Source organism: Leopardus geoffroyi, chromosome B1, assembly GCF_018350155.1.
Source record: "Leopardus geoffroyi isolate Oge1 chromosome B1, O.geoffroyi_Oge1_pat1.0, whole genome shotgun sequence".
NCBI classification, from domain to species: Eukaryota; Metazoa; Chordata; class Mammalia; order Carnivora; family Felidae; genus Leopardus; species Leopardus geoffroyi.
The window spans coordinates 147,401,965-147,474,053 of record NC_059327.1 but is presented as its reverse complement, the minus strand read 5'-3'; positions in this window follow the sequence as shown (position 1 = coordinate 147,474,053).

Here is a 72,089-nt window from a genome sequence, read left to right as displayed (position 1 = left end):
TAATAGATTCCATCTCACCACTTCAACGGTGCTTATCTCCATATCATTGAACATGGTCAGGTGTCTCCCATTGAAAACAATAGGCAATGTTAGTCAATATCTCCTTGTTCATCAACTTTTTGTTACTTTCTCTGACTTTAGATATACTAATTTAAGATATACCATATGATTTTGACAGGGAAGCATCATTGTAGAATGATCACTCTATTTTTCATGGTGAGGCAAGGTATACTCAAAGTATGTATTTTTAAACGTTGAGATTAGTGAATCTGCTAGGGATAAGTGCCTTCTACATGCTAAGGCTCTCTTTGGTCCTTTCAATTAGAATGAAATTAAGCACATGCCTTCCCTTAGGTACTGCTGACAACTGAATGGTGATTGTTATCCGTTAAATGATATATAAAAGAAACCATTTGGGGCGCCTGGGTGGCGCAGTCGGTTAAGCGTCCGACTTCAGCCAGGTCACGATCTCGCGGTCCGTGAGTTCGAGCCCCGTGTCGGGCTCTGGGCTGATGGCTCAGAGCCTGGAGCCTGTTTCCGATTCTGTGTCTCCCTCTCTCTCTGCCCCTCCCCCGTTCATGCTCTGTCTCTCTCTGTCCCAAAAATAAATAAACGCTGAAAAAAAAAAAAAAAAAACTTAAAAAAAAAAAAAAAGAAACCATTTGCAGAAGGAATAACTGCAAATATAGCTCCTAATTATATGTGGACCATTAGTTAATTCACCACCAACAAAGCAGCAACCCAGCCGTCCTTTACCATGAGCTTACCTTTATTTTTGTAGGGGTGTAGAAGTAACTGAAATCAGGTATTTTATTGTTTCATTGTTTTTATCATTTGGTTTCAATCAAAAAGGCATTTCTCCTCAAAAGCAAAGTTCAACAACAGGTGTTCAAGGTGACCGAGAAGTTAATAAATACTTGGGATTTTAATAGAATTAAAATGGGAGAAAATTATTCGGAGAAAATCTCATACCTCAGAAATGGGTCATTTAATTCTGAGAACATATTTTTATAGTGAAGGTGGGAGATGTAGAAAATTTAATTATCTGGATATGAGAAAATATTTTTGATCTCTGTAATAACCTTGTAACATAAAGGTGAGTCAAGAAAATAGGGCACATGGAATAAATTAAAATCTTTGGAAAAATAAGTCATCTAGGAAACAATAGTCTGAGTTCAGAGAGTTTAAGATATTCCTACCTTTTCTGAGGACTTTTTGCCTACATAAGAAATGTCAGAATGGTAGAAGGGAAAAATTTAAAAGGGAAATTAAAACCATGAGACATGCATAGGTATATAGAAATTGTCAATAATATGAACTATTATCTGATTAAACTAGCAAAATTTTTTATCCTTTTAACACTATAGTCTGTGGTTATTAGTTTATTTTTTTAATGTTTATTTTTGAGAGAGAGCGTGCGAGTGGAAGAAGGGCAGAGAGAGAAGATGACACAGAATCTGAAGCATGTTCCAGGCTCTGAGCTGTCAGCGCAGAGCCTGATGCAGGGCTTGAACTCACGGATTGCAAGATCATGACCTGAGCTGAAGTGGGACACTCAACGAACTGAGCCACCCAGGTGCCCCTGTGGTTGTTAGTTTCTAGTCTAATAACAAATGTTACAAATACTTGACAATGAATGGCAGTGTTAAAAGTTGTGGGTTTTTAAAAAATTTTTAATGTTTACTTTTTTCATTTTTGAGAGAGAGTATGGGCAGGGGCAGGGCAAAGAGAGAGGGAGACATAGAATTCGAAGCAGGCTTCAGGCTCTGAGTTGTCAGCACAGAGCCTGACACAAGGCTTAAACTCAGGAACCATGAGATCATGACCTGCACTGAAGTCTGCAGGTTAACTGAGCCACCCAGGTGCCCCAAAAGTTGTTTTTTCCTTAAGTGTCTTTCAAGTGAACATAAAGATAAAATGATAGAAGAAGATGGCGAATAGTCACTGCACTGAACATTCAATTATTAAAATGCTAATGAAGAAACATGTTAACCTTTCAATAGATAGTATGTAGGACCATTTTTAAGTTTTGCTAAGAGAAAGCCAATTCAATTCCTTTAGGCATTAGCAGAAACCACTCTATTTTTTTTTAAACAAAAAACCTGTGTTTAACTGCGTTCATTTCACACATTTCATGGAAGGCTTCCTTACCCTGTTTCTAAAGAGGCATTATAAGTAATTGAAGGGAGTCTTGCATGTGAGCAGGAAATGTGATCTAACATTAAAGCTTTAAAAATTTTTAGCATCTTTCCTGAATTTTGCCATCCAAACTACTAGAGGGAAAGGTTTCTACTTTTACTGTGGATCCTGGGGTACTAGGGGCTGGATGAAATCCAGCAAAACTTAATTATAGAAAGGATGGATGTCTTTGAAAGCCTAGCAAATTTAGTTAGCCTCAGGTAGAAGGAGTAGCTATCAAGAGAAGGAAATAATGTTCTAAATTTTTGTAGCTTCTTTTAAGATTTATCTTGGTATAAGTACAGATTTGCTACTATCTCTTCTACCTTCCCGAATCTAAGCCTACAATTTCATACAACAAAAATTTCACTGGGGCGTCTGGGTGGCTCAGCCGGTTAAGTGGCGACTTCGGCTCAGGTCATGATCTTGCGTCGGTGAGTTCGAGCCCCGCGTCGGGCTCTGTGCTGACAGCTGGGAGCCTGGAGCCTGTTGCGGATTCTGTGTCTCCCTCTCTCTGACCCTCCCCCGTTCATGCTCTGTCTCTGTCTCTGTCTCAAAAATAAATGTTAAAAAAAAAAATTTCATGACGGTCTTGAAATTGTGAAAGATAAAACACACTGGACAGTTGAGATAATTTTATTCTAACTACTGCAATAAAGAGTATATTCATTAATAAGTAATGTTAAAGAGAAATTGCATGACACAAACAAGGAAGACTTTGTTCAAGAGTATTGCAATGAGAGAGAGAGAGAGAGAGAGAGACTATTGCAACAGAGCAGAGAGATTGAACTCAAATCCACTCAGACAAAAGATGGGAATTTAAGTACTGGAATGAGTAAGCAGAAAAGTATAGGAGGACTTTGGGGAGGAGGAAGGTGATCAGTGGGATTAGACAAACTGTGTTTGCAAACTGGTACTTAACCAAAATTAGGCTTCTGCCTCCCAGATAGATGGGGGAGATGAGTGCTATCTTCCTTGATGGTTACATTTTAAAGGAATGGCCCCATGTCCTTAAGAAAGACATTCTAGTCTATAAGATTGGCAAGCAGCTGGGAAAAGATACACATCTCCAAGGGTCAAGGAATGATTTTATAATTACAAGTTTTCTCAAGTAAATGTTCCAAGGAAAGGGAAGTTAGGGCTGATAGTAAGAAACTTGTCTAAAGGTTAATCAAGTTGAAGGGAAGGTTAAGGCTATTTTGATTAGGAAGTTCTCAAAAGGAGAAATTTTAGGGTTTTGTACAAAAAAAGACTGAGGAAGAGTAGGGATGTATCTTAACTGAGAAAGGTGGAGGTGTGAGCTATTTCAGAATATGTAATGGCCATTTCTCAGGACACAAAAGGATGGGGGGGGGATTTTTTTTTTTTTTAACCTTCTATTTCTAAACCATCTCATTCAGGGAACACAGGGCTCAGGTCACGTTCAACATTGTCAAACCAATACAAGTCTCCTCCTGCCCCCTTTCATCAAAGGACGATGCAATTAGCTTTAGAATACTGTTTTCTATGTGGGAAACTTTTAGCTGGATTCTAATCATCATGATGATCTTATTGATCATCATGTAACAAAATCAACCTAATCTAGGCATAATATTCTATTCCCAAAGCATTCTTTTAATCAAAATAGCAATTTTACTGCAAGTCACAAAGGGTTCTTCTGTTTATGACCTTTGCTTTTTAAATGTCTTGTCCTTTCTGCTATGATTGTTGGTTAGTTTCTGTTAAGATTGCCTGCTTGTTCCTTGGAATACTAATCCCTCAAATTTGTATTGTCCCCCACAGATTGCAATTAGCAGATAATATAAACAAAAGTTCTGCATCAACACCTGGTAAGGTAGTCAAGAGTATGAATAGGCAGACTTTTTTTTAAAAGGCTTATTTATTTTAACTTTTTAAATCTTTATTTTTGAGAGAAGAGAGAGAAACAGTGCAAGCAGGGGAGGTACAGAGAGAGAAGGAGACAAAGAATCTGAAGCAGGCTCCAGGCTCTGAGCTGTCAGCACAGGGCCTGATGCGGGGCTCAAACTCACAAACTGTGAGATCATGACCTGAGCTGAAGTCAATTGCCTAACCAACTGAACCACCCAGGTGCCTTGCAAGCTTTTTCTTAAAGGACCAGATGGTAAAGATTTTAGGCTTTCTGTACCATAAGCTCTCTGACAGCTACTCAGCTCTGATTCTGTAGCATAAAAACAGCCATAATTAACATGCAAATGAATTAACATGAATGTGTTTCAATAAAAATGTTGTTCGTGGACCCTGAAACTTGAATTTCGTATAATTTTTCCTGAGTCATGCTATATTAATGCTATGATTTTTTTTTTTTTCCTTGAACTCACGAACCATGAGATTATGTATGACCTGAGCTGAAGTCCAAAGCTTAACTCAGATGCTTAACCGACTGAGCTACCCAGGTGCCCCAGGGCTTGCTAATTCTAACTACTATTTCCCTAAGCCTCTACTCACCGTGGTGCCTAAATGGGGCACCTAAATGGTCTCTTGATCTGATGGGGGCTCCCAAATGTAAGGCAATGATTGGGTGGAAGCCAGTAGTGCACAGGTGGTGAAAAAATTCACTTGAGACAGAACAAAGGAGATAGAAGCTTCTTGAATATACTGCAAGGGGGGGCAGGGGGCAGGACAGCAGAGGTCAGGCTGTCTGCAAGGAGGCGAGTGGGAGGGGAGAGCTTTTAAGGAGGGAAAGTGAGGTGGTATGGTACTTACAGAATTTTCCCTTTTTGGTAACTGTGCCTGGTTGTAAGTAGCCTATTGGTCAATTTAGGGACCATGGATATTTCAGGGTGGGTTGCCTGATGGGCCTGTCTATATTCATCCAGGTGGCCCTTTCTTCATTCCAAGCCTGTTTGCCTAAAAGTGGCCTCCACACTCCCTGGAGACCACCAGGTTTCCTACAGTGGAAAAGCTCATTTGCATCACCTTATGTATTGTGCTCTTTGTTTTATATTATTTGAGGTTGCTCCCTTGGATTTTATAATGACAGATGGCAGTGGAAAATTTGAGAGAATTAAGACAGTATTAGAGTATAAAACAGCACATTGTATTTATAAATGCAAGTGCAATGTTTTTGCTAAAACATGAAAAAGCAGTTGGTTACATTCACAGTGCAACTAGCTTAAATCAAAGACCTGATAGAGACAAAACATAGAATCTTTATTTTCCAGGCAGATTATGTTAAAGGTAAAAAAAAAAAAAAAAAGACTGTTGATAGTTTCTTATTAAGAGCAGACTGATAATCTAAGAAAACTGTCTTCTTAATGGAAAACCTTTGTATCCTTGTCCTTTTGGTATTAAAATCCTCCCCTTTTTTTCTTTAAGTGTGCAGTGTTTTGGTTATCTTCTGGGGTGTTTACATTTCAAAGACATAAGACTCAACTCTAACAAAAAAATGCAAATTTTCTGCTAGGATTTTTTTTTTTTGTAATTGTTATTTAAAATACTCCTTTGTGTTAGCGCTCAGACAGCTTGGGATGTCTCCTCTTTTTTAAAATCATTCTTCTGTTTATTTTCATCATTGTTTCAGAGATTCCAAGTCTTAGCATCCTTATAAGGCTTTGTCATAAGCCTCTCAGTCTTAATCTGTGGCATCTTGTGCTCTCCTAATTTTGCAAAATGGTATACTAAGACTCTTATTCTGCAATCCCACCTTGTCTGTCAAGTCTGAAGATAGCAGACCCCTGACCACCGCCTCCCATATACTTCTCTAATCTCCATTCTTTCTCTTTCTGATTTGAGCTTCGGCTTCTAGCTGGGCATCAGTGGCCATCTGAGTTGCCCACAGTAGATGCTGATGAAGTTTTGGGGTGATGGAGGGGTTCAGAGCTGACAGCCAAGAAAGAATTCTTGAATATGTCTTTGGTGCTTTTTGCTTTATTTATTAAAGCACGGGGACAGGACCCGTGAGCATAAAGAGCTGCACTGGGGGTGTGAACAGTGGCTCCTTATATCCTATGGGGCTGGGGGAGGTAAAGTCAAAAGGGAGTTTTTTAAAGGGATTTTTCACATGCTAATAACTCCACAGATTACTGGAAGCCTAGCTATTGTCAAGCTAAGGTTGGTTTTCCCTCTAGCAAATCATTAAGACATTAGACATTAAGACATTAAGATTAATGTCTTAACATTAACATCAAGACATTAAGAATTTAGGGAGTTCCTGGAGAAATGTTTTACACCCTCCTGCCCCAAGTATTTTTCAATGGGCTGCAGGTTATAAGAGAACTTAATTTTATCAGCCATTTCCTACTTGCCTTTGTTCCCCACATCACTATGGAGGGAAGGGTAATGTTGGGCCTCCAGGAAACTGACTCCGTAGGTTGGAGATTAGGCTACTTATAAGATTGCATTTTTCTGGTAATTTACCAAGACATTTGTAAACTGATAGACACTCTATCAGTTTAACCGCTTGTTTTCTGTTCTTTTCTTTGTCCTTGGGCAGCCAGGAGTGTCTGAGGAATGCCACATATATCCCACCTGGGGGTGGGGGAGTAATGCTAGCTTGTGCTTGGCCCTCAGCTTGCTTTATGGTCCCTCATCAGAGGCCATCCCACTGTGGCATTCATGCATTTGCCTTCCTCTGCTGCAGTGTGCTTCCTGTAATGCCTCAAACAAGTGGGTTAGAGAAGCCAGCATTTTGGGGGCATCCTGTACTCATGTGGTGGTCCACAAGCACCTGACATATGGTCCATCATCCTCATGTAGAGGTCAAAGGCCAATTTGGGGTTTCCCTTGCAGATGCATCTTTCTCAAGGCTAGGGAACTTAAGAGATGTGTAGGTCCATCACTTCCTGCAGAGGCAAATTCAGGCTTTACCTGATAGGACTTTCCCCAAGGCCCATTTCTTTAATCTCCTGACTGGCTTACCAGTTGTTGGTTCACAAGCTCCTTGGGGGCTTCCCAGGAATAATTTGAAATTGGCCCCCTACTCAGAGGCAAAGAAAGACTGGAGAGAGAGGCAGACCACTTCATATTGGTAGGTGGCAGTTTAATAAGCAAAGGGAGGTTACATATGAGGGTTACATTAGGCAGCTACAAAACAAATAGATCTCCACATCCACCTGTCACATCTTAAAAGTTTTTATAGAAGCCTTAACTGGGTTCAGTCACATACTGTCTAGATGGTCTTAGTACCATATTATTTCAAAGCTGTGTCCTTGGGGCAGCCCCTAGGTGTGGGGAAGGCAAGCAGAATTCACATTCATGGATAAAGGAGAGGATGAGGAGCCTTTGTCAGGGTCAAAGGTCACCAGTGGTCATGTCCTCTTGATGACTTCCTCTGACAATTTACTCATATTTCCCTTGTTAATATTGAAGCTGAGATCATTGATTTGAATGCTTTCTTTTTAATATAGAAGTTTATCACTGGATATCAATTTAAGTTTACTTTTTTTTACATTCAATACTTCATAAATCAATATGATCTTCTGGCTTGCATTGTTTCTGACATGAAGGCTGCTGCCATTATTATTTTTTACCCTTTGTATGTAAAAGATCTTTTTTCTCTCATCAGGATAGGGAAAAATTATAAGATGGCTGACAGGACTGATAGGGAAATTCCAGTCCCCAACCAAAGCCTCCCCTTCCAGGTTCTTCTTCCTGCCCCACTTGCCACGTGAGTGCCAAATTACTAATGCAGAAGTAACAGACTATAAAGTGTCCCCCCCCATGTTTATCCTCTGGACTCAGACCTCTGGAGAGTGATCTCCTCTGGGCCCGCTGGTGTGAAATAAACCTGCCTTCCAAGATCTCTGAGTGCCACTTGGTTCTACCGCCAGGTGATCCAGACCAGGTTCTGTAACAGTCACATTTAAAGCCAGTGACAGAGACAACATTGAGAAAGTAGATTACTTTTTGCTTTGGTGTAGTTTTCCCCATTTTCCTTGTGTTTGGTGTTCATGGTGATTTTTTGATATATTAATTTATATTTTTCATCAAATATAAAATTTTTCCAGTTACTATATCTTCAAATGTTTTTGTTCCCCCCCACCTTCTCCAATTTAGGTACTCTAGTTATATTTATATGTTAGGGTGCTTGAAGCTGTCCCACAAATAATTGGTGCTCTATGTTTCATTTAAGATAACCCTATTGGTATGTCTTCAAGTTCAATCTTTTCACCTGCAACATCTAATCTGTTAATCCCACATATACTTTTATTTTCCATTTTAAACACCTTCGTTTTCATCTCTAGAACTTTGGTTTGTGTCCTTCTAAAAACTACATTAACCTGATTAATCTCTCTGCTTTCATGAATGATGCAATATACACCTATAATTTTTAATGTGCTTGTTTACTAATTGTATGATCTGTATCATTTCTGGGTTGAATTTTCATTATAGACCTTTCTCATATGGGTCCTGTTTTTCTGCTTTGCATACATAACATTTTATTGTATATTAGACATAGTGAATTGTACCTTTCTTGGTGCTGGATATATTTCTATTCTTATAGTCTTGAGTTTTGTGTGGGATATACCTTTTTTACTAGAAAACACTGCAACCCACTTTAGATCTTTTAAGTTTGTTAGATGGGGCTAGAACAGCATTTAAGTTGGGGCTAATTTTTCTATTACTGAGGAAAAACTGAGTACTCTACTGGATGCCTTATGAGTAGTGAGATTTTATGTGAAATCTGGTGAGAGCAGGATTTCTTTTTTCCGCCCTGTATGGACCCCAAGTATTTTTCCTGACTTTAAATGGTTTCCTCAAATGTATACTTTGATCAATACTCCATGAAGAATCAGGATGGACTCTTTATAGATCTTCAGTGCTTTTTCTGTGCACTGTTTTCTTGGCCTCTTCACTGTGAAGTCTATTTGCTTTGCTCTCCCCATGTTGAATTTGGATAACTATTAGATGGACCCTAGAGTTTAAGTTAGATAATTGAACTGAATAAAAACTTACCCATTGTAAGCATATGTGATGTATTTAAAGCCATGGAACAGCATCATTTACCAAAGGAGTCAGTGTTGACAGAGAAAAGAAGACCGAGATGTTAAGCCCTGTGGAAATCCAACATTAAGAAGGTGGGATAAAAAGAGGAAAAGCCAACAGAGAAGTGCAATAATTCCGGCTTCTTAATGTTTTCCATACTTTACTGTCATCTTATATTCATAACAAAATACTTATTATCCTGAAATTTTAGATATCCTATAAAATTTTTCTTGACACATCTAGTTCATCACATTTTCAGCAATGTGTTCTTTTATATTAATTTTTATTCACTTTTTAGGTGGAGAATTGTCTTTATAATTAATAGTAAATTAATGGCAGGCCCTATCTGAAACTTTTAAAATGTATTTATTAGATCTAGTTTCATATTAGGGCTGCTCCTAAAGAAGTATGTTACTGATGTGATTTAAGGATCACATCTGCCTGTATCAGCATTCTAGTTGCTTGCTAAGAATGTTGATTAGTGGTATTCTATCTGGGATTTAGAGAATTGATAAACTTTCACTTCTATCAAGGTCTTCAAATGACTCCTAGGTATACCAGGGATGAAGAATTTGAACTCAGTTTGCCAGTGGTTCTGAACTCTTTCTATTCACTAAAGGGTTGTTTTTTTTTTTTTTTTTTGAAAAATGTTGATGCCTGGGTCCTATCTATAGAGATTTTGATTCAATTGATTAGATTTGGAGGCTGAACATCTACATTTTAGGCCTTTCAAGTAATTCTAATGTACAGCTAGAATTTAGAACCATGTCTTAGGGTGCAGTGTGAGTACATGAAACTGTGTGTGTGTGTATGAGAAATCTGGAATTTTCTTTTAAACAGGCAATGTAGCTGAGTGCAAAGAGTGAGAACCAGGCTGTTATCCTAGATCAGGGCAGGTTATAGGTTAAATAGAAAAAGTTGGACAGGCATGGAATAATTAGAGTATAATGTCAGTCAAAGTAATGTTAATGAAGCAGAGGCAGGAATATGTCATCACCTCATAAAGTCTCAAATGATTCTGCCGATGGGCTCTAAATCTGGAATGTCAGAGAGTAAGAGTATCCTAGTGAATAGGAAAGTAAAACTATTGCTGATCTTAAGGATTTTTAAAAATTCTATGTTATAATATTAGCTGTGTGAATGGCTTATAACTCAGATTTTTCTTTATACCAGAGTATGTCAAAGTTCTATGCATCCTAACTAACAAAGGCAATGTACATAGATTTAGATAAATGAAAACAAGCTTTCTTTGACTTTTCATTCTTTCATCTTCTTTAACACTTCATGAGTATGACTATATTTCCTTCATATAATATAATTCTTAAAGCTGCTTTCAGGAGAAGATTTGATCCAGGAAAAAGGCTTACTTCTTCAAGGTTATTTTCACTTTAACGGGAGATTTTGTCAAATGCATCTCTAATAGCTGGAAGATCAGGTATTTTAAAAGTATTACTTTTTCCTGGTGTCCTGAAATCTTACCATATGGCTTCTGCTATAGACAGTGTTTTTATCCTCCCAGATTTCATGGTGAAATCCTAACAGTGATAGCTACAGAAGGTAGAGCCTTTGGGAGGTGATTAGGTCAACACAGTGGAGCCCTGATTATGTGATTAATGCCCTTAGAGTCCTGAGAGTGCTTGCTTCCCCCCTCTGCCCTGGGAGGACACACTGATAAGTTTGCAGTCTGCAACCCAGAAAAGGGCCCTATCCAACTGGTGGCATTCTGATTTGGGCTTCCATCCTCTAGACCTCTGAGAAATAAACTTCTGTTGCTTATAAGCTACCCAGTCTATGGTAACTTATAGGATCCCAAGCAGACTAAGACAATTACTTTATTTATTTATTTATTTATTTATTTATTTATTTATTTATTTATTTTTCAACGTTTATTCATTTTTGGGACAGAGAGAGACAGAGCACGAACGGGGGAGGGGCAGAGAGAGAGGGAGACACAGAATCGGAAAGAGGCTCCAGGCTCTGAGCCATCAGCCCAGAGCCTGACGCCGGGCTCGAACTCCCGGACCGCGAGATCGTGACCTGGCTGAAGTCGGACGCTTAACCGACTGCGCCACCCAGGCGCCCCGAAGACAGTTACTTTAATTACATGTATGGCCATATCATTATCCACATACTGTTCACACACATAAGTGCATTTAACTTTAAGGGAGTGTTGGATAGACATATAAATAATGTCTACTTTTCTCTGAGTTCTGGTTTCCTTTGCCATTCTGGTAGTTTGACTACTTCCACGTAAGCTCCAAAGACCATAGGATAGCTTACTTCAGTACAGAGGTCTCACATCTAACAATTTGGCTGTCATCAACCTGTGCTTTGATGATCTCTTGTGCTCTGAAAGGTCTTTTGCAGTGTTCTTGTCTAAGAAGCAGGAAAAAAAATCAATTTCATTTTTCATCCTGAAGAGATTGATTCCTATATGTAAATCAGCCCAGTTGAGTTTTTCTGTGCAATTACTCATTGTCTCTGAAGCAATTGCATTTCAGAAACTAATTCCAGATTATCTGAATCTGCCACTTGGAAGCAATGTTAACAAGTAGGCGGTATTGGTTAAATGGTTTCACACACACACACAAATGCAATGTATAAAACTGAAAGCATTCCACGTTGGACTTCATTTATGCAAGGACAATTTGAAAAAGAAGATGCCCATTGGCAAAACGTCACCTTGTTTTCCAGAAAATAAACTATAGCAACACCTCAGGTGAGGATTTTAAAAACAAAGCTGTAAAAATAAAAGTGAGTTTTAAATAAGAATCTGGTGTTGTGCTATTCAATTATATTGCAAGCATAAGGTTAGACTTAACTGCTTCAAAGAGATAGAGCTTTATTCTGTATTTACGGATTTCATTTTATTTCTCTATTTTCTTGTACAATTTACATTTTCCATGTTCTTCAAAGTTTATTATTTGTTCATTAGATGGTCAATACTACCATCCTAAAGAAAATCTGAAAAAAAAGTTACCTACCTTTAATACTTTAGTGCATTTGCTTTGTTTATTCTCTTAGGCAAATTTATTTATTTTTAAATATATTGCTATTCACATCTGCAGATTTGGTCACTTGTCTTTTATTTCTACAAATAAATTAATGCTATTTTAAGAATCAATATGCCAATTTGATGAGTGGGAAGTCTATCTCCCTTCCCACTCATTTCCTGAAAGTCAGTCTATACGAAAGGCCATCTGAAAGTCATGCCCAATTAGAGTTCTAGTTTCTAATATTTGCTACTGCCTGTAATGCAGTGAGCTCTTCTTCTTATGCCATGTTTCCTTTGATTAGCAGTCATGCATAGTATGAAAATCTTGTCAATTATGTGTGCTGCCCCAGCTTCTAGTATAGATGGTGTGGGCTTTTGAGCCATGTGACTCTAAGGAGTAGGTTCTTCTTTCAATGTTAGACATAAGCTCAGCTGTCCGATATTGGTTTCCAGAATGCTATCCCAGGACCCAACCCCTTCAGTACAAACCATACTCCTTTCCAACAAAGAAAAGGCCAGCTTATCCAGAAACCTAGCACCTTCATTGGGTTTATGGTGGTGATTCACAATCACGTCTGTATATTCAGTTCCTTGGATTTTTTTCAGATCAGAAAGCTTTCCTTTTCAATCCCTGAAAGCAAATTGTTCATTCCTTCTTGAACAATGAAAATATCCTGTGAGGCCTACCTGTACAGTTGTCAAGAGCAGATCCTTCCATATCTACCCAATAGTCTCCTTTTTAATGTTTTAAAACAGAGGTCTTTGTATTCTATTCTTTCTGGAAAATGGAGTTTGACTTCAAGGATTCAGGAAAAGTTTGTTTACTCATTGCAAGAGGGACAACAATCTGTTACTGTATCATCTGGGTGAGTTACCTCACAAGAACTATCTGGATGACTTTAAATGTTCTAAAGTAGTAAAAAACAACATAAACTCCAACTTAGCTTTTTATCTCCTTTATTTTTTAAATAATTTATAGATTCACATGTAATTGTAAGCCATAATATGGAGAGATCATTTACCTTTCATTCAGTTCCTCCCAATGGTAGCCTCTTGCAAAAGTATGGTACAATATCCAACAGGATATTGGCATTGATATAGTAAAAGTTCAGAACATTATCCTTATCACAAGGGATCTCTCATGTTGCTCTTTTACACCCACTTTCCTCCTACCCTTCTTACTCCTTTTTTTAAGAATGTCATGTAAATGGAATTGCATACTATGTAACCTTTTGGGATTGGCTTTTTAAAAATGAGCATAATTCTCTAGAGATTCAACCAGTTTGTTACATGTATTGACAGTTTTCCCTTACGGCTGAATAGTATCTCATGTTATGAATGTACAATGATGTTTAATCATTTACCCATTAAAAGACATAGTTTTTTGGCTATTATGAGTATATCTGCTGTAAACATTCATGTACAGGTTTTTGTGAGAACATGAATCCTTTTTCTGAGATAAGTGCCTAGTATTTTCAATTTTGGGTTCTATGGTATTATCAAACTTAAAACTGACAGTGGGATTTATCCATGTGGAGGCCATTGATGACCCTGTTAAGAGCTGTTTTGGTAAAAAGTTGGGGATAGAAATCTATACTGGGTGATTTCAAGAAAGATTGGGAAAAAGGGAATTGCAGAGAGTAAATGTAGTAAGTCTTTAAAGGGCTTTGTTGTAAGAGAACTTAGATATGGCACAGCAGTTGAAGAGGTATGAGAGAAATAACAGCATGTTGATGTGCTGATGCAAATGAGTAAGAAGAACCAATGATGTTGGAGTTAGAGGGGTAAGTGTCGAAATGCTTAGTGTACCCTTTTAATCCTTCTGTTTTGGCTAGTAACTGACTTCTGCTCTTTTCAGAGTCTAATGGCCCTCACTCCAGGATCTCACTGCTGCTAAGAAGGGAAGATCAGTTGCTTGTCTACATGGGCTGGAGGAGGGAAATAATACTGGCCTTGTAACCAATGAGAGAAAATAGGATGCAGTGCCAACATAGAGCCTTGGCATGGACACATTATCCATAACAATGGGAGATTCTAAAAAATTTTCTCATGTTGATTTGATAATTTCCTCCATTCTGTTTTCTCTTTTTTAAAACTATTAGGTACATGTTGGAAGTCTTTTTCTTTTTTCTTTATTTTTTTAAATAACTTATTTTCCTCCTGTAATTTACTTTGTTTTTTGTTCTGTAAGATTTCCTTAACTTCCCCTTCCTTACTTGTTTTTTTTTAAACTTATCTACTGATTTATTTCTATAATATCTTTAGTTTACAACAGCATTTTATTAAGTTTTCATTTTCATCCATTTCTATTCTGTTGTCATGTATGCAATATATTTGATTTCTCTGAATATTAATTATAGGGTTTGTAGCGGTTAATTTTACATTCAACTTGACTGGGCTAAGGAGTGCCCAGATGTCTGCAGAGACATTTCTGTCTATGAGGGTGCTTCTGGAAGAGTTTACCATTTGATTCAGTAGACTAAGATCCACTCCACCAATGTGGGTAGGCATCATCTAATTCACTGAAAGCCCAAATAGAACAAAAAAGCAAAGGAAGGGAGCATTCTTTCTCTTCTTGAACAGAGATGCCCATGTTTCCTGGCTTTGAACATGAGAATTCCTGGTTCTTGGGCCTTAGGACTCAGACTGAATTATATTACCACAGGCTTGCCTTGTTCTCCAGCTTGAGGTGGCAGATTATGGGACTTCTCAGCCTCCACAGCTATGTGAGCCAATTCCTAGATCTCCTATAAATTCTGTTTCTCTGGAGAACCTTAACTAATATGTTGAAATATTTTGTTTTTCCTACATTGTTTCTGTTTACTCCATATTCCTTTTCTTTTTGTTGGTCTCCAAATTCTCTTAGAGACTTCTCTTATCCATGCCACTTAAGAACCATGAACTAAAAAGCTGTATGGATGTGCTGGGTATGTGTGTAAGTCAGTTGTCTCATGGACTTTGATATTCATAAGAACTGTAAAGTATGTGTGAGTTATCTCTTGAGAGAATCAGTTTCTGCAGAGAGAAATTTTCCAGTTTCTTACTTGTGATGTATGTATAGGTATGGCTGCCAGTGTTTGGATTGCTGAGAAGGGGAAAGCATTGAAATGCTTAGTGTATCCTCTTAATCCTTCTGTTTTGACTGACTTCTGCTCTTTGGAGAGTCTCATGGCCCTGACTTCAGAATGTCACTGCTGCTGAGAAAGGAAGGTCAGTTGCCTGTGTGCACAGGCTGGATGAGGGGATCTGGAGGTCCACCTTCTCCTTATACCATTATTCACACAATCCTGTTTTCAGCCAATCTTGCCATCCTGTCTTCAGACAGATATGATGCTTTCAATTTCTGAGCCTTTTCTGAGATTAGCTTGCTGTTTCTGGTTTCCCCTCTATAGACAGTGAAATTTCAGCTCTTTCTGCCTTGCAATGTAAGGTTGGAACTCACCCATCTACTTTTCTATCTTGCAAAAATTGTTGCCACCTTTATTTAATGTTACCTTCTCGCCTAGTGTATTCGTCCTTTGGTATGTATGTATTTTTTTTTTTTAATGTTTATTTTTGAGAGAGGGAGACAGAGTATGAGCAGGGAGGGGCAGAGAGAGAGAGAGAGAGAGAGAGAGAGAGAAACACAGAATCTGAAGCAGGCTCCAGGCTCTGAGCTGTCAGCACAGAGCTCCACGTGGGGCTCAAACTCAAACTGTGAGATCATGACCTGAGCTGAAGTTGGACACTTAACTGACTGAGCCACCCAGGCCCCCCTGTCCTGTGGTATTTAAAACTTTCTCATGTTTGTATTGGTGAATGAAGGGTGAATGATCACTGTTAGTAGTGCTTTATGAAGTTAGTCTATGTGTTAAACCTCTCATATAGCTGGAAAATTGTTCAGACTGATGTACCATAGCAACTAGAGGTATTTAATAAAATAAGATAACTTCATCAAGTAGTAACCTATCTAGGATAATCTTGTAAAATAAGACTATAATCAGGTTTGCCTGAGTTCTATAACGTGACTTGCCAATAATGAAGACAAACTTCAGCTTTCCCTCTGATAACCCAAAGCAATATGAACTTAGGCATTTTTGTATTAATACAGAAGAGCTATGCCATTTTGTCTAATTATCTGAAGCTCTAAAATAGCTTAAAAAATAGGAAATTAGACAGTGGAAAAAATACATGAAAAATACTACCAACTGACAGGTACTTTAGATTTTATTAACCCATATATATCTCACAGGTAAGTATAGTCATCCCTATTTCATAGATAAGGGTTCTGTATCACTCAACTTGGGCTGCTATAATGAAATACCACAGACTAAATATTAAGTAACAGAAATTTATTTTCTCACAGTCTGGAGGCTAGAAGTTACAGACTGAGGTGCTAGCAGATTCGCTTTCCAGTGGGACTCTTGCTGGTTTGCAACTGGCTGCTTTCTCACTGTGTCCTCACGTCGCCTTTCCTGTGTTCACATGTAGAGGGAAAGAAAGATCTTGTGTTTCTTCTTCCTGTAAACACACTAGTCCTATGTTCTTAGGGCCCTGTCTTTATGACTTTAATCCTAATTACATCCCTAAAGACCCACTTTCCAAATAATATGGACATTTTGGGGGTTAGGGCTTCAATGTATGAATTTTAGGGAGACATATTTAGTTTACAAAAGTCTGAAAGAGGAGAGTCCAACAGAGTGTAAGTGGCAGAGGGCAGTTTGACTTCAGAATTTGTTTAAATATTAGGGTACTGTGCCTCAGAGTTGATCAGTCAAATATTTTTTCAAACACATTTTGTTGTGTTTGTCATGTGGAGGCAATGACCTAGTAATCATTGCCTTGGTGTTTTCCTATCTCAGTGTGCAGGCAATGGAAGAAATCTACCAGCCAGCATGAATAGATCACATCTAAGCCTTTCCTCATAGTGATGTGAAAATGTGGCAACAGCCTTATTAAGAAAAAAGACTCAGGCAGAAGATAAATCTTTTCTTTTTAGTGTTTTTTTTTTTTTTTATATCTGTTGGGAAATAAAGTATATGGATGGATTAATTAGCTTAATACTATTTAATATTTTAGGAGAGTAGAATATTTTTATTTCCTATTAGTATTATGACTATTGAAAGGATTGCTTATATCAAAAGCATGTTCTGTTTACCAATTCATGTTTAAAATTTTTTTTGATAATAGGTGATACATGTCCATGATGAAAGAATTCAAAAAGATATACACATATTCCCAATCCCCAATCAGTAAATTTCTCTCTCCAGAAGTAATCAAGGTTATAGTTTATTAATTGTTCTAATTTTTAATTGCATTATTAGCCAAGCTGTTACATTTTACATTCTTTTAAAATATGAATCTAGCTGAATGGAATGTAAGAAGATGAGCATGAACCCACCATCTGTAGTAGGAAATGCTGATCATTAAAAAAGGAATAAGCCCTTAGTACTGGGTGGTGAATACTCATTGCATGAGTGATTACAGCTGTTAGTCATGTTTCCTTGAAAAGACTATCTCCTGGACTATATGAAGATGTTGCTAGTTAATGTGTTAGTAAATATGCTTTTATATATATAAAAAGACAAAAGGATAAGGCTTGTTACTTTGACAATAAATTATTTAAAAGTTTCTAATAAGAAAAATTAGCATATTCCCTAGATTTTTTTTTCTGAGTATAGTTGACACAAAATGTTAAATTAGTTTCAAGTGTACAATATAGTGATTTAACAAGTTTATAAGTTATGCTAGGCTCACAAATGTAGCTACATCTAGCTGCCATCTGTCACCATTCAATGCTATTACAATATCCTTGACTATATTCCCTTTGTAGTATTTATTCCAATGACTTATTTTTCCATATCTGGAAGCCTATATCTCCCACTCCCCTTCCCCCATTTTGCCCATCCTCCCACCCCACTTTCCTCTTTCAAACACATTCTAAGAAAAACTTTACTTCCCTCCTCCATATTATGTATATGTTGTGGTATTTTACATCTTTTTATTGGTAATTTTCTTATGTCTAATTATGGCCTTTTCCTTCCCTCTTAAGGAAGTTCCTTTAACGTTTCTTGTAAGGTCAGTTTAGTGGTGATAAACTCCTTTAAATTTTGTTTGGGAAACTCTTTACCTCTCCCATTCTGAATGATAACTTTGCATGGTACAGTATTGTTGGTTGTAGGTTTTTTCTTTTCAGCACTTTGAATATATCATGCCACTCCCTTGTGGTGTGTAAAGTTTCTTTTTTTTTATGTTTATTTTTGGGAGAGAGAGAGAGAGAAGGAGAGAGAGAGAAAGGCAGAGAGAGGGGGACAGAGTATCCAAAGCAGGCTCTGTGCCGACAGCAGACATTCTGATGTGGGGCTTGAACTCACAAACCGTGAGATCGTGACCTGAGCTGAAGTCAGACGGTTAACCAACTGAGACACCCAGGTGTCCCCTCTGGCCTGCAAAGTTTCTGCTGGAAAATCATGGTAACCTAATAGGGTTTCCCTTGCATGTAACTTTTTGTTTCTGTCTTGCTGCTTTTAAGATTATTTATCTTAACCTTTGACATTTTAATATGTGTTCTGGTGTAGACCTCCTTCGGTTCATCTTGTTTGGAACTCTCTGTGATTCTAGACCTGGATGTCTGTTTCTTTTTCTAGGTTAGGGAAGTTTTCAGTTATTATTTCTTCAAATAAGTTTTCTGCCTCTCTCTCTTCTCCTTCTGGGACCCCCAATAATACAAATATTTGTTTACTTGATGTTGTCTAAGACTTGTCTTAACCTATCCCTATGAAAAAACAAATTCTTTTTCTTTTTGCTCTTGAGCTTGGATGCTTCCCATTATCCTATCTTTCAGATCACCAATCTGTTTTTCTGCATCTGCTAACCTATTGTTGATTCCCTCTAGTGTATTTTTATTTCAGTTATTGTATTCTTCTATTCTGGGTTATTTTTTATATTTTCTACCTCTTTGTTGAGGATCTCATGGAGGGTTTCCACTCTTCTCTCATGAGCATCTTTTTGTTTGTTGACAATAATTATTTTAAACTCTTTACCAGGGATATTGCTTATATCCTATTCATTTAGTTCTTTTTCTGAGGTTTTGTCTTGTTCTTTTGGAGCATAGTCCTCTATCTTCCTGTTTTGCTAGATTTTCTATGTTTGTTTCTGTGAATTAGGCAGAGGGACTACTTTCCCTAAACTTGAAGGAATGGTCTTGTGTATAGTCCTCCCCTGTGTAAACTATGTATGCTTGGCGACTTTTGTTGGCTGCCGGAGCAGTGGCTGTCATGGGCTAGGGTTCCTGTGACACTCCATGCTGGGTCATGCCTGGTTGGGATGGGCTGTGGTGGTCCTGAGTATCTCCATGAAGAGGGTACCTTGACAGGATCATTGAAACTGAAATGGGTGCAGGTGGAGGGGAGGAGTCCTAGGGTTCTATGTGCAGAGGGTGCCTTGGCATATTCCTTTAATTATTAATGAAAGTAAGAGAATATTGAAGAGAATAGATATACTTCACTAAGCCATTGTTGTTCATAGGATTGTTTTGTTTAGCAGTATTTGGTGGCAAGTAATAGAAACATTAATGAAAACTGATTTATGATGTAATTGAAAAGTCCAAAAAAGTGTGCCTATCAGGTAAGGCTTCACAGTATAGCTCAATAAGGTCTTCACAGACCTTCTGATCCTTCAAGATATATGAATTTTTGTTACTATGATTTAAGAGGAATTCATGCTGGATATTAAACAATAAATACTCATGACCTGTTCACTTGGGCTATTTAACAGTTTTCATATTTAGCCTTGAGTGGGCTAGAGTGACTATAATATGGAAATACCTTCAATAGAAACTTACAGGTTCATACCTGCTAAGATTATGTGCTTTTTCCCCATTTATTGGAAGATTTGGTACCAAATTCTAATGTAGTCTAAATTTTTATATGCAGAATAAATTAATACCATTTCCTACAATTGATGTGATAATTGAATGAGCTTTTGGATGTCAAGTGCTTAACACAAAGTAGAATCATATTAAACTCTCAGAACAATTGCTACTACTATGGTTAGTATTATCCATATAGTTATTTCACTTTCATGGCATTCCCCAGGATCTTGACCTAAAACTTCTCTTCCCATCATATGCTCATTCTCTAAATTATCTGCTTAATGAAGTCCAAGTTGATATTTTCAGCTTGGAATTCTCTCCTGTGCTCTACATGTTTTTCTCAGGCCAAAATTTTCCTTGACTTCTCTATTCTACTCCATCCCAACCCATCAGTGAATCTTATTGGTTCTACCTTCAAAATCTATCCGGAATCTAAACTGCTTCTCATCCCTCCACTGCTATCACCATGGGCAAGTCACCATCCTTTTACATCAGATTCTTGCCATAGACTCCCTCCCTTCATACGTGCACCCCTTAGGTTATTCTCTACACTTCTCCAAACCTTCCAATATCTTTCCATGTCACTCAGGGTTCTTTTTGTGGAATACTAGTCCAACATCATCCCTGAGCACACCTTCTATTCTCCTGATGGTTCCCTTACTGCACTCCAACCACACTAGTTTCCTTTCTGTTCTTCAAAATGCACATACATGCTTCCACTTCAAGATTTCCACACTTAACTCTTCTCTTTGCCTGGGATATTTCCTCTCCTACTTAACAGTTTTCTGCTAAACTATCACCTTAATTGAGTAGCCTTTATATTTCTCTACCCTTTCATTCATTGCTATCTATGATTCTGCCTTTGTCTGTGTTTTTTGTTTTGTTTTTTTGTTTTTGTTTTGTTTTTACAACACTACCATTTGGTATATTATACATTCATTTTTTATAACCTGGTTTCCCCAGTACTTTTAAGCTGTGTGAGAGAAAGGACTTTTTAAAAATCTATTGCTATTTAACAAATACTTAGAATCAGGCTCTCTACATAACGTTCACAAAATGAATGCTGTGTGAGAGAAAGGACTTTTTTTTAAATCTATGGCTGTTTAACAAATAACTTAGAATCAGGCTCTCTACAAAATGAATGCACATGGGGGCACATGTGTATCTCTAGCCTTTGGCTTATAGAGCTCAATGGGCTCTGTAAGAAGAGTCAGTTCCTTCTGTTTCTACCAGTAGTTGTTGGATTAAAATTCGAATTTAAAATTATATCTGAGGACACTAGTGAAGAAAATATGAAGAACATGCAGAGATGTGTTCAGAACTCTGTGCATGGCCGGCCCTACGAGAGGGAGCTATTCATCCCCTATAAAAGGGAGAGAGTGTGCTGTTTTATAGCACAGGAATAATAGAGCCAAAAAGATTTCCTGAAATTGCATTTCAATCTATTTTCAGGATTTCTCTCTTGCCAAAAATAAGTTGTCTTAACCTTTTCTTGAGAATCCTAGCAAGACCCATACTTTCAAAACAACTTTAAAAACCTTTATGTAGGATGAGGTTGCACAGAACTGGCCCATCTAGGGGCGCCTGGGTGGCGCAGTCGGTTAAGCGTCCGACTTCAGCCAGGTCATGATCTCACGGTCCGTGAGTTCGAGCCCCGCGTCAGGCTCTGGGCTGATGGCTCAGAGCCTGGAGCCTGTTTCCGATTCTGTGTCTCCCTCTCTCTCTGCCCCTCCCCCATTCATGCTCTGTCTCTCTCTGTCCCAAAAATAAATAAACATTGAAAAAAAAAAATTTTAAAAAAAAAGAACTGGCCCATCTATTTTGTGAGCTACTTATAGAAAGAACACCTTCTTTCTCCCAAAGTCTCATACATTGCAAAGTGTAAGAGGATGGCTGTGGCCTAAATATTTGTGCTCCCCCCCCCATTCTTATGTTAAAATCTTAATCCCCAATGTGATAGTATTAGGAGGTGGCGTCTTTGGGAAGTGATGATGCCTGTGAGTGGGGCCTTCCTTAATGGAATTAATATTTTTAGATAAGAGAACCCACAGAAATCCCTCGCCCCTTCTACCATGTGAGGATAAAATCTGCAACTCAGGAAAGAGAATTAGCCTGACCATGGTAGCACCTTGATTTCTGACTTCCCAACCTCCAATATTGTGAAAAATAAGTTGCTGTTAAGACCTACCCAGACTGTGGCACTTTATTATAGCAGTCCCAACAGACTCAGACAAGCATCTAGGACTGTTCTCTGGTGTAAAGTGTGGTGACCTCCCACAGCCATGTAAAAGGGGCTCACTGTTATGGACGTATAATTATCTTATTTCTCAAAGTAACCATTTATTTCAAGCTATTTCTTGACTCTCATTTCATTCTGCTCTCTATTATTTAAGCTATTGATATTGCTACCTGGTCTTTCATTTCTACTTTTCCTTTGCCCTTCAAAGAGTCTGAAGGCATTGCCTTTCAATCAAGAAGAGCCTTTCAGTTTTCCTTTTTTGCTTCATGCAGCCTGCAGGACTCTTCCACGCTGGGGCAACCCTGACTGCTGAAGCTGCCATCAACATTCCTCAGCATTGTGAGAGTACACACACACACACACACACACACACACACACACACACACATGTAAGTTTCCTTACTTAGAGCCCAGTACTTAATGCAGTTTCATTTCATATACTTCTTGATATTTTCCAACTTTTATAATGTCTATATCCCAGGTACTTTTAAATAGCTTTTGAATCATAAATGTCCTTTGTTCTTAATTGCCCTTTTAGAATAAGGCATCACCTGTCACCTCTACCCATAGCATCTGACCTATGGTTTTGTTGTCATTTAGAATATCATAAGTCTCTGGGTCTTTGCTTATGTGTGACTTAAATTGCGGCACTGCTGTCCCTAACCCTCTTTATCTCCCCTATCCCCATTCCTCCAACCAGTACGTAAAATGTGGGTTCATGCTGAATTTAGGCTTAGAAGTTATTTTTGCTGCTAAGACCAGCAGTGTTATCCTATATCTTAGTCTGTTCAGGCTGCTCTAATAAAAACACCGTAGACTGGGGGACTTATACAAATGTTTTTCAGTTCTGGAGTCTAGGTAATCTAAGATTAAAGTGCCAGCAGATTTGGTGTCTTGTTGAGGACCCATTTCCTGGTTCATAGAAGGCCATCTTCTTGCTGTGTCTTCACATGGCACATGGGAGCTATAATCCCATTCATGAATCTCTGTCCTCACAACTTAATCACTTTCCCAAAGCCACCTCCTTATACCACCACCGGGACTTAGGATTCAATACAGAATGTTGAGGTGGACACAAATAGTCAGTCTATAACATCTTAATTTCTAAAATTCATGGCTAGTAATGATAGAATAGTCGGAGTGCATATTCCTAGAACCAGACTGTCCAGTTTAAGTACTAGTCACTAACTAGTTATTTGACCCTGAGCAAGTTACTTACCACATCTGTGTACCAGTTTCTTAATCTTAACATTACTATTATATTATCACCTACATATTTAAGGATTAAATGACTTAAGATATACAGAACACATGGAGAGATATTTGAACATTCAATATGTTTTAGTTACTATTACTGCTTGTCATTATATTTTGTATTTTGGATCCAGTGTCATTGTTTTACAGTGTGTACTGTTACTAGCTATCTAGCCAATTATTTAAAAATTTTTAATGTTTGTTTTTGAGAAAGAGAGGGAGAGGGAGAACGAACATGAACAGGGGAGGGGCAGAGAGAGGAGGAGACACAGAATCCAAAGCAGGCTCCAGGCTCTGAGCTGTCAGCACAGGGCCCGACGTGGGGCTCAAAGCCATGAGCCATGAGATCATGACCTGAACCAAAGTTGGACATTTAACAAACTGAGGCACTCCAACTATCTAATCAATTATTATATCTATCACATACTGGTGCATCTTCACTGTAATTACAAAAAATTTTAACTAAACTTATTTTTGTTGATACCTAAGGATCTTAGACAAAGTTAGAGGATGTCCGTTCTCTTAACAATCCAAATAATTTATTACATCCTAATAATCAATGCTTAAGATGCATAATTGCTTACATTTAAATAAACTTTTGTAATAAATTTAAGGTTTTTTCTTAATTATGGCTGTTTTCTATCCAGTGATTTTTAAAATCAGCTCCTGATTACAGTGTGCTTTTCTTTGTTACTCTAAGTTTCTTAGCCAAACGAACATGTAACAATTTTCAGGGCTCATCCACACTATTGGTTAGTTGGTAACATGAAGTATATTTTATATGAGGATTACAGCCTTTAACACTTGCATAAGTGAAACTTTCCAAAATGTGAGATTAATCATAAGGATAATAATTGTGTTTTTCTGTTAAAATGGCATCGCCACACATCAGGAGCAAAAACACAGCTGGAGACTGAAATTCAAGATGAATTTTTCATTTGAGGGAATTTGCATTATATCAAATCTTGTATATAAAACAAAATTAACATTTTCATAACATAGTCTATCCAATTTTAAAGATTCAAATAAGTATAAAATGCAAACATATTTTGTTTAAAATAATTTTGCCACCTAAATTATTTGTCTTCTGCTCTTTCACTAATATTAAAGGATTAAAGGCCATCAAAACAGTTTTTAGTTCTTGTTTACTTGTTCAGTAGTTCCAATTAGAATTCTTGATTGAAACCTAGGTATGCATCTGTATATTACTCAGAGTTCTTTTAGTAGCTATATTAGAAACTCTGCTTGAAATTTGAGTAAAGGAGAATTTGTTTAAAGTATATTGGGATATAACTAAAGGCAGGCATTAGGGCAGGTAGATTCCAAGGAAAACTAAAAAAAGGACTTGGATTTCCTCTAAGACCCTCTGTCTCTTTAGCACTGGTCCATAAGATATTCTGTGTGAATTTTATTCTTTTGTGCTCTAGAATAAACTGTCTTCCAGAAGGATGATAGGAAACTGAGTCATTCATAGCTCCCAAGCCTTCTATTTCATGATCCATAATAATCTGACTGGCATTGACTCTTAACACTAACTTAAAAAAAAAAAACACAAAAACTTAATAGTCATAATTGGATTGGCTTGCATCAGATACCAACCTTTGCATCACTTAGCTGTGTCAGGAAAGGAGGTTCCTTGTGTCAGAAATACAGCCTGTCCCTGGATATAAAGAGAGAAATAGCTTTTTTTTTTTTTTTTTTAAAGGTCCACTATGTGTCAGGTATCATACAAAACTATTTTTCTGATCATCGAAACTATCCTTTAGACCTTTTATAAATGAAGATGTTGAGATTTATTAAAGTTAGATGGCTAGCCCAAAGAACTGACTTTCCTATATTTTGATTATACTGATCGCCCCAATTAAAGGCCTCCTTATATCCAGTACTGTTGCCCTATAAGGTTTTATTCTCTACCTTCTCTGACTCTGGAATGGTCTGTGACTCAGCCAATAAAATATGGCAGAGGTGGCATGTACCAGTTCTGAGCCTATGTGAGCTTCCGCTTGCTCTCTGACTCAAATGGGTTTAGTCATTATTATACCTCCAGCTTGCCATGAAAACACGCCTGATCTAGCTTCCTTGACAGATGTGAGAGATGCATGGAGTCTAGTCCATGGCCTGGACATAACTGTGTGTCCCAGATTGATTGTGTGTCTTGATTCTAGCATAAGCTGTGACTAATGTTAGGCTCTGAGGAATACCCTTGTGACCACTGGTTGTAGGTGTCAACCAGGTATTTGTCTCCATTCAACAGGATGCTCAGGAAAAAGACTGACACTCTGATATGGTCCCTTTGCATGACTACTAATAGAGAGGAGAACAGTTACCATGTGGCATGCTGAGGTCCACACATCTCACTAGGACACTACAAAATAATTCGGTCACTGCTACTGCCTATGCCCACCCCCCCCCCCCCCAAAAAAAAAGACTGTAATCCTCAGGGTTATGGAGAAAATACCCACTCATGGTATCCCCATGGCTCACCTAAGGGGTTAATTTAAACCCAATTTAAATCTAAGATCCTTAAAAGCATTAAAGCCACCATTGCCATGGAGACCTCTAATCCTCGTGATACTGATTTGGGATTCTCTGGGAAGAGAAACTAACGTGAGTAGGTGGACAGAATCTCCCACTGTAAGTATATCCAATAAATAGCAAAAAACAAAATAAAAGTTATAAAAATCAAACAACAACAAACCTAGATACAGGGAGAAGAAACAAAACCTGAAACAGATTTGAAATTTGACCCAATTGGAAAGTCAAAATTTACTAAATGAATTTGTCAACAAAAAGAGTGTAAAATAGCCTTTCTGCTGCTATACCCTGTTCTGAATTTACTTTATCAGCTGAAATGTACTAATTGGCCAATCTTGACCAATACTTTATCAAATTAGTTAAACTTTGGGATCACACTAAATTTAAACAAGACACTCAAGGTAGTTTTAGGGGACTTAGCCAACATAAAATAGGTATATATCACCTTAACTGTCCTCTTGCAGAATTCTTGCTCTGCCTAAATTATCTATTGTCTTAAAATATCCCATAATAGGCATGGAATCTCTGACCCATTGGAATAAAAATAACTTTAAGTCTTTGGTACTTAAAATTGGCTTGATAAATGGGACTCCATGGATCTTCCTTGCCCGTTAAAATAGTTAATACAATTCAGTATAAATAAATATGGGGCCTTCAAGAATTAAAGGCCATTATATAAGAGCTATGATTATATAATAGCTCTATATTATACAAGAGCTATTCAGAGAAGGGGCTATTGTTTTCAGTGCTTCTTTATTTAATAGTTCAATTTGACCTGTTCTTAAACCTAAAACCAATGAATGCTACCTCATAGTAAATCATTATGACCTTAATGCTGTGGTCCCACCTATGTAGGCCCTCATATCTGATGTTATTGAAATTACTGATTTCATCCAATTAGCAACTGGTAAATAACTTGCAGTCATAGATTTTGGCTAACATTTATTCAGAGTCCATTTCGACAGCCTCTCAGCTGCAGTTGACCTTTAATCCTGAAAGAACACAATACACCTTTACCATGGGATATCTCAGCAGCTGCACCTTCACACAAAGTCTTTGCAGGCAGAATTTAAACCTTGTATGACTTTCTCCAGGAGCACAGGTATGGCATTACACTGTTAACATCCTCCTCCAGGGACTTTGATTTGAAACACTCAATAGGACCTATAAACAAACATTCACAGAATGACAAAAAGGAATAGATCATTGCCATACATGAAGTACAGGCTCATGGCTCCCTCAGTAAAAAAATCTCTTGGCATTTTTTGATTATTCAAGGGCTACTCCATTCCTGATGCTGTTAAAGAAAAATGTTGCCCTCTTCAGTACAGACCACATTAAAATAATTCCAACATGTTTTAGGCCTTTTGGATTCCAGAGACAATGTAGTCTTTATATATACATTGTATTTAGTCCATTTATGTTGTTACTTGCAAACTGGACAAACTCAAATGGGGTTTCCTTGAATGAAAGTCTCTAGAATCTGACCATATAGCAACACAAGAGTGCCCTTCAAAGACTCTTGCACTGTAGAGGTTTTAACAATGCCCTTTCATGGCTCCTAGAGTCTCTGGACCACCCTTGATGGCCAAAAATTGCCCCAAGGGTTACCCCAATTGGCTGAATTTCATGCAGTCAGTTTAGCCCCAGATGCCCTTGCTTACAAATGGCTCCATCTGCTTGGTTTTACACAGTCTGAAGCCATTGCCCAAAATCTGCTTAGGCAGATGATCTGGCCAATAGCAGCAACAATAATTCCTTATCCAAGTTTGGCTCCTTTAAGGTAAAGAACTCTGGGAATCTCTTGCCTCACAGACACCCAGACTAAAAGTCACACGAGTTTCTGAACAACTAAAGCCACAATATAAGGCCTTATTAAAGTGCTCCTCAACCCCTTCAGGGTTCCAGACATTACCGATAGTGATCACGGCATTCATCTAACTTCAGAAAATCTACAATGCTAGTTTTTGGTCAAGTCAGCATTAAGTCAAAGGTGAAGGGTAGATCTTTCAGCATCCTTACTGGCCTCGGGCTACAGGCCTCAGAGTGCCATGTGATTTAAGTTCAAATTCAGGGAAACTAAATGTGGCACATGCCAGTTATCATTCATCCAGGGTAAGTTGTAATAAGGAGTCTTAAACTCCAGTTTTGATGGTTGTCTGCTGACCATTTTTTTAAGACTTTTTTTTTTTTTCGCCCCATAATTGGGCAAGTTGGTAAGCAAACTTGGTTGTTTCCTCCTTTTAGGTTAGCAAGAAGTTCAAACCAAACAAACTACATTTATAGTAACCCAAATGCCAGCCCCACCTTCTGACCATTACAAAAACCCAAGCCAGTCTCTTTTCCCTGCTCTCCTAAGCCATTTTTGGACAGGCTTGGGAACCTGCTCCATTCTCCCAAGGGAGTCTAATGTGAGTAATAAACCTTTTGATACCCTCCTGGTATCTGTATGGTGTTGGTAGTCTCAGGATCCAGACCAAATTTGTGTGTGGGGTCCATCCATTCTCTGTTTGGTGAGAACAACCTATAAATATTTGAGTAATCAAATAGTTTTCTACCTTGGACATAAAACCCAATCTGAGCCTACTTGGTGACTTTGAATGTAAATGTGCTATTTTCATCCTTTAAGTGGGCTGCCCTAATGAAGGATGGGCCCTAAGTGTTAGCACAATTGGCTGAACCGTATCCAGCCATCTTAGCACAGGATGCTCTGGGTGATGTCTAAAAATTCATAACAATCATAGGGTATTTTGTGTATAGAGAGTAAACTGGCTGCTTTTTGCATGTTTGTTTCTTGGAAATGTCAGATTTTTGTCTAAAACTTATCAATTATTTACTTCATCTTTTATGGATGCAGCAGGTTTTCACCCAAATAAGGCAATCCCAGGCTTTATTGAAAATGCTAATGTCATCCATGATCGATGAAATACAGTAGGTTGGGTGAAAATTACATGAGGAAATGCTCTTTTATTCCCCCTAAGTTACTATATTTAACAAAATCAATCCTGTCATTTCTAATTTTATGTGGAAAAGGCAATTTTGCCTGAAGAAAATTACATCATGATTAAGAATAATACTATGTTTGCTTAGGTAATTTTCCTTGAGTATATATTCTTATCAGAAAATTCTAAATTTCAGGCATCTAATGATCACTGAAAAAGAGTAAAAACAAGAGACTTTCTGGCTGTTAACATTTAGTATTTCTTTTGCCAAATTAAACATAAAATGTAAAGTTAAGATGACTGTTTTATTCTTGGGGTTTGCCTCAAGAGTACAGTATACTACAGAAAAACACCATTTGTCCCTCTTTCTCTACACCCTTTTGGAAACCTGGATGAAGGTTTTCATGAGAAGAAATCTGAAAGAACATTCCCAACTCTTTCCCGCCAAGGGTACTTTGGCTATTGCAATGTAGGACTTGAGGGAAGATACCCATAGCACTGTGTAAGCCATGGACAGGAAAAAAAAAAAATGTTTCACAGTGGTAAAACTTTCCTTGTCTCTCATATATAGGACATTAAAAGGAACGGAATTCATTGATTTATGTGCTCTTAAAGAGTAAAAAAAGAAAAAATGGGACAGAAATCCTCTCTTACCCATAAAATAATTTCTTTTGCATTTAATGAAGTTTTTCAGAAAATTTCTCTGAAGTCTTCCATATTGATTCGCCTGATTCTTCAATTAGACTTATCTATTCAACTTCATATAAGTTTTCCCAGCCTCTTCACTCCTGTTTTCAGGGCTGTACTCCTATCTGACTGCAGCCATTTGCCTATGAGTCATCTTTCTTAGATTTATGTACTTGGATGTTTTCCAAAGAAGCTTCCACATGATGTTGATTATGTCATAGCTGATAAACTATTTTAAATTCCTAGTATAGGCAGAGAACTCCTCTTTTTATTCAGGGCTTATTATAAACATAATGGAATAATTTTTGTTCTCCAAAATATTTTTTCTAGCTAGAAGCTTATACAATTTTTGGTAGACTATTTTCATATCTCTTAACTAAATTGATTTCCTGTGGTGATCTTATAAGAAGCTTATGTTTTGCCATCTTGAAGCAAGGTTTCAATGAAAAAAGTATTTTAGGCATCACTGATTTATTTTTTCCTAAGCAATGATTTTAAAACATAAAGAATTTCTCATAAAACATCAATTTTTAACTTCAAAATAAGTTATTTTGTGATATGAATTTTAAGAAAATATATATATTTGAAATGTGGAATAGATACTTGGAATAACCAAAAATATAACTTTGGAATCAATTCTATAATGTTTTGAAGATATGTACAACTTGATACTTAGAAATCTTTTAGGTGGGTAAGTTTATGATTTGAGAATTTGTCTAAATTTTATTGTAGTTGAAAATTTCCCATAACATGCTCCAACAATTCATTGACATGCCTATCAAGCAAATTTGCTTCTATAGAACAAAGAGTAACTTCAATGTCTGTGTTAAATTCTTAGTAAATGTTTGAAATTTTAGGGTATTAAACAATGTTTTATAGCTTTCAGATAAGTTAGCAATACAAGAAATTTCTAAACAAATACTTCAATCCTAGATCGAGGCTAAAAGCCTTTAGAAATGCGACCTTTCTGATCTGTATAATGTTTGCAGTTCATGTGAAGCCAACCCTATTTCAAAAGGACATATTCGGTGGCAAATTCATGTGAATTTAGGGGCTACAGTTATTCTAGTCCTAAAATCTCTGAAGCATTTCCTGCTCTGGTTTGTGAGCTTTCCAGTCTGAGAAAACTTTATGCAGTTATCTGTGTTCTTCCTCTTTGCTGTTTAAACCACTGATTACTCCCTCCTTGCTTTTCCTCTAGGCATATATTCTCTCTTTGGAAATGCTATCCTCTTGAATTTGGGTAAGGTGACACATGAGGGTTGCAGTATTAGTTACCCTAGGGAGTTTTTCTATATAAGTAGAAGAAACCAACATTTTGGGTCAAGTACCAATACACAGGCACTGTATATATGTGTATTGATTACAGAAGTAGAGTTTAGCCTAAAGGAAAGATCCTTTTGAAAGTCCTGCTGCAGAAGGTGTTTCTAAGTGTTCCATTCTCTTTGACCCTCTGACCTTTTCTATAGTTTCCTTTTTTCTTCGTATATCTGAACGATGATTGTGACTTTCTAGGCTTTAATTCTAGTCCTATATTTCTGTCTCAGAAAACTGAGTATTAATTGCATCAAGTCTACTTTTTAAATATCACATCAAATTCAGAGATTTCTTAAAAAAAAAAACTAGTTGGAATTCACATTTTTTCTATGAGGAACTCATTTATTTTCATAGTATTGGTGGATCTATAGAAAATGGTACATATTAATTTTTGAGAACCTGGTGAGGAGAAAGGTCAGGCTTCTCAAAGGGTTCAGACAAGCTGAAGAAAGATGGCAGGTTAGAGCCTGAAGCAGTTGCATGGATGTGCTCTGTGGACTGTGCTGCCTTGTATACAGTGACTCAACTGTTGCTTCAACACCAGTGGTTGGCAAATGTCTGAGAAGTCAGAAAAGATTATCTTCATTTGTCTTGATCCCATTCCTGTTATCCCTGGTTCTTTTGATTTTGGTTTCTAGGTTTTGTTTTTATTTCAAGGGTGTGTGTGTGTGTGTGTGTGTGTGTGTGTGTGTGTGTGTGTGGCTTCAGGCATTTTTGACAGCTAGACCAACACAGCTACATAGTAATTTTTATTGTGGAACTATTTCTTTGTTATATTTTATTGTCAGCTTAAGTCTCTATAACGTATTACAACTAAGTGCCCTCTCACAGGATTGGTGGCCTGGTTTTGGAGAGGAGAGGAGACTCAAGCAAACCTGTAAAAGGAGAGTTTTGGGGGCAACTGGGTGGCTAGTCCATTAAGTGTCCTACCCTCAATTTTGGCTCAGGTCATGATCTCACAGTTTGCTAGTTTGAGACTGGTGTCGGGCTCTGTGCTGACATTGTGGACCCTGCTTGGGATTCTCTTTCTCCCTCTCTCCCTGCCCCTTCCCCAATTGCACGCATGCGCACGCACTCTCTCTCTCTGTCTCTCTCTCTCTCAAAATAAATATTAAAAAGGGGGATTTTATCTTTGAGTTTTTTATTTATTTATTTTTTTAATTTTTTTTTTTTCAACGTTTATTTATTTTTGGGACAGAGAGAGACAGAGCATGAACGGGGGAGGGGCAGAGAGAGAGGGAGACACAGAATCGGAAACAGGCTCCAGGCTCTGAGCCATCAGGCCAGAGCCCGACGCGGGGCTCGAACTCACGGACTGAGAGATCGTGACCTGGCTGAAGTCGGACGCTCAACCGACTGCGCCACCCAGGCGCCCCTTATCTTTGAGTTTTACTATCCACTTTTCATTAGCATTCCAAACTCTTCTCTGGAGAGCTGACCTGTCACCTGGATCCTTTACTGTGGGCTCTCAATGGTTTGAGGTACAGTAGGGAACACCAGACTAACTTTAGCTCCCCACACACTTGCTGTGTGGCACTGGGTAAATTCCTTTTTAGCTTGAAACTCACTGTAACTTAGTTTCTGAGCTCAGACACATTTAGTTTAATTCCTAGACTTTAGTTAGGTGATTGTAGACTGATTTATTCCTTTGATTCAGCTTCCTAATCCATAAACTGGGCAGAAAGAAATACCATCCTATATTGTTTTTAAGAATATTTAATTAAATACTATTTTAAAATTAAATAACATTGGGATGTAGCTCAGTTGATTAAAGCATCAGACTTTGATTTTGACTCAGGTCATGATCTCATGGTCTTCAAATTCAAGTCCTGCATCAGGCTCTGTACTGACCATGCAGAGGCTGCTTAGGATTCTCTCTCTCTTTCTCTGCCACTCCCCTGTTCATGTGGGCAGTCTCTCTCAAAAATGAATAAACATAAGAATAAAATTAAACAATATTTACTGAGTGCTTATATTTTACCTGATACATGAAATATGCTTAGTAAATGGCAGGAGTGCAAGTGGTGGTGGTTTTTATATTATCTTTAATGTAAGCATTTAAAAGATAATACATATAAAATGCCCAGCTTGTGGAAGTTAATTTGTTTTTTTCTATATTGGGGAATTTTTGGCTCTTACTTTTCTTTCCTAATTCTTTGGAAAGAATTAGTTTCATTGTTTGCTATTTTAATGTTTTGTTTAAAGGGAATAAAAAAGTTCCTCTTAGAGCAAATATCCATTTTAATAGGAAATTTTTATGGACACATTTTTTTTATTGCACTGATGTTCAAATATAATTAATCATGAATATCTATAAATAGGTTTCTACTTGATTATATTATTTGATTATAATTCTATCCAAATCTGTACAAATACATATAAAACCAGGCATAAATCCCTTATGTTTACACCATTCTAAAGAATGATTAAATAAAATGAAAAATTTAAAGCCCAAATAAATATAAAGCTAGTAAAAGTAAAGCTAATAAAAGTAAACAGCTTTAATATGATTTCATGGATGATACTATTCTGAAACAAAATGGGAGTTTGCCATGTGAATATTGTCCTAATTGCTGCTGATGGGTTTTTCTGAATTTGGCTTGATACTCCTGTGTGATATGTTGATTTTGACACTTTTCCTTTCACACTTATTTTTTGTAATTCTTATTTACCTTTGTGATGTCATTTGATTTTCTCTTGATCTGAATAAATTATTTGCTTATTGAATTTATATCAGCATCATTGAGGGGTGGGAAATGTGGTAAGAAAGATCTAATGGGAAAAAGTGGACTCAGCCACAGTATGAGAGCAATTATTTTGCTCCTTGAAGAATTGATTTATACACGTGTATATGAAGTAAGATTTGTGTGTGTATGTCTATGTGTATAATGCTCATTTGTTCAGGCAGGCTACTTCTTCAGACTCATCTGATTCTGCATACTTCCCTTCTCCCTGTCCTCCTATTTGGGCTGTACCTCACTTAGTTTCTTCTGGTTGCTTCATCATACCATACATACTTCTGCCACAGTGACGTTGTACCTGTTTTCTCTGCTCAGAATGCTTTTTTTCTACTTTAGATCCACGTTTTAGTATCCTTCAAACATCAGCTTGAATTACATTTCTGCAGGTAACCCTTACCCAATTTCCCAGATTAAACCAAGTCTCCTTCGTATCTCATACAAGTCTGTATTTTTTAATGTATTACTGATCATAGTTATTAATTAGATACTTGTGTGCTATTTTGATTAATCCTTTCTTGCTGAGACCATTAAGTCTGCGTGTGAGTACATTGCCTCATCGTTAATGGCTCATAAAGGGCACGTGCACATGTTTGGTGACTTAAGTGGATGAGTGAATGACCGTGTCAAGCTCTATTGGTGCTGGCAGTCCAATGGGAATATAAACAGCCAAGGCTGGCATGGTCTCTTGCCCTTAAGAAGCTAACAGCCTGCAGGGAAAGACAAACATGAAAAATAATTACAGAAGCTTTCATTTATATAATTGGGGGAAGTGCTACAGAGAAGTACAGGATGTAATCAAAGAATCTGGTAGTGATGGGGGTGGCAGAACAGCCAGATCGCTTTTCTGAGGAAGTTATTGTTAAGCTAAAATCAGGGAAGTTAAGTACTGGTTAGCTGGTGAAAGAGTGAGGGTTCTGGATCACTCAGGGTCTTAAAGTATGGACTTGTGCTTGCCTTCCATCCATCTGTTCATTCATCCACACATATCTGAGGAAGAGAAGTAAGGGTAAATGTATAGACTATGAATTTATGTTACTTCCTTTGTACCACAATTTCATTTGGTATGTATGCTTCAGTTAAATCTCCAAGTTGTTGCCGGAACTCCTCTTAAATTCATGATCACAAATTTGAACTTGGCTTCAAGGGAAGCTAGCCTAGCTATTCTATTACTTTTTCCTAATCAGCCTATTCTCCTTCCATTCTACACATAGCTTTTCCCATCTTCTCTCCCCACAAACTCGAAACACAGCCTTTTCTTCCTGATAGCAGCTGAGGTATTTCTTTTTTTCTGAGAAAATAAAAGAAACAACAGAGAATGTTCATGTGCTCCCACCACAAAATCTAGGAATCTGTGGCATCTGTACTTCATTCCTTGGCCTTCTTCCTGTCACACTGGATGAAGCTGTAATCCTATGGAAGGGCAACTACTACACTTGTGTTCCAGGCTCATCCCTCCTAGCCTCCTCAAAGACATTGCCCCTGAAATTTCCACCTCTTTCTTCCTGCATCTTCAAAATTTCTGTCTCCACTGTGTTGGGTCCATTGCATGCAAGAATGATAGAACTATTTTCATAAAAAAAAAAAAATACAATCTTGACCCCCATGCTCCTTCAGCTAATGCTCCATTTATCTGTTCCCCTCCACCCTTTCAGCACAATTCCTTGAAATAAAGGCAGCTGCCTTTATTTACTGTCTTCAATTCCTTTGTTCCCATTCTCTTGTGCATTCACTTCAATCAGGCTTTTATCTCCTCCATTCCATCTAAATTAAAGACTCTGATCAAGGGCACTACTAATTTAAAGGAGAAAAAGACTCAGTTCTTTGAGGAAGGAATCCAGCAGTCAGGAGATGTATTATGGCTTTACCAATAAAAGGCAAAGAAGGAAATCTTTCAGCTCTTTTGGCTTAGGGCCTAATTTTTATTTAAGCTTTCAGAAAATAAACATGTTATTTTAATATCTTTGGTATGACAAAATTATCAAAACAAAAACTATAAATTTTTTGGTATTAAAGAGTATTTCTCAGGATGTTAAGAATAATCTCTTCATATGTAGGCATACTTTTTACATATTTTGTGTGACTACTTTAAGGACAGCAATTTTATAATGTTAGAAAAATAGAATTACACATTCATGTAAGACTTCGTAGGATGAAAAAGTAAGATAATTCTTTTGTGAATGTTTTCAAGTTATACCTCATCATAACTGGTTTTATGATGCCAAATGCTGTCTGCTGTCCTACTCTAGGGGAAGATAAAACTTTCTCTCCTTAGCTTTTGAGATCCTTTGCACTACCATTTGGGAGGACTGTAGTTTGAAGGGTAAGCACTGAAATTAATATAGCTTGAACTAAAGAAAATAGGACTAAGATTCTTTCAATATACAACAGAAGATTACAGGACAGAAGGGAATTTTTAAAAATTGGATTATAAAGAGGGCATCTGGGTGACTCAGTTTAGTGTCCGACTTTGGCTCAGGTCACGATCTCCCAGTTTGTGAGTTTGAGCCCCGTGTGGGGCTCTGTGCTGACAGCTCAGAGCCTGGAGCCTGCTTCAGATTCTGTGTCTCCCTCTCTCTCTGCCCCTCCCCTGCTCACAGTCTATCTCTGTCTCTTAAAAAATAAGTACACATTAATAAAAAATAAAAATTAGAATATAAGGCATGCACTGTAGTAATTGGCATTTATGTTACTGATAAGCTCTAATTGTCAGCCTAAGGCCAATTATCAGTCTTCTGTCTGCCAGCAGCACTGGGCACACTTCATCACTCTCTCCTTCAGACCTATTCTTAATTTCAGGTCACAGTCTTTTATTTCCCTTTCTGCTGCACTAGACATGGCTTCATCATCTCCTTGCGGGGTGATTTTCATCTTGTTGACTTTGAAGGTTGAAATGCCCTAGAGCTATGTTCTAGACCTGGACCTTCCTCCATTTCAGTCTACCTGTACTCCCTTCTCTGGTGGTCTCAACCAGTTCCATGGCTTCGACACCAAACACTCCCTGCTGAACATCAGATTCGGTTTACCCAATCACCTATTGACCTCTCATTTGGATGTCTAAAAGTCTTGTCAGATTTGACAGACCTCGATGTAGATTCTTAATATCTTACCCACTCCAACCTGCTCTTTCATTTACTAGTTCCCATTTTGCTGACACCTCCATTTGCCATTTTTGCTTCTTCCTTGTCTTTCACTCACTCTCTGCATCCAACCCATGAGGACGTTCTGTCAGCTCCACCATGTACTTATATCCAGAATCAGATCTGGATATATGTACTCTCATCACTTACATTAAAACTATCCTAACCAAAGACATCTTTAGTTTTGACTAGACTTTGGCAGTATGGAGACCTAACTGGTCTCCCTTATATCTCACTATTGGGTCTACTATGAAAACTGTTTCTTTATAGGTTATTACTAGTATAACAGGTTGACTCTTGTAAACTATAAGTCACATTCCATCACTCTTCTGTTCAAAGCCTTTAAGTGGCTTCCGTTATTACTCAGGGTAAAACTCTGAATTTCTAACCATAGTTATAGGCCATGATAACTAACCATAGTTATACATAAATTTCTGTACCCCATTCTTCTGCCTACCCCCGTTTCTCTGATCTTCTGGTTCATTTCTGCTTTATTCCAGCTACATTGATTTCCTTCTCTTTCTTTCTTTTTTTTTTTTTTTTTTGTTTTGTTTTTAACAGGCCACATACAGACATACCTCAAAGCCTTCTCATTTGCTCTTGCCTCTGCCTGGAATGCTGTTAAACCAAATATATTCACTTCATTCAGGTGACTATAAAAATACAACCTTAACAGAGACTCTTTCCATTTACAATACTTAAAGAGCAACTTGTACTCTTATTTGGCATTATTTTTTTTAGAATTTTTCACTATCTGACATATTACTGATATACATGTTTAGTTATCATTTCTCTCTAGAGTGGAAATGTAAGTTTCATTGCAGTAAAGACTTTATTCTACTGTATTGCCAGCACCTTAAATAATACCAGATCCATAGCAAGTGCTCAAAAAATGTTTGATGAATGAATGGGTGTTAAATGTTACAGAGGCTCTCTGTTTTGGTTTTACTTATGAACATGTTCACATACAAAGTAAAACTGAGACTTCTCCACTAAGCAATTACATTTTCAGCACATAGGTTTTTCCATTAGTATTTTACGTCTTTTCATCACATATCTGTGTACCTATTTTTCTCTATCCATCTATTAAACATCTCATTTGTAGTCCTATTTCAATGCAAAGACCTCTGTATGCTTCTCTTTAAATAATTCAACATGAAATTTATTAACTAAAGTTAAATATTTATAGTTTTACTTGATGTACAATTTGCATGTAGTTAAATGTAAAATCCTGAAGTATATATTCACTAAACTTTGACCTATGCAACCCAAACGTCTATGATCATTTCAGGAAGTTCATACCTTTCCCAGTCAACTCCTCATTCTCTATCCTGTAGCTACCAGCATTCTGATTTTTTTTTTTTTCAGCCATAGGACACTTTTAGAATTTCAAGGAAAAGATACCATCACACAGCTGTATTCTTTCTTGTAAAACCTTTTCAGTAACATAATGTTTTTGAGACTCGTCTATATTGTTGTATGCATCAGCAGTGTCTTACTTTTTATTGCCAGAAGTATGAATATGTGGGTTTATTTAATCATTCTCATACCAATGAACATGATGAACACTGGGTTTTTTTAGATTTTGGCTATTACAGGTAATGCTGCTATGCATTATTCTTTTTTTTCTTTATTTTTTATTTTTTAAGTAATCTCTGTACCCAACATGGGGCTTGAACTCATGACCCTGAGATCAAGAGTTGGATGTTCCTCTGAGCCAGCCAGGTGCCCCTGCTAATGCAAATTCTTATTCAAGTATTTTTGTGACCATATCTTTCTATTTTTCCTTTTATTTTTGGGATAAATACCTAGAAATGGAATTACCTAGATCCTGTAATAGGTAAATGTCCCATTTTATAAGAAAATTACCAATAATTTTCCAAGTGGTTATATCATGTTAAATTCCCATAAAGAGGATATGAATGTTCGATTGTTATATATCCTGGTCACCATTTGGTATTTCCAGTCTTCTTGATTTTAGTCATTATGGTGGGATTGTAGTGGTGTATCATTGTGGTTTTGTTTATATTTCCCTGATAACTAATGATGTTGAGTACTTTCCTCATGCACATACTGATCATATCTTTTTTGTGAAGTGTCTTTCCAGATCTTTTGCCCATTTTATATTGAGTTGTCTTTTTATTACAACAATCCATGTATCAGCCCTTCAATCTCTTGCCAGCAGAGGAAAATTTGTTTTTTCTTTTTTGGGAAGTGCATGAAAAGACAGTTTTCTCACTGTCCTGGGACAAATTTGGACTTCCTCTTGGAATAGAGGCATCTTCCTTTCTATAAAAACAAAAAAAAAAAGGATTATTAAAAAGTTATACATTTATTTTAGGATAACCTTTCTGAGAGTGTATATATTGCTATTTATAAAATCACATAGCACATAAGGAAAACATGGAATTAAGAAATTGAGATCTATAAAAATGATGCAGAACTACATTGGATAGATGCATGCATGTGGAATCTTAAGCAGATGTGGGTTTAGTCAGTGCTTCCTGGGACTGGATCATCAGTGTGATAGATCCTAAGCACTGTGCCAAGGTCACATTGCTCCACTCCAGAGTGAGGGAGAGAAGTATAGAGCCATAATACAAGTGTAATAAATCTAATAACTCTTTTAGACTACTTCAAGGCTTTTTGAAAAGTGTCAAACATTAAAGTCTTTGAAAAAATGCTTCTTTTTTTGGAGGGGGAAAGCAGTGAACCGCTGCTTTGCCGGCAACTTAGGCACATGCTTAGTTTACCTAATTAGGTATTCAACCCTGGTAATGCCTGGTTCCAGAATTAAGGGAAATGGGAGATATAAATTCTAATTTATACCTTAGAAGTTTTCACCTTCTCTAAAATGGGATACATAATTCATGGGTAGTTGGCTAGCATTTTGTCTAAAGAGCTTTCTTGAGGCCACTATACATGTTTTTGAGCTGTCTCTGCCACTGACCCACAGCAATGGTTTGTACTAGCTCAACAGATGGCCGAAGTGGCTTTTGATACGTGAGACTCCCAATATTCATGATATGTGAGTTGGCCAAAATGAGGGACAGTACTACTCTTGCAGAAATGGCATATAAGAATCTTGTAGGGGCACCCGGATGGCTCAGTCAGTTGAGCATCTGACTCTTGATTTCGGCTTGGGTCATGATCCCCAGGGTCATGGGATCAGGCCCTCTGTCGGGCTCTGCACTGAGCGTGGGGTCTGCTTGGGATTCTCTCTCCTGTCCTCTCTCTTTCTCTCTCTCTTTCTCCACCCCACCCCCATCCCTCTCCCCTGCTTATGCCCTCTAAGAAATAAAAAAAATCAAATTTAAAAAAATCTTGTAAACTTCATGATTGAGTTACAAATAATCCTGGGCTCAGTAGCTAAGTGAGAGTTTTCAGGAACTTTTGCCTCTAATAGTGGCTTTTTCCTGTCAGAAGTACAGAAAATGATTTTAATAATATGTCTCTAAAATATTTGTTAAAATGACTGCAAAAAGTAGGATGTTTTTAATCATCTATTGTCTGGTTTTACTGATTTTAGAAAAGTCTGGTGTGTAAGAATTCAGCTCTTTTCCTCATGTGCACAAATGAACCATTCTTTCTAGAGTAAAGGACTTATGAATAAATCAGTATATAAAGTTGTATTATAAAATAATATTATATTGGTTAAAAAAAGAAACAAAAAAATGAGTGGACTGACAATAAGAACAGATTAAAAAACCCTGTATCATCCATTTAGTATCTAGAGCATATGAGAAATCCTGAAAAAAAAACTAGTTTATATTTTATGAAAAAAAAAAAAAAGATCTTGCATCTGTGTCTCACAGAAATTCTGCAGATTAGGCCTCTTTGAGTAGTATATATGCAGTTAAATATAGAGAAGTGTACTAGGAATGCTAGAAATGTACCTGGATCCTCCTACCCGTACCCACCCCCCCCAACATCTGAAAATAGCTTTCCTAAAATTTCAGTGCCTGAAATTCTACCAGATGAGAATGATTATTTTGTGTTAGGTAAGCCTCCTCCTTGCTCTGTGACGTTTTCTTTCTTTCTTTCTTTTTTTAAGGGCAAATAGTTTTGCTAGGGGAAATACTTATTGAATCGACAAGTTTGTTTGTATTTGCTGTTGAATTGGCTTTCTTTTGTGTGGAGAAATCTTGTGATGGAAAGGGTTTTGGCAATGAAAAAAACCCTTAGGTTTAGATCTTATAATAACCTTTCCACACTAACCAACTAGGTAATTGTGTTGTGACAACAATGTGATGCTACTAAAGATGAAATTATTTAATGATCATATCATCCCCTATTTGCTGAATGTGTATTATGTGGGAAATGTTCTAAAGTTCTAGCACTAAGAGATGGCATGAACATGAATTTAATCAGTACAATTATTTTATATATCCTACAGACATTGAAAAGCTAAGAAAAAATTATGAACAACTTTGTGGTGATAAATTTGAAAATTTGAATAGAATGGAAAAATTACTCAAAACACAACTTACCAAAACGAGGTTAAAAGGAAATAGAAAATCTGAACAGTTTGCTATCAAATTGAATCTATAATAAAAGTCTTTCCTGGGATGCCTTGGGTCGTCAGTCAGTTAAGTGTCCAACTTCAGCTCAGATCATGATCTCATGATTTGTGATTTCCAGCCCTGCTTTGGGCTGTCTGTTGTCAGCACAGAGCCTGCTTTGGATTCTCTGTCCCCCTCTCTCTGTTCCTCCCACACCCCTCAAAACTAAACAAACATTAAAAAAAAAAAGTTTCCTACAGAGGATGTTTCAGGCCTAGCTGTCTTCACAGTGAATTCTCCTCGAATATTTAAGGGAAAAACAATACACATTCTTCAATAACTTTTTCAGGGAATAGAAGAAAAGGAACACTATCCAACTCATTTAATGAGAGTAGCATAACCTTGGTAAGAAGACTTAAAGACATTAACAAGAAAATAAAACTATAGGCCAACATTTCTTTTAAATGTAGATATAATAATTCTAAAGAAAACATTAACAAGCAATAAGTAAACATACTTTGAAAAGGATACTGCATTACATTCAAGTGGAATTTCTACCAGGAATGCAATGAGGGTTTAATATTTTGAAATGAGTCAGTATAATTCATCACATTATTAAAGGAGAAAATATTAAATGACATTAATATAGATGTAGAGAACGTGTTTGATACACTATAACACCCATTTTTCATTTATTTTATAAATAATATTCCAAAAATATTAAAAACCAAAAATAAACCCTACTGCCAACATCCCAGGTAATGGTGAAATGTTCCTACCCTGAGGTCAGTAGTGAGATGAAGATGCCTAACTATTACTTTTATTCAATATTGTACTATTCTTTGCCAGTGCAATAAGGACAAATGTATAAGGACTAGAAAGGAATGAACAAAACTACAGATAAAACCTGATTATGAATGGAGAAAAGCAAAACCTTCTTTTTCATTAATCTATTGGATTTTTAGGCTATGCCTCTTTGCATTATTTTTTAGGGGTTAATTTGGGGTTACAATACATATTAACTTTTCAACATCTTAAAATTAATAGTCACTACACAAAATATATTGAAAACTTACACAACCATATAGGTATAGTTTACATCTTTTCTGTTATACTGGTTATATGCATTATATATGCATATACTTAAAACTTCAAATGAGAAGTGTTTTTACTTTTGGTATTATAAATATTTTTAAATGTATTTTAAAATAATTGTGCTGTGAATATTTCTATGTATTTTTAAATAATTTAAAAATACTCTTCTATACATACTCAAATACTCTGTCAGTGTTCTTCATTCCTTTAAGACCTCATGTTTCCACCTAGTATAATTTTCAATCAGCTTGAAGAATTTCTTTTGATATTTCTTGTACACCAATTACTTTGGAGAATATTTCTTCTTCTTCTTTTTTTAATCTGAAAATGTCTAATTTTCCTTCATTCTTGAACATTTCACTGGACGTAAAATTCTGGGTTGGTGGGGTTGTTTTCTTAAAATTTTGACTTTTAAAGAGTGTCTTCTCACATTACTCATTTCTAATAATAAGTTATTGGTTATTTTAACCATTGTTCTCCTTTATTTAATGTATCTGTTTTCTGGCTGACTTCAAGATTTTCTCTTAATCTTTGGTTATTAGCAAGTATATACCTAGAAAGGTTTTCTTCATATTCACTCTACTTGGGATTCATTGAGCTCTTTTCCAATTTTTCAACAAAAAAAATACAGAATTTGAAAAAAACTCACCCATCCTTTTCAAGTTTTTATTTAAATTCCAGTTAACACATAGTGTAATATTAGCTTTGGTTGTACAATATAGTGATTCAATATTTTTGAGTTTCTGAGGAAACTGCATACTGTTTTCTATAGTGGCTGCACCAGTTTGCATTCTCATCAACAGTGCAAAGGGTTCCCCTTTCTCTACATCCTCGCCAACACGTGTTGTTTGTTGTGTTGTTGGTTTTAGTCATTCTGACAGGTGTGAGGTGATATCTCATTGTAGTTTTGATGTGTATTTCCCTGATGATGAATGATGTTGAGGATTTTTTCATGTATCTGTTGGTCATGTGTATGTCTTCCTTGGAAAAATGTCTATTGATGTCTTTTGCCTGTTTTTTAATTGGATTATTTATTTTTGGGATGTTGAGTTTTATAAATACTTTATATATTTTGGGTAAAAACCCTTTATCAGATATGTCATTTGCAAATCTCTTCTCTAAATTTGAAGGTTGCCTCTTAATTTTGTTGACTGTTTCCTTTGCTGTGTGAGAGATTTTTATCTTTGTGAAGTCTTAATGGTTAATTTTTGCTTTTGTTTCCCTTCCCTCAGGAGACCTATCTAAAAAGAAGTTGGTATGGCCTATGTTAAAGAAGTTGCTGCCTATGTTCTCCTCTAGGATTTTTATGTTTTCAGGTCTCAATTTCAGTCTTTCATCCATTTTAAATTTATTTTTGTCTATGGTATAATAAAGTGGTCCAGTTTCATTCTTTTGCAGGTTACTGTCCAGTTTTCCCAACACCATTTGCTGAAGGGACTTTCTTTTTCATAATGGATATTTGGTCTTGCTTTATTGAAGACAAATTGACCATATAGTTGTGGGTTCATTTCTGGGTTTCCTATTCTGTTCCATTAAACTATGTGTCTATTTTTGTACCAGTACCACACTGCTTTGATTACTACAGCTTTGTAATATAATTTGGAAATCTGCAATTGTGATGGCTCTAGTTTTGCTTTTCTTTTTCAAGATTGCTTTGGCTTTTCCATGTCTTTTGTGGTTTCATACAAAATTTTAGTATTGTTCTAGCTCTGTGAAAAATGCTGTTGGTATTTTGATACGGGATTGCATTAAATGTACAGATTGTTTTGGGTAATATAGACATTTTGTCCATAATTTTTCTTCTAATCCCTGAGCATGGAATGTCTTGCCATTTTTTTTATGTCATCTTAAATTATTTTCAGCAGTGTTTTATAGTTTTAAGAGTTACAAGTCTTTTACCTCTCTGTTTAGGTTTATTCCTAGGCATATTATTGTTTTGGGTGCAATTACAAGTAGGATCATTTTCTTAATTTCTCTTCCTAGTGCTTCACTAATGGTGTATAGAAATGCACCAGATTTCTGGACAGTGATTTTGATTCATTCTCTTTTTCCTTCTGAGATTCCATTTATATTTGTAATAAATTTTGTGATATTGCTCTGAGACTCTGTTCAGTGTTTTCCAATGTCTTTATGCTTCCTATTTACATGACTTCTATTGATCTATCCTCATTTTACTTTATTATATACCTTCTCTTATAAATATCATTTATTTCAAATAGTGTGCTTTTATTCAAATAACTTATATTTGCTTCCTCTTTACAGTTATTATTTCTCTGATGAGATTTCTTTTAATTCATTATGCACCTATTTTCCTTTATATCATTGAGCTTTACTAGCTGCTTTAAAATTCTTATCTGTTAAGTCTAATAAATGGGTCTTTCTCAGTTGGTCTTTGTTGGTATCTTTCTCTTGAGAATTGGTTACATTTTCCTGCTTTTTTGTCAAATCATTTTGGATTGCATTCTGGACACAGTGAATGTTACACTACAGCAACTTTAGTTTCATTAAAATTCTCAAAAGATGTTTTTTTTTACTTGGCAATATACTTGGCTTTACTTAAATGAAAATATAAGCAGTTGCATAAATTTCAGTTTAGTTATTGAATCCTAACTGGCCCTCTAAAATATGTCCTGTGTACACATGGAGTTGGCAAAACACTGCTTACCTTTCTGATATTCCACTTAAACTTTTCAGTAGCTATTCTGGAATCAAACTATGTTTTCTGGTTATTCATATTTGGAAAACTGTAAGATTTCTGTCAATTTTTGCCATTTCATGTGGTACCAATTTCAACTTGTCCTTAGGCTATAAGAAATACAATTTATCTCACTCTTTTTCATTTCTTCCTTCTAAGGATCTACTCTCTTCCAGAATCTACCTGATTTTGTCCCTTCAGTGCCTTCAGGTGATTATATGTATTTTGCCCAGCATTTATAGTTACTATGTCTGTGATGGTCAGATCTAGTAGGAGCTTATCAGTTAAGCAAATGCAGAACTAGAATAATTTTTTATAACCATTTTGGGAAACTATTGGTATTTAAGGTGAATAGCTTCATATCCTATGAATCAGTAATTTTACTTCTAATATAATTACATTTCTATGTTCACCCAAAAATGTGTATGAATATATTAATAGCAACATTATTTGTCATATTAAGGAACTGGAAACTAGTCAATTTTCTGCCAAAATTAAAATAGTAAATAAATTGATATATTCAAAAGATAAAATGTACAATTAGGACAAATTGTTATATACAAAATGAATGAATTTTACAACAGAATATTGAGCAAAGGAAGCCAAATAGAAGTATCTACTAATGATTCTATTTATACTATATTAAACAAACTAATACATGGATTTTGTCAGGATAATGCTTACCTTTTGGGATTTAGTGAAAAGGAAAAGGCATTAGGGTTTTTCCAAGGGTTCCAGCAATAATCTATTTCCTATACTGAATACATCTAGTTACCAGCATGTGTTAACTTTGTAAACTATGTATTTGTGATTTGTCTGGTTTTCTGTACATAGATTTCAATAAGGTTTTTAAAGACAGTTGGTTGACTTGGTTTACCTAATGCATCAAATACTATTGATTCTGTCAGTAGTTCTGAGTCTACCATATTTGGCCATTTTCTGCTTTTTATTTTTAGGAAATTATTGTGAATGTTAGAGGTTTCATGACTTGGGAAAATTATTCACAAGTAGCCTATAAGAGAAAATCAGTAAAGCTTGGTTGCTCGTTAAACCAAAAGAAGTTTTAGATGGGGAAAGGAAGGATAAAGTCAAAATTGGAGACCTAGATTTACTACAAGTAAACATGAGTGTATATTTTTATAAACTTGGGACAGAAGGCTTTTCTGCATGGGACATCAAATATATAAACTTAAAAAAGCATGACGATTTACAGTGTATTAAAAAATTAATACTCCATAAATGAAAAAAGAAATCTTGGACTTCATTAGCATGTCAGGCAAATCTATAATAAATATAATTGCAAATCAATGAAAAACTGAATCCAATACAAATGGAATGCTCTCCAGTTAAAAAAAGAATGAGAGGAATCTTCAGTGATCGAAACTATTTTACCAAATCATAGTTTGCAAAGGATTAATATGTCTCTTGAAGAAACAAAATTACAACTAATATGCGATATTGTGTTCACCTATGCACAGAAAGTTTTCCTAGGAAGATTTTAATTTATTAGTTACAAAAAAAAAAAAAAAAAAAAAGAAATGCTAGCACATTCTCTGGAGAGTTGGTGATATTTCAGAGCTCCCTTACTGTGGTTGGTGAGTTTCTCCCCTCAGTGTGATTGGAGAGGATAATAAATTGATCTCTAATTACCAACTGTATTCTTCAGATGGGATCTCAGCTGGGTAATTCCCTCCCATTTCGGATCTCTGAAGAACAGGTCACATGTGTGTGACCTGAAGTAATCTGGACCTTCTATAACTCTACAGCCTTCAGAATGCAGCTGTTTTCTTTGAGACTCTGCTAGCAGTAACAGTATGAGTTGGCTGAGTATAATATTAACTAAGAATTATGGAAAATTTCTACTGATCATTTTAAATATATTTGTAGGTTATTATAAATGCTGTAATATATCATTGTTAGTGAATGTGGGTAAATGACCTATAGATGTTCTGTCTCTGTGTCACCCTGTGTACACTGTTTAGTCCTAGAAGAATAAACCAAATCTGCCTATAAACACTATATCGAATTCAGTTTAGTAGTATAGGAGCTTTTGGCGATGTAACGAAAGAATAATGAAGAATAGTTTTCACTAAAGGCCTATAGCACCGAACATAAAATTTCTTATTTTATATTTCAAAAAGCTTGTTTTATTCACAAACTCCAAGGTAGATTTACCATAAGTTGTCTTTGAAAGCATTTTTTTTAAGAGACACAGGAATGCAAATTCTGCTCTCATATTAAACTCTTCATTAATGAACAATGAAATCCTAATTCAATATATGGAAAATAAGTCCATTAATGATACTCAGAAAAAAATAACAAGCAAGATCTTTGTCTCCAATTAAAGTATTATCTCTTTTATCTTTAATTTTATCTTTATTCAACTCTTTACTCTGAAAATTGGCATTTCAAGGAAACAGATAACCTGAGTAGATGAAGAAAGACTGCTTTTTCTTTTCCTTTTTTCTTGTCTTTTTTCCTTTTTTTTTGGGGGGGGGGGAGATGAATGCCTGCAGAATAAATAATTAGAAAATTAGTATTTGGCAAACTTTCATGAAACGGTTGATTCAGACATGAATCGATCATCATTGGATGCTGAAACTATTAGGTGAAAGATTAATGGGAAGTAAATTTTTGTTTCAAGAGTGTCAGCCCCACAAACTGAGATTATTCACTAACAACATTTCACTAAGCAAAATTTAAAAACTGTACTTCAGAAAGGGGGAAAATGATCACAGAATAGCTAAATTTCAAGCATGAATTAAAGCCTCTTTTGCCTACCCTCTTTCTCCCCCACAAAAAAAGAAAAAAGTAAACAGTTGACAATTCTGAAGAAGGCCAACAATTGTACTCCAATAATCTGCATTCTAACACAGGCTTTATGGTCTTTCATGAGACAACCAGTCCATTTGAACTTTAAACTGCTATGGCAGATACTTTAATCATCTTCAAATGGGAGTATCAACTTAAAAAAATTTAAAGGAAGGGGTTTTTACTTGAAACTAAAATTTTCAAGTGATTTAACTTCATACTTAAAAATTTGTGCTACTTTGATGAAATCATGTAGGTTAATACACATGAAATTTTGATTATCTCTTTTTGTTCTTTCAAGGTGTATTTAAAAGTAATAGTCATTTGAGGTAGAGTAAGGAAAACAATGACAACAACCTCTAGCTGTCTTGTTGTCTCCACGGAACAGCCAGTTTTAATTTGAAGGAGAAGGGAACATCCTGAGAAGGCACTGGAACAGTTAAAGGAATACATTTACAACATAGACTTTCCAGAGCGGAGTGGAGAATTGGGAGGGCACTAGGGACTGAATGTTGGTGTCCCTCCAAACTTTATATTTGAGACCCAAATTTCCAGTGTAATTGTATCTGGAGGGGATAGTTTTTGGAAGGTCTAGCCCCCATGGTAGGATTAGTACATTTATGAGCAAAGACTGAAAAGAATTTGCTTTTTTCCTCTTTACCATGTGAGGGAACAATGAGAAGACAGCCATCTAAAAATTTGGTTGCACTGCTGGTGGGAATGCAAACTGGTGCAGCCATTCTGCAAAAAAGTATGGAGGTTCCTCAAAAAACTAAAAATAGAACTACCCTATGACTCTGCAATTGCACTACTAGGTATTTATCCAAGGGACACAGGTATGCTGTTTTGAAGGGACACATGCACCCCACTATTTATAGCAGCACTATTGACAATAGCTAAACATGGAAAGAGCCCAAATGTCCCTCATGGCTGAATGGATAAAGAAGATGTGGTATATATATACAATGGAATATTACTCGGCAATCAAACAGAATGAAATCTTGCCATTTGCAACTATGTGGATGGAACTAGAGGGTATTATGTTCAGCGAAATTAGTCAGAGAAAGACAAATATCATGTGACTTCACTCATATGAGGACTTTAAGATGCAAAACAGATGAACATAAGGGAAGCAAAAATAGTATAAAAACAGGGAGGGGGAGAAAACACAAGAAACTCTTAAATATGGAGAACAAACAGAGGGTTACTGGAGGGGTTGTGAGAGAGGGGATGGGCTAAATGGGTAAGGGGCATTAAGGAATCTACTCCTGAAATCATTGTTGCACCATATGCTAACTAACTTGGATGTAAATTTAAATCAGTCAGTCAAACAAATAAACAAACTTGGAAGAGGTCCTTCATCAAGAGCCTGACCATGCTGGTACCCTGATAATGGACTTCCAGCCTCCATAACTGTGACATATATTTGTTTTAAGCCACCTAGTCTAAGTTAATTTGTTACAATAGTCCAAACTGTCTAAGAGGGGTAGAAGGAAAATTGTATCAGATTAGCCAAAGTACAGAGCAGGTTGAATATGAGAGGGAGTTAATGGTTCCTCTTTCTGGTTCCTGATGTAAACAAGACGTATAAGATACTTTAAGATTAGCACTGGGCATCTTGGAGGGGAGAGTAGGATGTAGGATTGCTGTATTTTGGTTTCACTTTATAGCAGGTAATTTATGGGACAGTCAATTTCTGTGATCCTCACTGCCCACCTGAAGGGTATGTATTCTTGGTCAGAAACACTATTTCTAGGTCTCTTTTCTCCTATAAAATGTCCTGTTACTTTGAATATCCTCCCATTTCCCTATACCACCTTTCATTTTAAAAAAATCTTATGTATCTGAGGGAAATCCTATTGCTTTATTTTTGTAAAGCAATTCAAATAAAGCTTATTAAAAATGCAACACATTTTCACATTCATGTTTTAATATTTTTTTTGCTTTTTAAAATTGAGGTATAGTTGACATAACATGTAACTTTATATATTGCAGTATTATTACTACCATAGTAGCTTACCTCTCCATATCACATAATTATTTTTTTCTTGTGATGAGAACATCTACAAACTAGTTTCTTAGAAACTTTGAAGTATATAATGCAGTATTGTTAACTATAATCACAAAGTTGTGCTTAGTTCTCCCAAACTTAATCAGCTTATAACTGTAAATTTGTATCCTTTCACTAATACTCCCCATTTCCCGTATCCCTTAGCCCCTGGTAACCATCATCTTACTTTCTGTTTGAGTTCAGCTGTTTTGGATTCCACATACATGTGATATCATACAGTATGTTATTCTCTATCTGATTTAGCATAATGCCCTCAAAGTCCATCCATGTCACAAATAAGATTTCCTTCTTTCTTATGACTGAATATTTGTGTGTGTGTGTGTGTGTGTGTGTATCTCCATTCATTACTTGACATATAGATTGTTTCCATATCTTGGCTGTTGTGCATAATGCTGTAATGAAAATGGTAGTGCATATATCTTTTTGATATCTTGTTTTCTTTTCCTTTGGATATATATACCCGGAAGTGGGATTGGTGGATATGGTATTTCTACCTTTAACTTTTTGAGGATTTCTGTACTGTTTTTCATAGTGGCTGCGCCAGTTTAACAACAGTGCCCAAGGACTCCCTTTTCTCCACATCCTCACCAATGCTTATCTCTCATCTTTTTGATGATAAGCATTCTACAAAGTGTGAGTTTGGCATATTATTGTGGGTTTGATCTACATTTCCCTATGATTAGTGATGTTGACATCTTTTCATGTACCTATTGGCCATCTGTGTATTTTCTTTAAATGTTTTTTAAATATTTAATTTTTTAAAATATTTATTTTTGAGAGAGAGAGAGAGAAGGAAACACAGAATCCAAAGCAGGCTCCAGGCTCTGAGCCATCAGCATGGAGCCCTACACATGGCTAGAACTCACAGACCATGAGATCCTGATCTTAGCCAAAGTCAGACACTTAACTGGCTGAGTCACCCAGGCACCCCCATCTGTGTATTTTCTTTGGAAAAATGTCTATTCAGTTTCTCTGCCAATTTTTAAATTGGATTATTTGTTTTTATCACCAAGTTGTAGGAGGTTTTATATATTTTGGATATTATTCCTTACCAGATAGATGATTTGCAAATATTTTCTCCCATTCCATAGGTTATTGTGATTCCTTTATTATTGGTTTTTCTGTACAGAGGTTTTTTAGTTTGATGTAGTCTGTTGTGTTGATTTTAGCTTTTGTTTCTTGGGCTTTTGTTGTCCTATCCAAAAAAGTAATTGCCAAGACTGGTGTCAAGGAGCTTTTTTTCTGTTTCCTTCCAGAAGTTTTATGGTTTTTGGTCTTACATTTTTAACCCATTTCAAGTTTATTTTTATGATTAGTGTGAGATTGGAGTCTAATTTCATTTTTCTGCATGTAATTACTCAAAAAAATTTTTCTGACACCATTTATTGAAGGAATTATTTTTTCCCCATTGAATATTCTTGGCTTCATTGTCAAATATGACTTAACCATATATGTAAGGTGTTTGTTTCTGGGCTCTATTCTGTTCTGGTCTATGCATATATTTTTAGGCTAGTACTATACTGTTTTGAATTACTATAGTTTTATAGTATGGTTTGAAATCAGGAAGTATAATGCCTCCAGCTTTTTGCTTTCTCATGATTGTTTTGGCTATTCAAGATCTTTTGTGGTGGTTTTTTCTATTTCTGTGAAGAATGCCATTGTAACTTTGAGAGGGATTGCATGGAATCTGTAGATTGTTTTGGGTTGTATGGACATTTTAACAATATTGATTTTTCTACTCTATGAACATGGCTATATATTTGTGTCATCTTCAATTTCTTTCATCAATGTTTTATAGATTTTATTGTAGAGATCTTTTACTTCCTTGGTTAAATTTATTCCTAAGTATTTTATTATTTTTGATACTATTACGAATAGGATTGCTTTCTTCCTCCCTCCCTCCCTTCCTTTATATAATTCATTGTTAGTGTATAGAAATGCATATGATTTTTGTACCTTGGTTTTTTAACATTGACATTGTAGTTTGGTATTTTCTGTCTTTTCATAGATTGAGCTGTTGCAAATGTTTAATTTCCTTAAGGTCCATTTTATACACTATATTTTAGACGAGCAATAATGTGCAAAGAAAATGAAATTCCTTTGTTTGAATTCTTGCATGGGGTCCTATCCAACCATTTGTTGTTTGAACTCCATTCCCTTTCTCAAATGTTAGAACCAAATAAAATGAGTGATAGTGAAGGTAAGAGAAGGGAATATCTTAAACTTTCTCGTTAAGATATTTTGTCTGCTGATTTTATTCTTTAATTATTTTTTGTTTCAAGTTTTTATGTAAATTCTGGTTAACATGTAGCATCCTATTAGTTTCAAGAGTAGCATTTAGTGATTCGTCACTTACATTTAACACCCAGTGCTCATCGCAACAAGTCCCCTCCTTAATGTGTATTGCCCATTTAGCCCAACCCCCTGCACTCCTTCCCTCCAGTACCCCTCAGTTTGTTCTGTATAATTAAGAGTCCGTTTCTTGATCTTTTTTCTTTCCCCTATGTTCATCTGTTTCGCTTCTTAAATTCCATATATGAATGAAATCATGTGGTATTTTTCTTTGACTGACTTATTTTGCTTAGCATAATACATTCTAGCTCCATCCACATTGCAAATGGCAAGATTTCACTCTTTTTGATAGCTGAGTAATATTTCATGGTGTGTGCGTGCGTGAGTGTGCGCATGTGTCTCTTCAAATCAGTATTTCTGTATCCTTTGGGTAAATACTTAGAAGTGTAATTGCTGGATCATAAAGTAGTTCTCTTTTTAACTTTTTGAGGAACTTCCACACTGTTTTCCATAGCAGGTGCATTAGTTTGTATTGCCACCAACAATGTAAGAGGGTTCCCCCTTCTCTATTTCTTCATCAACATCTATTGGTGTCTCCTGTGATGTTAATATTTCCTGTGATGTTAATATTAGTCATTCTGACAAGTACAAGGTGGTATCTCGTTGTATTTGTATTTCCACGATGATGATTGATTTTGAGCATCTTTTCATGTGTCTGTTAGCTTGTCTTCTGTTAGTATGCCTTTTTTGGGAAAATGTCTATCATGTCTTCTGCACATTTCTTAACTGGATTATTTTTCAGTGTTAGTTTGGTAAGGTGTTTTTTTTTGGGGGGGGGTAAGTTCTTTGTATGTTTTGGATACTAACTCTTTATCTGATATGACACTGCATATATCTTCTTTCATTCTGAAGGTTGCCATATAGTTTTGTAGATTGTTTCCTTCACTATGCAGAAGATTTTTATCTTGATGAAGTCCCAGCAGTTCATTTTTGCTCTTGTTTCCCTTGTATCAGGAGACGTGTCTAGTGAGAAGTTGCTATGGCCGATGTCAAAGAGGCTACTGCTTGCGTTCTTCTCTACAATTTTGGTGGTTTCAGGTCTCACATTTAGGTCTTTCATCCATTTTGATTTCATTTTAGCGTATGGTTTAAGAGACTGGTCCTGTTTCATTCCTCTGCATTCCTCTCTGTCCAGTTTTCCCAGCACCATTTGCTGAAGAGACTGCATTTTTCCTATTGGATATTCTTTCCTGCTTTGTTGAAGATTAGTTGGGCATACAGTTGTGGGTCCATTTCTGGGTTTTCTATTTTATTCCATTGATCTATGTGTCTATTTTTGTGCCAGTACCACACTGTCTTGATTACTACAGCTTTGGAATATAGCTTAGAATCTGGAATTGTGATGCCTTCAACTTTGTTTTTCTTTTTCGGGATTGCTTTGTCTATTTGGGGTCTTTTGTGGTTCCATATAAATTTTAGGATTGTTTCTTCTGGCTCTGTGAAAAATGCTGTTAAGGGGCGCCTGGGTGGCTCAGTCGGTTAAGCGTCTGACTTCGGCTTAGGTCATGATTTCACGGTCCGTGGGTTTGAGCCCCGCGTCGGGCTCTGTGCTGATAGCTCAGAGCCTGGAGCCTGTTTCAGATTCTGTCTCCCTCTTTCTCTGACCCTCCCCTGTTCATGCTTTCTCTCTGTCTCAAAAATAAGTGTTAAAAAATTAAAAAAAAAATGCTGTTGGTATTTTAATAGGGATTGTATTAAATGTAAAGATTGTTTTGGGTAGTATAGACATTTTAACAATATTTGTTCTTCTAATCCATGAGCATGGAATTTTTTCCATTTCTTTGTGTCCTCTTCAATATCTTTCATAAGTGTTCTGTAGTTTTCAGTGTACAGATCTTCTACCTCTTTGGTTAGTTTTATTCCTAGGTATCTTACAGTTTTTGGTACAATTGTAAATGGGATTGATTTCTTGATTTCTCTTTCTGCTGCTTCATTATTGACATATAGAAATGCAACAGATTTCTGTACAGTGATTTTGTATCTTGTGACTTTACTGAATTCATGTATCAGATCTAGCAATTTTTTGGTGGAGTCTTTCAGGTTTTCTAGATAGAGTTTCATTTTTGTCTGTGAAAAGGAAAGTTCTTCCTTGCCAATCTGGATGCCTTTTATTTCTTTGTCTGCTGATATAAATTTATTTTGAAATATTGTCTTTTTGGTGTTTTGTCTTTTTTTGAGTAAATTCTGAATCTTTTGGCTTTTCCTACTTCTTTCCCCAAGATATCAATACATTTATATGATATCATGATAATAAGAAAGATTTCTCAGATTTAATTCTGAGACCTCCATTCCCTATACTCTAAGGAGGCTGGTATGTTGTAGTACCTAGTTGGTATTTGATGTCCCCATAATGGTAGTTATTATTTTTCCACGTACATTTTCAGTTTTAAATTTTGTTGAAAAGCAACATTGTGGTCTTCTTTTTTCCCCAATAAGAAAGTACTCTCTCACTAAATTCCAAACATCATATATGTAAAATTGATTATTTTCCATGGTAATATAATATTTTTACAGAAATATTTGAGTTGTAGAAATGAGATCATGGAGAATAAATGTTATTTTTCACAATTCAATTTATTGACACAACTTAAAATGACACTTTATAGGGAATCAACTTGATGAAAAATGACTTAAGTCCTATAGAAATATATACTGATAGAGAAATGTACTTTAAAATTTATTTTTTAATGTTTGTTTATTTTTGAGACAGAGACAGAGCATGAATGGGGGAGGGTCAGAGAGAGAGAGAGGGAGACACAGAATACGAAGCAGGCTCCAGGCTCCGAGCTGTCAGCACAGAGCCTGATGTGGGGCTCGAACTCCTAGACGGTGAGATCATGACCTGAGCCGAAGGGATAATTAGTAGCTTTAAGGCATTGTGTGGAGTGTATAGATGTTGATTTTTTTATACTATTTGCTGTGAAGTTTCTCAAAACACAATAGGGGCTGATTCTGAAACAGGGAAAAAATGTCAGCCAGCAGGCATGAATTCTATCCTTATGATTCAGTAAGGTTGCACCCCAAAAGAGATCTGGTGTAATCACTTGGCAAATAGACTAGTGGCAAATAGACTAGTGGCAAATGGCCTAAAATTTTATTCCAATATTAGACTCTATATTTCTACCTCAAAGAATACTTTAAATAATGAGACAATAATTATAAGCATAGAACATATTTATTTAGCGCAGCATCTAATAAGCTATGCTCAATGAGGGGCCCAAACTCATGAAACCCAAGATCAGGACCTGAGCTGAAATCCCAAGGCTTAACCAGCTAAGGCACCCAGGCACCCCTGCTGAGTAGTATTCTATGTCGTAGATGTTCCACAGTTTTAACCATTCATCTGTTGAAGGAATTTGAGTTGTTTACAGTTTTTGGCTATTAAATATAAAGGTGCTATGCACATTGGTGTATAGGTTGTTGTGTGAACATAGGTTTTGTCTTACCTGAGTTGTATGGTTACTGCATGTTTATATAAGAAACTGCAAACTGTTTTCCAGAGTAGCTGTACAATTTCACATTTCTGCCAGCAATAAATGGATGAGCTTCTTTGTACCTTTTACAGCATTTGGTGTTATCACCATTTTTGATTAGTATTCTGATTAGTGTATAGGGATATTTCACTATAGTTTTAATTTGCGTTTTCCTATCAATTAGTGAGAAGCAACATCTTTTGTTGTGCTTATTTGCCTTCTGTATATCCTCTTTAATGAATGTCTCTTCATATTTTTTCCAATTTTCTAATAAGATTGGTTTTTTTTAACGTTGAGTTTTAAGAGCTTTTCATATATACTTTAGCTACCAGTCTTTTGTCAGATACGTGGTTTTTAAATTTATTCTAGTCTATAGCTTGTTTTTTTCATCTTCAGGTGAAGGTTTTAAATCTTGATTAGGTTCAGTTTGTCAATTTTTCCTTTTATGGATTGTACTTTTGGTATCAAAACTAAGAACTCTTTGCCTGGCAGTAAATGCTGGTTTTTCTCCTTTTTTTTCCCCTAAGAAATTAATAGTTTATATTTTACGTTTAAGTTCATATTCATCCTGAGTTTGGTAATGTATGAAGTTGTGTCACTTATATCAAGGCAGTTTTTTTATTTTTTTTATTTTGTTTTTTTGGTGTTTGTGGGTGAGGAGTGGGAGTGGGGTATGGATATTCAGTTCTAGCACCATTTGTTGGAAGAGGTAACTATATTTAAAAATGTTTCTTATTACATTTATTTATTTTTGAGAGACAGAGACAGAACACAAGTGGGGGAGGGGCAGAGAGAAGGAGACACAGAATCCGAAGCAGGCTCCAGGCTCTGAGTTGACAGCATGGAGCCCGATGCAGGGCTCAGACTCACAAACTGGGAGATCATGACCTGAGCCGAAGTCGGACACTTAACCGACTGAGCCACCCAGGTGCCCTGAGATAACTATATTTTAAAATTTTTTGGTAAATTTGGACTATTTTAGCTTTAATAAAGGTGATACAAGTTCTCTTTGAGATGGCACAGTACCTTTCTTTGATATTATCTTCAGAGTAACTGCAGAGTATGGGACCTACACGACACAGGGAAAAGTCACGCTTGTCAGAGTGACTGGACCATTTACTGTATTCTTTCTGGCCCCAAATAATAAAGATAAATCTCCCCCCATGCTCATTTGTCTATTATTTTTTTCCAATTCATTGGGCAAATCTCCTCCCAAGTGCCTGCCTAGGTCATGTAATTTATCTGTGTATGCTTTTAGATTGGAGAATCTTATGTATAGCAACCATTTTGTTTTGATCAGAGAATGATGTTTGGTATATTTTAAAGTACTGTACTTTCCACAGAAGTCATTTTGGATTCTATTTCTATGATCATAAAATTTCATATTGGGAAATAAGGGGAAAAAATCTATCTTACACACTTTAAATAAGAATAAGTCCCTAAGTTTTATTATGAATTTTCTACATGATTGTTTGGCTAACAAAAAGCTTCACCCATAAATGTGTTGGTTGAATTTTGTTTGTAAGTGTACCAGTTAATTTTGATCCTTATTTGAAAGCATTCGATTCATACAAGTTAGTATGTGAAATTCTTCTAGCAATCTGTGAGAAGGTGGGTTACAATGAAAGGAACCCTGAAGGCATGAGTTCTTTGCTTGTGGAACTATCAACATCATAACTAATTGGTTATGTCTTTGAATCACATTTGTGAACTTACCTCTGTTAGAATTTTGGCCATAGGCCTAAATTAAAAACAGATTTGTCTTGCTCATTTCTCTTGCCCAGATTACTTACAAAGATTACTTACAATGTGATTCATTCATTAACTTTTCTTTTATCCTTGTCTAGGTAAAACGCAGTCCCTGAAGCAGAAATAAACAGCCAGTAATTATTCCAAACACCAGAATCAGGGACTTGTTCCCTTAGACTTGGCAAAGTCCCAGACAAGAGTCTTGAAACTACTATATCTTTATCTCTGTATCTAATCTGCCTTGGTTATCATCCATTATCCATCTACTTGACAGAATAGGGTTCTTTGTCCATAAAGATTAATGGGCTTGTGGTTGTGCAGTTCTCTTCAGAACTATCCTTTTTATAGTGACAGCTTCTATAAGACTCTTCACTATCCTCTATCCAAAAGACAGTGCTTATCTTCAAGAAACATAAAGGTCTTTCAGTGACAAGAAGAGAAATCTGCTTTCTGCAGGGATCTGTGACAAAATCACCTATGTTTGAAATCAACTAAGTGTATTTGTCCAGTAGATTCTGGTCAAGGTTGTCTTAGCTTCCACTCTTCTTTATCTCATCTTACATTTACCTTTGCCCTAGAAAAGAGAAAGGATTTATAGAGTCAGCCTTGTATTTGTGAGGATGTCTTGGCAACGATGTGTTAAGATGCTTTTCCTATTTATTGTAATATAAATTCCTGATTCCACTTTTTAACCCTGCTAAGCTTCACTCTAGTCTATAGGTAGAAACACCCAATTACATCCTATTTATCTTTTAAAGGGTATCTTCCAACTTGTAACCATGTTTAATAAGATGCATAACAGGGGTGCCTGGGTGGCTCAGTTGTTTGACCATTTGACTCTTGATTTCAGCTTAGGTCATGATCTCACATTTTCATTTGTGAGATTTGTGAGATTGAGTCCCAGAGCTGCACTGTTAGTGCAAAGCCTGCTTGCGATTCTCTGTCTCCCTCTCCCTCTCTCTCTGCCTTTCCCCCTTCACTGTTTCAAATAAATAAACTTAAAAAAATATCATGTCAGATATAATAAGCTGTAATAGAATATGCCATAAGAAATTCCGAGTTTAGCAGCTTTTCAAATGACAAAAGAAAATCTGGAAGAAATTTAAAAAAAAATAGCTTTGTAAAGGAAGCCAAATAAACATAACTATAAACAGGCGTTGTGCTTATAACCCCACTTTATTTTAAACGTAATTTAGCAGTGAGCAGAATTAGGCAAGAAGAAATACTGGTAGTGGGTCATGTTTCAACACCCAGCACCATGAAAAGAAAGCATTCAATTGAAAAGAATAGGCCTCTTATCCTGTTAGTAGACATGGGAAGGGATGGTGGGCTTAGAACATAGGAATGGAGATACAAAGCCAGAGCTAGAATTCTAGTTTTCTGGCTCTGGATCAGTACTCTTTCATAGCACATAGATTTGCTAAAGTGAATTTTAATTTTACCCAGCTTAATAGTCATTCTGCGGTTGACTGGGTGCTAGAACTGTATATAGATATCCTAATCGCTGCAAACACATGGCCTATAAGTCTACTCTGGTTTGTATGACTAAAAAAGACCTTCATTGGAAAGAGAAGATTGGGGAGGGGAGGGAAATAGTAGGTTTTGTTCTATTTCTTTTACTACTGAATTTTAGAATAAAATTTCCCGTGTTATGCACAAGGGCATAAGACCTTCTGAGAGAGTAAAATTTAGTTCCTGAGAATGCGAGAAATAGATGGTGTTTTTCCTGTATTAAAGATGATCATGTTTAGCAGGTACCTAAAATGTTTTGGGTAAAGGCATTTCAGTACTTAAAAATATAGGTGATTAAAAACAGACCTAAAGAGTCAGGAATAGCTTTCTTGGGTTTTTTGCATCTTCCATAAAAAAAAAAAAAAAAAAAAAAAAAAAAAAGCATGAAGCAAAAGCTCAAGAAAAAAAAATTATGTGTAAGTGCCTGGATTTGAGTTTGCATACAACCAGCAACCTAAGCAGTACATTATGTCTGGCTTATTTTTAAAAACCTTTAATGTGCTAATAAATACACAATAAGGTAGGTCTATACAAAAGTTAGAAAAATAGAAGTCTTTTTTGTTCAGTGTTTGTGCTAATTTCTTTTTTGTGTTTTGATTCTTTTTTGTCTTCTGATTTTGTTTTGATTTTTTGCTTGTGTTCAGAGATTTCTATTCTCAGCATATTTTTGTAAGATTTAGGAGTATCTTCATTTATTTCATAAAATTAAAGTGAAGAAACCACAGCAAAAATGGTCAATTTGTTGGCAGATTTAACAATCCTGGGCGTTATTGAATATGAATGCCAACTGACTTATTCAGCCTCCTAAACTACTTGAAGGTAGTCATGTAAGTAACATCTTCATTTGAGAACAATTGCAAAAAAAAATACCTTTTGTATTTCTCTCAGGGAAAGCAAGCTCTTAACTAAATTTGGAAATCTAAGCTTCTGTCTGGCTACTTGTGAAGTAAACATGTGACCTTAGCTAGTAAGTTGAGCTTATTTGAATCATAGTCTCTTAGTCTTAACGTGATAGTACAAAATTTATAGTTAAGAATAACATGAGTTAAAGGCAGTTTATAAATTATATTAGAAATAGCATGAGAGTTGAAAAATTCAAAACCTGGGGTCAGATCCTGACTTCTCCATATATTTGTTGCATAATCAGATTCTTTGAACTTCTCTTTCCTAATCATACAATTATACTTATGATGAATTGTACAGGATTGCTATGAAGAATACACACACACACACACACACCCATTCACACACACCCGGGTGTTTGTGTGTGAATGGGTGTGTGTGTGTGTGTATGTGTATGTGTGTATATTCTTAAATCATGCAAACTTCTATTAACTACTGGGACTTTATAAACACTACACGTACACACATACACAAATTGCATAAATGTTATGCAGTACACTCACCATGAACTCTTACATACCTTTTAGCACTTATTCAATTGCTCAAAAACCTTCCATTTTCTTTTTGGAATTGAATTTAGAACCATTATGCAAGCCAAATTAACCTTACTACATTAAGTTACACTATATAAAATGGACGTTAGACAGTGACAAGCTACGTCAAAAATATTAGATGGCTCTCACGTAAGCTTTTCAAAGCTCATTCTGGAAGTAAAAGTACAGGAACATGATTGTGCATGATTTGGGATGGTTCATTTAAAATAATTTGGGCTTGAAGCTGAAGTCTATTAAGAAAGAACAAGTTTAATTTTAATAAAAATATGCTTCTGATAGAGGCAGGGAGGTAAAAGGGCAGTGGAGAATGATATACAAATGAATAAATGTACCAATAAATAAATGTACCAGACCCTACCCAGGTAAAGACTAAAAACCAATCAATGAACAAAATTGTAGTTGCTATCCTCTCTGATACTGATTCTAGAACAAAAGTTGGGTTTGAGAGTTAATTCAAGTTATGTCAAAAATGCTGTGATTGCTGCCTTATATTTTATGGATTAGGAAACTTGTGTTCAGAGAATTCAACTTAATTTCTATAAATTTCATAGCCAGAAAGTGACCAAGCCAGGATTCAAATCGATGCTTGCTAACCTCAACTTCCTTGCTTCAGACACATATACCTGGCTTGTTTGAGTAGCTGTATTGAATGGATCAGTGCAAAAGTAAGGTGGTCTAGAAATAGAAAATATTCTAGAATAGATCTTTCTTCTCCCAGTTTGGAAAAATATCCAGAAGAGCTCTCAAATATATATTAAAGAAACAATCCTTCCTTTTATATGACAGTTTTTAGGCATGCCTAGCTTTGTACTTGGACAGGACCAGAGAAAGAGCCAATGTTGTCAGGGTGTGCCACATACAGTTACCCAAAGTATAATTGTATATATAGCTTGAAGAATCAGTCAAGATTATCAGAATCATATGGGAGCCAATGGGCTAATTTCTTGCTAAGCTTCAGAAAAATTTTAGTTTTTCATTTTGTCCCTAGCTCTTCATAAACATATGCATTTCTGAGTGGCAATTCCATAATAATAGACTAAGAACATGAAGAGATGCTTTCTATTGTCAGAATATAAATTGTTGTGTTAGAGCAACAGCTCATATTTCTGGATGAATAGAAGTGTTTGTATATTGGAGTAACTGATGATTTTATAGTTCTCTTCTGCCCACAGTTTAAGCTTTCTACATACATTCAATTGCTTATAAAAAGTGTCACTGGGTTTTGAAATTTATGTATAAAAGCAGGCTCTCCTATAGGAGCAAGATATTTAAAGGAGAACAAAAAATGTTGTATGTGAACATTAAATTTAGTTCTTCCAGTAGCCAGGACAAAAGAGGAAATATAATCTTTAAAAATTCTCATTATAGAGAAGAAATACTAACACATCTATGAACTTACTTCCTTTTTGGAATAAAATACGGAGCACTGATCACTCATGGTAAGATCTTAGATGAATGTGACTGTCTACTCCCTACTCCCAGGTTTATTTTGTGGAGAGTTATTTATTTTTGGTTTAAGCAATGAGTGCTAAGGGCAATACAAGGCACTTACTGTGCCTGCCAAGTGGCTCCAGTGATCACTAGTATGTCCAGAAATCCCAGCTATATATTTTCTCCTTCAAATATGTTCCTCTTTTTATATTTTTGCTCTCAGTGAATGAAACTATCATGTCTGTTGTTTAAAACAGAATCTTCGGGGCACCTAGGTGGCTCAGTCGGTTGAGTGTCCGGCTTCAGCTCAGGTCATGATCTCACAGTTTGTGGGTTCGAGTACCATGTCTGGGCTCTGTGCTGACAGCTTAGAGCCTGGAGCCTGCTTTGAATTCTGTGTCTCCCTCTGTCTCTGCTCCTCCCCTGCTCATGCTCTGTCTCTCTCTCTCTCTCCCTCCTTCAAAAATAAAAACATTAAAAAAAAAACCCAAAAAACCCAGAATCTTGGACAATCCTTGACTCCTTCTCTGTCCCTCCTTCATCTCCTCTACATGCAGCGTCAACAGGATCTGTTGATACTGTCTCCTTCATATCTTTCACATTTTTTCTGCATACCTTTGATATGTGTGCCACTTTCTTAGTTCAGGCCATCATCTTCTCTTGCTTAGTTTTCTCCAGTAATTTGTACATGCTTTCCATCTCTTCAGTTTTGCCTTACTTCCTTCACTTCTTTTGCTTGGTATTGGTTATTGGCCTTTTCTCTTGTTGACAGAAAATATATGCTTCTTTCCGTATCAAAAATACCATCCCTCTCTTTACCAGTAATAGCTATTATTCCAACTGTATCTCATCCTTTTGTTTGAAGACTTTTTTGGAGCCCAACAAATTTCTGTTCTAATTTGGGCATAGCCTTCTAGAACTGCTGCAAAATTCTTATTTTGGTAAATATTTTTTTTTTTAAATGAGAATTCTTGGCTTCATGTTTTTTGTTTTGTTTTGTTTTTGCCTACATATTTTCTTCTTTTCAATGTATTTTTATGGGATTCTACTTTCAAGGACATTCTTCAGAAGAGTGAAACTGGTAGTAAACTTTGAGTCTTTGTATATTTTTATTTTGCATTCACATAGAATTTTATGTTCAAAACAGTTTCCCCTCAGAATTTTAAAGATGTTGCTCCCTGTATTCCAACATATAGTGTTGATCTGAGAAGAATATGATGTCTGCATATGTCTCATTTTTTTTGTAGGTGACCTTTCATATTTTTTCCTACCTCCAGGGAAACATTAAGATTTCAGTATAATTTGACATTATGGACTTTCACAGTGATATGAATAAAAGCAAACACAAAATTTCCCTGTAAGAATATTTGTCACAATTCAAGATAATAGGACTCCCAAAAAATATACATTTTACAATGAAATAATAATTTTAAATTAAAAAATTATAAACCAAATATAGAAAAATACTAGAGCATATACATCGGATAAGATAATTACCTCCTCCCACAAGACTTGAAGATGATAGATTAGTCTTGCAGAGGTGATAATTATATTTAAAGGTATTAAAATGATAACTACTTATGAAAACATAATATGTTTTGAAAACCAAGTTTGATAAAGAGCCAAATCTCTCAGGAATAAAAAATTGTTTCCGAGAAAAAATCCACATATAGTGGGAGATTGAATAGCAAATTAGATACAGCCAAAGGGAAAACTGATGTATTGGAGTGTAGATCTAAAGCAGATTACATATGTCACATAAATCTATAGAATGATGAGAAATATATGAAAGAAGTTATGAGATATGGAAGATAGAATGAGATAAACCAATAAATATCAAGTAGAAACTACAGAGAAAATAGGTTGAGATGTGATATTTGAAATGATAATGGTCAAAAGTATTTCAGAATATAAGAATTACTAATCATATTTATATTTAGAAGGTATATAATAGCTTCATATTAAACCTCTATGAAGACTGCTTCTTCTCTTAGGAGTCATTTTAAATGCATGCTTTCAGTCTAAACTCCCTTTGTCTGGCTAATTATATATGCTTAAGAAATCAATTTAGATATCACCTTTTATAGGAAGTTTTGGTGATCCATCATATTTGAGTAGAAGCCACTTATACATGAGCTTCCAGTGATCATCCTGATCTTAGATTCTACCCTGAGTATAGGATTTCTAGTTATTCTGATCATAGCATTCCTCAACAGATTCTCCTACATTTTGAGCTTACATGCGCGTCCTGTTGACCTAGAGCATTTACATCTTTTTACTGTAGAATTTCTACTGACTAGCACATAGCAAGCATTCAATAAATATTTAAAATTTTTTATTAAGTATAGTATTTTATTTTGTTTTATTTTAAATTCATTAAGAACATCTACAATGTTCTATTGGTTTCAGGTGCACAACATAGTGATTCGACAACTTTATACATTGTGCAGCACTCTCCACCATAAATGTAATTATCATCTGTCACTATGAAATGTTATTACAATATTGACTATACTTCCCATACTGTACTTTCTTACACCATTCACAAAAACAAACTCAAAATGGATTAAACACCTAAATGTGAGGCCTATAATCAACAAATATTTTTTTTAACTAAATTAAATTTCACACAACATCCTGCTTTTCTGAAGCACGTAGAATCTCAAAATATCAAGGCAAGACTTCCTATACCATTTCGATGCATCATGAAGCAAGGACCACACGTTAATTTATAGCCGAGTGTTAATTTTTATGCATTATGTGTTTCAAGAAAAAAATTCACCTTCTAGTCAACGCTTTAAAGAAAACATTAAAATATTTTGTTCTCCATGAGAAGATGATGTTTTTCAAGCTTGACTAATGAATAAATCTCTCTAAAAAAAATTGTTCAGAAATCCTCACAACTAACTTTATTCACTTATTTAAAAATACGAAGGCCTACTGAAGACATAGCAAGGAATTATTTTCATTGTAAATTTTTAAAATATGTACAAATATAGAACTAATAAATTCTCTTTATAAATCTGACAAGACCTATAGATCAAAACAAATTTATAGATGAAGTACAAAGTCTATAAAACAAAAAAAGGCAAATTAAGAATATAGATTTTATGTGATGCATGATTCTTGGCTGAAATTAAACCTCTGCTTGCTGTTATATCTTGAGTTCAGCATGCCTATTCTAATACGTGCCTAGCTATGTCTCCATTCTCTCATTACTTCTTTTTTAAAACTACAATGGGGGCCAAGTAACATTCATTTAGGATTGGGAGGAAATACATCTTTTATGTGTTAAATCTCCTTTGTTCTTTTTTACATCAATCAGCCTGGGAAAATTAAGTATTACTTAGCATTACCTCAGTTATAAAAAACAAATATAAACCCAGGCACTATAGGCATTTAATAATCAGTAAATCATCTAATTGATTCAGAATGTGCCTTTTATAATTTGATTTATTTCAGAAATTAAAACACAGTTAAAAATTTTCAGAGAAAACTCAGATTGCTGAAAGAATGTCTTCCTGACTCCAAGTGCCCCTGGATTCCTGTTGAAGAGACTGCCCTACTCTCTAAGCCACTTTCTCCTCACAGTTCTGTGTTATAGTAAATTGAACATAGGTAGGAGAACCAAACAATAATACATGTTATCATTTAAGATTTTGAATCATTGAATTAATGGAGGAGGGTTATGAAAAGTTATAGAAAAATGTATAATATATAAAATACAAATTCTCTTGAATCTAGATTATTTGAAATAGAGATGATCATTCCTCCTTTTAGTTCTAAATTCATAAATCTGATTCATTTAGAAATGTTCTCATCTTAATTTCCCTTTGGCTCTTTTTAAATTACATGGCTGCTTTGGAAAATAACTTTATTCACCATGTATGGCGGTGATAAGTTTAGAATGTATACTTCTTAAAGACCATTTCCTTCTCAGTATAACTTTTGTTGTGTATCAGTTACTTCTAAGGACAGAGGCATTAAAATTGAATTAGATTATTTTTTTTTAAAGGCACATTTTTATTCCAACATACTGGATGAGATTCCTTGCAGGGTAAAGCAAATAATATGGAAGTGACACATTTTATCCTTTCTTGGAAGAAAAAGCATTATAGATTGAATCATTCGTGGCTCTTATTTATTTAGTTATTTTTTTTAGCAGAAATTCAAGAACTCCACACTCCCCATAAAACTCTATTAAGTTAAATAGGGCATTAATTGTCACCTTATGTTTAAAAAAAAAAGTCTAATAGCCTGTCCTATTGGCAAGATGCATATATAGTTTCTGCTTTAAAATATAACTACTGTTTTATTACCCCTAATGTGTATTTTGGAAAATGAAGTAAATAGTAGATGTATCATTAGTTTTATTTTTTAAATGTTTGTTTATTTTGAGAGAGAGAGAGAGAGAGAGAGAATGAATGAATGCAGGGGAGGGGCAGAGAAGGAGACAGAATCCCAAGCAGGCTATGGGCTGTCATCTCAGAGCCCAAAGTGGGGCTGGAACCCACAAACCGTGAGATCATGAGCTGAGCTGAAATCAAGAGTCAGATGCTTAACTGACTGAGCCACCCAGGTGCCCCTCATTGGTTTTGAATTAAGCCTATTTCATGTCTATTTCAGATATAAATATTATGAAGAAACGTTTCATAATATTTGCCTGTCCCCTGAAGCTTAATGTTACTTGGCAACTTGGAGCAAATTTAAGTACTCCCTTGATATGTCCTAATTCCAGGATATTTATTATGTTTCAAGGTTTTCTACAGTTATGCTTTCTTCAACCACAATCTTAAACTAAAACTTAATATCCAAAACTTACAAAAGCAATGATCTGTCTTAACATAGAATTACAAAGTATAAAATTCCCCCAGTTGAATTTTCTTATCTCTTTTGGTGGTTCCTTAGTTACCTCTAGGGAACCCCTTGAACTCTTTTAAACCATTACCAGGTTGAAAACTAATCTAAATTATCTTATGGAATCAGATATGTTCTGTGGCCAACACAAAGACTTTTTTTGTGGCAGGCCAATGAGTTAAAAATGAAACAAGATGGGAACTCTCATTTGTGAGGTCTAAAAACAACCCTGGCTCTTGAGCTAAGCTAAGGAGGGAAAAGAACAAGGTCAAGATTATTACTGTTACTACTATTACTATTTTGTCATTTTGACAAATGCAGAGTATTGTGGGAATTTCTTTGGGATTGATTTAAGAATTAATATTAAGAATCTTTAAGAATTTAAGGATTAATGCCTGAAGTCCAATTTTGGGAAATTCACTGATTCTGGTCTTTGGAGGCATCAAATAGATTCCCTTCCATTGAAACCTTAGATGGAATGAATGAGTTGAATTGATTGGAAAGAACTGCTGTGTACTCATAACCTCAAATGTGATGGCATTCATGCTCCATAAAATACACTGTCTCATTCCCAGGTGCTTGAGGAGGAAGATACAAACTTGTAATGCTTTTGAATTTGGGCTGAAAAAATGGCTGGTTTAGAAGAAAATTATACATATACATATACATCTGGTCTGTAGCAGGTACATAGTTTTATGAGTATTGAAGTCAGAGGATGAGGTTCAGGTTAAGTAAAAATAATGAATAAAGCATAAGGACAGACTTTGATTCATTTAGTTATAGAGTTGCTTGTCAAAACAGAGTTGTAGAACATTGAGGACAGATTGAGAAACGTTATTCTATGAGCCCTACTTTTGAATTTTTATTTCTGTAAACCCCTAGTTATCGAAGATTCTTTTCCATTTTTATCTTTAACAATATTCCTATGGACAAAATGGAAAATCATCTTTATCCCTAAAGAGATTTTCAATCTGGGTTTCTCATGGCCTCTATCAGCCTGATATTTTAGGGTGGAGTGGGGCTTTGGGAAAATTAATCCACTTTTTCTAATGGGATTCCCAATTAAGGCCTTCTCTGTTCAAGGATACAGATTCACCTAAAACTTCTAATGAATAACAGAACTTGCCAGATTTTATCAGAGATATGAAAAGTCCTGATGAATTCTTTGAATTTGGACAGCGCCCTTAGGTCCCTCCTATCAGAACTGTTGACAAGGGGATAGATTTCTTTCTTTCTTCCAGAACCTTAATATGCGCATGAGCCAAAAATTAGTGATAAGGTATCTGCACAATGCTGTAGATTATCTGCACCCAAATCCCCCATTTAAATTAAAATTTAATAATTTATATTGAGGTCATTTTAGGCATTTTAAGAAAAGGAAATTCTAAGCGGTTGCAGATGCTCTAATTAACATGCTTGTTGAACTAATGAGCAATACTTTCATATCTTAAGGGTGCATCTGTTGAACACAAAGTTCATCCACTTGCCTTTTTAAAATTTCATGGTCTGATGTTGTATGTCTTTGAAGAATTCAAAAAAGTAATTAAAGGAGTGTGTATTCAAAAGAATGGTAAACTGAGCAGGCACTGGGACATGCTTATGAGTGTGTAACTAGAATTTAGATACATTTAGATGTCTAGGTTTAAAGTCCATTAAGAAGACAATTTCATTACATGTTTAATTTATGCTGTTTTTAGAAAGTAAAACAATAATAGAAGTATCCAGAAATTTTTGACCTTGGAGATTTCTAGATATATATAAAATAATGAAGTCAATTTAAATTCGTGTCTGAAAGTGACTTGGTCATAATATCCACATAACTTCTAAACTGATGTAGAAAGTATCCATCCATTGCTGCTGGAGAGTTTTGTCTGTGTTTCCAGATGTTTGTGTGTCGTATATTTATTCCATATCCAGTATTGGGTGGTATATTTTTTGGTGGTGTTAAACCATAGACTGTGGTACTTTTATGATGAAGTTGATGTATACTCATGATGCAACTGAGAAGCAACAGAACAAAGTGGTTGAACACACTGGCTCTGAGTAAGATGGCCCTGAATAGAAATGCCTTCTCTACTTACTAGCCATATAAAGGTAGATAATGGAACTATAGTAATAGTAATTATTATAGAGTTGTTAGGATGAAGTTAGTATCTGGATTATAGAAATCCTAAACAAATATTAGTTGCTGATGCTGTTATTGCTATTATTATGTAATATTATCCTATAATATATTATTATTCTGTCAGTTCCCATAGATGCAAAAGAAAAAAAAAATACTTCTGTTATAAGACTAAAGCCTTATGGATCAATTTGTGATTAATGAATGAATTGGCCAAATTGGCCACACTAGAAGAAATGGTGTGGCAACAAATCTCTCTACTCTGCTGCCTGTGCATGGTCTCTGTCACACACATCATTGTGTGGTTTCCTATTAATAAAATGGTGGGGAAAATATCTTAAGTGTTTAAAAAAATGTACTTCCAAAGTACTAACAGAATGATTGATTTTCTGTAAAATTAACTCTTAATTAAAAATCAAATATTCATAAAAATTAGATTTTACTAAATTTCTAAAAAAAAAATTTGAGTGATGAGAGGTGTCGCATTACTACTTATTTGGGATGAGTAAATAATCATGTTCATTCCTCCTCTCCCTCGAGGTAGGTTTCAACTAAATTAGCTGAAAGCACTCATGTATTCTAATTATAGAGATTTCCATTCTTTTTGGAGATAAATACTTCCCTTCCAAACCTTATCATCTTTGTTTTAAAATTTTTACTCTTGTCATAGCTACCTAAAAACATGTTGTTACACAGTAATTCCATTTACTCTTCTTAAAACTTCAATGGAAATATAGAACAGCTGGTCATTTTTCTAGAGTGTAATCATCTTTAAAGTTGTAGAAAATAGACCTGTCTGTAAAAGGAAAACGGGGTATTCCTATATTCATTCTGAATACAAAGAAATCTCAGTAGTGTTCTCAGGTGAAAATGTTAAGCAATATGTTAGAATACAAAAGTGGAGAATTGTGTGGGATTAGAGTGACATAATGAGGAAAACACAGCAAGAGACAAATACATTTTGTTAAGATATGAACTTGGGCATGGTTGCAAATTATTATTGCAGTTGTCTAAACCATGCTTACAAGATATGAATTCCTCTAAAGTTCCCTTTTCCCATCTGTATTTGTCCACTTGGGCAGCCATAACAAAATACCATAGGTGGACTTGTTTATATGACAAAAATTTTTCTCACAGGAGGCTCAGGGTTCAGTTTCTGGTAACAGTCCTCTTCCTAGCTTGCCAATTGTAGCCTTTTCATTATATCCTCACAAGGCAGAGAGTGTGTATGTATGTTCTGATCTTTCTTCCTCTTTATAAAAGGACACTAATCCTATCATGGGGGCCCCACCTCATGACCTCATCTAAACCTAATTATCTCCCAAAGTTGTCATCTACCAATGCCACCATATTGGAGATTAAGACTTCAAAATCTGAGTTTGGGAAGGACATAAACATTCAATCCATAACACCATCTCTCCTTTTCCTAATCTTTTGGAAAGGAAATATTTAACAAGGAGATGAAAGTAACATTTCTTCTAATAGTTTTTCCTGAACAAAATGAAAGAAAAAACCCAAATACCACCAGACAGGTTTAATTGATCAAAGTGGAACTGTGCAAGATCTACTTAGTTCTATTATTAAGTGAATTTTCTGTTCCAATTTATAAGGTCATTCAAATTTTTATTCCATATCAGAGTGTTGTAACTACAGTTATGTTTTACCAAATTTGGAAATGATTAGAAAATATTGTATTTTTTAAATGACACTCTAACAGTAAAGAGATCACATTATAGTTGACCCTTGAGCAACACAGTTTTGAACCACATGGGTCTGCTTATGCCTGGATTTGTTTTCATAGTGCTATAAATGTATTTATTTTCCCTTATGATTTTCTTAATAACATTTTCTTTTCTCTAGCTTTATTGTAAGGATACAGTATGAAATGCATATAACATACAAAATATGTGTTAATCAACTGCTATTAGTTAACAGTAGGCTATGAGCAGTTAAGTGTTGGGGGAGTCAGAAGTTATATGCAGATATTTGATTGCATGGAGGTCAGTGCCCTAACCCTGTGGTGTTCAGGGGTCAATCGTATATAGTAGAAACAGTTCAGAAGTTAACATTGGTAGATACATCACAGTTCTGTCACATTCTAGCCTTAAAATTACTGATAAGTGACTTAAATTGTGTAGCCTCCTGTGTCTTATACTATAAAATGTGGGCAACCATATCTGCTCTGATATTTTACAAACTTTGTAATTCAGACAACTAATATTTACAAAGGACCCACTATATTCTAGAAACTGTGATTAGATTTAGGATATGGTACTTAATAAAATAGATATACTTCCCTTGAGAATCTTTTTTTTTTTTTTTTTAGTAGATAAGAGACACGTTAAGGAAATATTTGCAATACCCATATACGTCCAAATAAAGTGATTTTCTATTTGTGTATTTGCATATATGAACTTAGAGATATAAGTTAACTAATTATTAATGATACTTAATATACTTATTTCATACATTTGAAATAATATGCTATAAAATAAGATTGGCATGGGAATTGCTTTCTTCATGCACAAGTCTTATTCAAACTGTTAGCATTCATCTGTAAAATTAGCTTTTTTTCTTCACCACTAAAACTCATTTTTGAGTTATCTAACCATTTTCCAGAGCTCATCATAATTTGTCCAAGTAATTTGTCATACTGTACTCTTCAAAACCATGTATGATGCTGTCACCAGAAATTTTACACACTATGAAAAGTATATAGAATAAATGTACTATTATAAAATTTTAGTGTATAATGTAAAATACATAGTTTTAAACTTAAGTCACATTACATATTTATATAAGCCATTTATATAACATTAGTATTTCACTACTGACTTTTAAGTCATATATTTTTAATTTTCCATTTTCTGTCTTGCTATCTGAAGTAAGCTTGAAAAGGCTAGAATACAGTCACATCTAAGAATTATAATTACTTCAGTTTATTCTCTCAGTAATAATTTTTAGATCTAAACTTAATATCTTTTCCTTGGGTGACCTTCATAGTTTCAAACCTACTTGTGATAGAGGTAATTTCAGGCTAAGAGATATTGACAGTTTTATTTAATACAAGTAATTGAGAAGTGCCATAAAATATCCTAGATAACATAAAGTTTCACACATAACTTGGTACTTTTCTGAAG